Raw genomic sequence first — 72089 nt, forward strand, 5'->3', positions numbered from 1 at the left:
AAAAGAATGTCTATGATACAAAGTTAAACATGAGTTGCTGAGAAGATTTAAATTAGTCAGTGCATTTTCAAATGTCCTGTGAAAGTGCTGCAGAAGTGTAAGAAAAATATTTTCCAGACATACTTTATGGGATGTTGGCATGTCTGATCACCAGGCTAAACTTAAGGGTCATTTAACAACTCTCTATTAAGCTGGCCTAAGCTGCCTGTCTAAGAAACATACATTTCCAGCCTCTTTCTTTTTGTTGCTGGGATGTGATTCAAAGGGATGCCACTCAGAGCCATGCCTAAGTAGCATTTAGAGTAAAAGAAATTCACAAAATTGTACAAATGAGATTTTTCTCTCACAGAATTTGTACATAGAAAAACATCTTCCAAGGTCTTCAGGGAGGAAGCTGCTTGGTTCTGATGGGCATTATACTTCTGAACTGTTGACTTAGGTCTTAGGTCTTTGTTTGTATTTTAATTTTGTGTATCTTATAACATAACAAAAAGGAGTTCTTCACAGATCACAACTTTGTCATCTTAAGGTATGTGCTTATCTAGTTCAAAGGCCTCATTTTATAACTTAGAGAACAAAATCAGAAGAAATTAAGTTAACAAGATCACATGATGATGATGATGGCGACGACTATTATGATCATGATGATGGGTGTACTGATTTTGCATTCTGAGGCTTAATCCTAGAGTCTTAAGCATAATAAGCAAGAGCCCTAGAGCTGAGTTGTATACTCATCTCCACACCGGTTTAATTAGAGAACCACAATTCTTGATGCTTTTCTCTTAGGCTCTCAATTATGCATAGCTTAGCACTGGGTTTTCTCTGCTTTACCATGTCCTCATTTTGCATATTTCTATGTATATTTTTTAAACAAAATAATATGTATTAAGTCACTCTATATGGTTTCTGGAGCATTTCAAGCACTCAACAAATGTTAACACTGAATCCTCAGTTTATGGATTCTTTCCCAAAAAAGTCAGGAGCTCTGGGGGAAATCCAAATTCTATACTCTTTCAGGATATCACATTTGCACACAGCTTCTATAGTCAGATTCCAGGCACTAGATACTTGCTTCCTCATTTACAGATTGAAAATGAGAAGCAGCCCCAATTTTGTGCCTACTGGAGGAAAAGAGAACGCCTGACATTAAAGCAATAAAACGAACCATTTCCCCTTCAGAGTTAGTCTAACACTAATAAAAGCTTCATGTTGCAATGCTATCTGCTCCCCTGTTATTCTCATGTATTTCATGCTGAGTTTAAATGTCAGAATGCTTTATCTATCTGCATGGTCATGGAATATTTTCCTACTGAAGGGATACATTCTATGGTTTCCAGCAAGAGAATCTTGACCCTCAAAGACCCCTTCCTTCCTCACTGTGCTGTCTTGTTAGGATCACAGAACAATAGAATCAGTAGAAACCAAGAAAGTCAGACTCTGTCTTTTTCCTGATTCCAATTTTTGTTTCTATGCTCAATATTGTACAGTAACAAAAATGATGGTTTTGAAATCATTATTGTCCCATCTCTTCACAACTCATTTTCCTTAATGAAATCATTATTTTGCCTATGCATTTTCTTCATGACCAGGTGATACAAATAAGTCTATATTCTTAGAACCAGAAATATACTCTGAATTATCTAAACCTGTAATTTTTATACCTATCATGCATTAAAATTATCTGGAGGTATTATATAGCAGTTTCCTCTGATTAGAAACATTACCTTTATGAAAGAGAGAGAGGCTTGTAGGATTCAGTAGGTAAACAAAGGTCAAGTGTCTGAGTAAGGGGAAGGTTATTGGAAGTCGTTCCCCAGAATTATAAAAGGAGTAACCGACTGTGAGGGTAGTAGGGAGATTCTGACCAGCTGAGGGGTAAGAAGAAATGTCATCCACCTATCTGAATGTTGTGCGGAGGGCTTTAGAATTTAAGGTTTCCTAAGTCATCAGGCATGCTGGTTTGAGCTTTGGTGATAGATCAGCCTTTGAGGTAACCTTGATCCTGTAAATAACTTCTCACCCATAATCTTGTTAGAAACTGAAATTTAAAAACAAACAAACAAACAAACAAAAAACAAACAGACAGACAGACAGACAAACTGGCTCACTGACTTGATTTTGGTCCAAATGCTTACTGTGTTCTGATGTGGGTTCAGTTTTTGAGGTCAGTTGACATGTGCATGCTTGATCTCTGTGGCAACAGTCTCTCACACAGCAAAAGTACTTACTGAAACACAGATTTCTGTACTCCAGCCTCACAGATTCTATCTCATTGAGGAGGTAGAGGTCCCAGTTTACGTCTAACACATTTCTAGGTGATGCTGCTGATGCTGACCTGGAGACCATGCTTTCTTTGAAATTCACATGCTTCAGTTGGGGTATCACATGGATTCCACTCTGGATTTGACATGATTTCCCATTTTTTTCCCAGAACAAAAGCAGCAGCAGAGCCTGTAGGTGGTAATAGTTGATTGGAACATGAATATAGGAATCACAGTGATCATGATCATGGTGAGGAATGGGAAGCAAAGAAGCCACCACTTCTGATTCATCTTCCTTGTGAACTACTGGGGAGTTTATTGATACTCCTATAAAAGTCCCACAACTTCCCACATACAAGTAATTAGAAGGCCAAATTCTGATCCTCATTCAAGACTAATTAAGAGTCAGGTCTTAAGAACTTACCTCTCTGATGGTGCCATCCTGGCTTGTGCATGGAATGAAACCCCAAACAATGCTGGTTTGATTATAAACAGTTTCTTGAGGTAGAAATATAAGGAATATACATAGATAAACCTATTTTTGAATAGGACATAAGAATCATAGTTTACTACAAATTCCACTGGAGGAGGTATAACACATATCTTGTTAGGGGAGTCTGACCAAGGTATTTTTTGTTTGAAAGAAACCTATATAAGTGAAATATTTTCCTCTGGGTGTTGAAATACCTGAATAGAATACTATTTCTATATCTATATATTTCTATGTCTATAACATGAACAGACATAGCTTTAGAATTAAGCCACTGACAAAGAGAACAGAGTAGGAAGACAGGTAAGAAGCAGTTTGCTTCTTAAATGAAGTTACTGAGACACTAAAAACCAAAACCTGAGCTGCAATCTTTTTGGATTGGATGTCACCATAGAAAACAAACAGTGTCATTGTTTAAGACAGTCTCAATTGGAGTTTTCTACCTATGGTTCCTATAGCTCATAGCATATTGATTTTCCAGAGAGCAAAACAGAAATCATACAGATCATTCAAACTATAATCGAAGTTCTAGAAACATCTTCTATTAGCATGATAGAACTGCAGAATCATAGAAGCCACATAGTCTCACAGAATCCATATCTTCATCAATCAGTACTTAGGAATGCTTTGTTATGGTCAAGTTGAGGAGTACTGGCACTTTAGCCATTATAATTTTATTACTGACACCTTCATGCTTCCTTCTAATACTCATATTCCCTGGTCCTTATTTAAAAATATAATTACATCAGCCTATGGAAATGTATCCAAATCTGTAACTGATTGCTGGCTAATTAGTCTGGAAGGTAATTTTTCTGTAGGAGGTAGTTTTCCTACATATTAATGAGCAATTAGAATTCTATTCTGAAAACAGACGACATTGAGTTTCGAGTAACTAGAAAGGAGTAAGGAATAAAATGATATTCAAGTAAACATGCTCCAAAATTGGGGGTAATGATGTGAGATTCTATTTTTTGAAGACTGATATCTAGTAATTTTAATAAAAGTAAATGAACCTACTCCAGTGTGACCCTCATAAATAAACGAGTCACCTACCAGGAGAAGAAACAAACAAATATAACTATGTAAAACAGAAGCAATGTCAGGCTCTGCCACCACTGAGAAGAAACCAGAGTATGACTTTAGCTTGAGATACCCCACAGCACAATGCACTTGTAAGAACCTGTCTAGAATTTCATAGTGTAAAAGAAGTTGCACTTAAAAATAATAGTTTCATGGTCGAGTAAACTTGGAAATTATTGTGAAATAATCATGATGCAGTTAGTTATTTTGTTGTGTGTGTGTTGACTGAAGGTCATATTTAAATTTTTAACTACTTTAGCCAGACCTTGGCTAAAATTCCCTCATAGGAAGCAATTCTTTTCATTTACTTTTGATTCTTCTAACAATGTTGTTTCTATCCAGTACTCAAGATAGTGTTTTCAAAAAGCTAATAAATTTGGTCTACTCTCCTGCTCAGAGTGCAGTAAGGAATTTTTACATTTACATATTTCCTAACAATGTCAATAAACCCCTTCTTTAGCTACAGTACATTCTTCCTCCTGCTTTCATTTTGTAGGCTATAGGTAGTCATCTCTTGTGACATACATGCTTAAACATTTCCTCAAAACCTTTTTAAACTTCCCTTACCTCTCTGAAAATCCTATACATGTTCCCTAGAGGCAGCAAGTCATAACTCATAGTAATATGGCTATTTATGGAATTAGCAACTAATGTGTATTTTTTTCTCCTGGAAACTATCAAAAAGAGATTATAAAAAATGTCTTATTTATCATATTCCAGTGTTTATTATATGACTGATATATGTGGAACAATTAGTAAATCATTTTCTAATGCCTGAATAAGTTGTGAATCACTAGCAATGCAAAAGGTTTCTTGAATGCAATTTGAATATGAGTTTTTTCTTCTTCCATCCAGGAACAAATATTCCACAGTATTTATTTTGAAAAATACTTTTCTGAAGTCAATTCTACTCCTCCTGACTGTGAAAAGAGGAATATATGTTATAACTACATTTCAAGCTCTGACTAGCTGTGTGACCATGGGCAAAGTTATTTCAAGCTTGAGACTCACTTGTGGAGTGATGAGGCCACACCAAATAATCTCTTCAATCCCTCACAGCACCCAAGGCCTGAAGTTCTAATTATACAGAAGGAGTACCACTTATACTTTGGTCATGGAAGAAACTCTTGAGGAGTACATCAGTTCAGACAGACCTCATTTCACGTTAGGACATTATCGTCTAAGGATGGTAGATCCAGGAAGACTGTGTAGCATATTCAGCTGACAATGATGAGCCCTTTCACAATGTCCTCCCTAGTGTCTTTATAGGGAGAAATGGGGGATGGTTTTTTGATAGAGATGTGAATGACTATCTTAGTACCTGCTTGAAAGATGTCTGAGGAGCATTAATTAATAGCAATACCAAGGTCAGAGCCTAGTGATGATCTTTCTGCCATGTCTCCTGCTCTGTTGCACAGATTTAGCAGTGCCTTGTATGGACAGAAAGACTCCAAGGTCAACAAGTACATACATGACATGCGGAAAGGGATATATCAAATGACAGAATAAGAATCCAAGTGACCTTATTAGCCTGGGGAATTCAATTGCATACAAAAAGGATAGATACAAGGTAAGATGATTAGAAAGACCAGAGCTGGACATGGTAAGACCCAGCTGTAATTCTAACACAGGAGAATCTGAGGTAGATAGATAGATAGATAGATAGATAGATAGATAGATAGATAGATAGATAGATATAAAAATAGAAGCTCTTTCTAACATCAGAATTGATAACTATAAGTATTGTCATGTGTTTGTCATCATGTCTATATTATACTTGTGTCTGAAGGTTTGGAGAGAGAAGTAAGTTACAAACTGAATAAGCAGCAAGATTTTTGCTACCAACTTTCTTCCCTCCTCTATTAATCAGGATTTCATGCCTGTCTGATTTTACCTCTTGGTGCTAGGATGTTTTTCACCATATACATATTTTAGTACCATTGTGTATGTCCATCATGAAGTTAAAGCTTCAATGAGAGGTTCAATGAATCTGTTTTAATCTGTTGAAGAACTTTCATTTGTCTTGTTTATAATTTATCCACTGAGGTCAATGAGCTAATAATGTTCATGAATGAATTTTGCTTCTTAAAAATCTAAACTGTTGTATGAATAGAACATGTAGTTTTCCTTTGTTTAATCCAGTGGGTGAGAAAAAGTGTCAGCAATAAAGCAACAACCTATCTATGAGATATGCAAAGGTTTCCAGATATGGAATGGAACATTGGGGTATAGAGAGAATTTACCAGGACCACAGTTGATCAGGCAAAATTGGGTGCTGTGAGGACACATATTCAGATGCCATTGGAAGGAGAACCCACACTACATATTCTGTTTTGTCTCAGAAACTCTAAAATCCTCTAAAACTGTGTTCATTCCAAAATTCTTTCCATAATGTTAGTTCTTATCCAACAAAACAATAGATTCTCTGCCACATAGTTTTGGGCCATTTTTCTTGGCCTTTATTTTGCATGTTCTACCAACACATAGGGTCCCTCAAATGTTCTGTGTAGTAATTTCCCTCTTTCTTTATAAAACCTCTCTTATGTTCTTTTTGCTCATGACATCTAGTGAAAAACAAAGAAGAAAGACATAAAAAGAAAACAGTCCTTATACTAACCTCTTCTCCCTCCACTTTTCTGCAGAACACCTATCATTCCCTATTTTCTCACCACTCTCTGCCTAGTATAACAAAGGCATTTGCCAATCAAATGAGCCACCAACTCAAAATAGAAGGAAAGTTTACATGTGCAGGTGAATACATCTGCCCGTCAATCAAGATACTCCCCTTTTGTACTATATTTCTAAAAAATTCTTTTAGTGAAAACAGCAAGATTAGCTCTATTATTGAAATCTTTCTGATATGCCATTATCTGCCTATGAACACCAGAACGTCTTTGGTATTATATTTTTTCTTCTGTACAAGTGTGTGTAGGAATAAATGTGAAACGTATTTTCTCCCTGCAGCACAATTGGAAAGCAAAAATGACTTACCTTGAAGTGTTGTTGAAGCGGAAGGGAAAAATAAGCAGTTGCATAGACTAAAGAAAGGAAAGAGGATAATAGAGGGGGAAAAAAGATTGAAATGCCCAGTAAGGCTCTAGGGTGGTGTAAAGAAATAAGAATTGCATATCTGTCACATCATTTCAGTTGACATGTTTGTTTACCAACATGTGGCTTCGCTGCTGGCAGAAAGAGCTGTGTAAGAAATCATGTTGTGATGTTTCTCATATCTCTCTTTTGACATCAAAGAGTTTCATCCAAATGTATTTGGATGATTTAAAAGTAAATGATAGAAAGAGAAGCATGTGGACTAAATTCCCTCTTGGAATGAGCTTCATTAATTTCAGAATATAAGAATATCTGGAGGCTGGACAGCCAAGAGTTTTCTTGCTTTCAAGCCCCTTGAACACTGTTTTGAGCCACCCTCACTCCAAGCTGCTTCCTCAGATTATATGGTACATCTGTGATTTTAGAATTTTGTCTTCCTTTTATTTTTTTGATCATCTTTCTTTTTACAAAGAGTGTTAGTAATTTCTTTGGCACAGCACTGGGCTCCATGCCACAGAGAGTCAGCAGGCTTTCCTAGCCTCAGAAAAATCATTGTTTAGTATATATCAATAATAAAAAAATCAGGCCATTTGGAGTTCTAAACTCTTTATACACATCACTTATTTATAATTCACAGTGACTAGATGATGAAAGTACAGTGATATCCTCAGTTTGCTCCACAATTTGCCTGTTTTTGCATGATACCCCATCATATAATCTAGGTTACTAAAGCAGAAACACATTATAGAATTTACACAAAATGAACAGGTTTGCAAAAATCTCAACTGGATTTCAGTTCCCACAGCCTATCTCCAGCATGTTCATAACCAGCATCTATTCCTTTTTATCTATATATTCATGTCACTATAAGTCACTGACTCAGACTAGAATTGGTCTTTGGCCTGAGTTTTATTGTGTAGGCTTCTCTGTGACAGAAGTATCCTTCCAGGGTTAGTGAATAAGTAAAAAGCAATTTGATGAAATCCATTAAGTTTGAGTTGCTAATGAAAGCAGGACAGAGCACTTGAAAGTAGATCTAATTGAATACCTCCTTCAGGATATTCTGTGCTTAACCAGATATCCCCATATTAACTTGGGAGAATGAGCATAAGGGTCCAGTTTTAGAATCTTTAGCCGGTACTACAGAATCAGCATCTCTAAGAATGTGGGATCTCAGGTGTTCAAGAAAGTCTTGGCTTACAAAAAGGATGTACTGACATGTCTCCAAAATATCTCATGAGCAAGACTCCCAGGAACGAACATTTGAAAATGATTCTAATGAGTTGGGAGATGAAAATATAATGAGTGTGGCCTGACAAAGAATGGAATCTATTTCAAAAACAGAATTGGAAACGCAGGTAATGTAAATGAGGTCGCTCTGCATTTATTATCAGGGCTGTGGTTACTGATAAATCTGTGGTGCTTGAGATGGAGAAGCGTTACAGGATATAGAGCAGCATGTCGAAAGGACACAGTTCTGGAGTTTGTGTGTACTCTACTTCTTAATTGTCATTTCGACTTTGGATGGATTATATATTCTGTTCCATTTTAAAACTCCTTCATAACACGTTTCCTTTGATGCTATGAAGGTTACCTGGGTAAAACATCCAAGGCAGCATGCATCCATTAGCTTCATGAGATGGCATCACTGGATCTATTGTTTGAGATTGGTGAGACATACTTCAGGATGAAGCTGTTTTGGGTTTCCAGAAAGTTTACCTGCAAGGGAAACCACAAACAATGTAGCAGTATAATCCCATGAGCTACTTCCACAGACAAAACAAAAGGGATTAAAAAAAAAAAAGAGAAAGAGCAAGATATACTTGCTTTTTTCTTTCCTTTTGAGATAGTGTTGACTCTGTGCCATGCCTTCCCCATTATGGTGTATTAAAAGGTGTGAATCCATGCAGGAAAATAAATAAATCCTCCCTCAGTTTTCTTGATGTCAGGAACCTTGTTGCAATTAGGAAGAAAGTGCCTAACAACGTTCTGTGCTCTCTTGTTTTTTTTTTTCGGTCAGTGATATTTCACAACCAGTCGAGATATCCAGAAAAATTCAATTGCAAATTATCTTCTGACATGAGGCTTTATTGCAACAGTTGATATAAATTGCTGGGTTATCACTTATTTCTTTTCCTTGCATATGTTTCTCTCCCATATATCACTTAATGGAATAGTAGTTATTAGTAGGTATCATGACTTGTTATCTACCAGCAATTTGTTTTTTTTTTTATTAGATATTTTCTTAATTTACATTCCCCTTTCCTAGTATCTCCTCTGAAAATCCTATCCTCTCTCCCCTCCCCCTGTTCCCCAACCTAGCTACCTGCTTCCTGGCCCAGGCATTCCCCTATACTTATACTGAGCCATAGAACCCTCACAGGACCAAGGGACTCTCCTCCCATTGATGACCAATCAGGCCATCCTCTGCTACATATGCAACTAGACCATGAGTCCTTCCATGTGTTTTCTTTGATGGGTAGTTTAGTCCCAGGGAGCTCTGGCGTCAATGGTTAGTTCATATTGTTATTACTCCTATGGTGCTACAAAACTCTTCAGCTCCTTGAGTACTTTCTCTAGCTCTTTCAATGGGGACCCTGTGCTCCGTCTAATGGATGACTGTGAGCATTCACTATTGTATTAATCAGGCACTGGCTGAGCCTCTCAAGAGACAGGTATATCATGCTCTTGTCAGCAAGCTTTTGTTGGCATATGCAATAGTGTCTGGATTTGGTGGTTGTTTATGGGATGGATATCCAGGTAGGGCAGTTTCTGTATAGTCATTCCTCCAGTCTTTGCTCTGAACGTTGTCTCTGCAATTCCTTCCATGGGCATTTTGTTCCCCCTTCTAAGAAGGATAGAAGTAGATGGTTAAGAGATCTTTACCAATCCTAAATCTGATTGCTAATATACAATATATAAACAACTCAATAATTTGGACTTCAGGAAACCAAATAACCCTATTAAAATTGGGTTACAGAGCTAAACAAAGAATATTCAACTGAAGAATACTGAATGGCTGAGAAGCACCTGAAAAAATGTTCAACATCCATAATCATCAGGGAAATGAAAATCAAAACAATCCTGAGATTCACCTCACACCATTCAGAATGGCTAAGATTGAAACTCAGGTGACAGCAAATGCTGGAGAGGATGTATAGAAGAGGAAGACCCTTCCTCTGCTGGTGGGCTTGCAAGCTGTGTACAACCACTCTAGAAATCAGTTTGGCGGTTCCTCAGAAAAGTGGACATAGTTCTACCAGAAGATCTAGCAATACCACTCCTGGCCATATACCCAGAAGATGCTCCAACTTGTAATAAGGACACATGCTCTACCATGTTCATAGCAGCCTTATTTATAACAGTAAGAAGCTGGAAAGAACCTAGATGTCCCTCAACAGAGGAATGGATACAGAAAATGTGGTACATTTACATAATAGAATACTAGTGAGCTATTAACAACAATGAATTCATGAAATTCTTAGGCAAATGGATGGATCTGGAGGATATAATCCTAAGTGAGGTAACCCAATCACAAAAGAACAAACATGATAAGCACTCACTGATAAGTGGGTTTTAGTCCAGAAGTTCAGAATATCCAAGATACAAGTTGTAAAACACATAAAACTAAAGAAGAAGGAATATCTACTGGCAATTTCATCAGATAAAAATAACAGCATGAAGGAGCACACTGAGCCGAGGGATGTCTAATGTGAAAAACAAAATCAAAGATTATTACAAATTGGCAATAAGGATAATTGAGAAGACAACCAAGGAGCATCAGTTATATTCTGAGTTTCATTATTTTATTTACCTATTTTAAATACAAGATGGGAAATCACATTTTTAAAGTAGAAACTTAAAGTTGTCAAGTTGTAAAGGAGCAGAAGCAATAATTAAAAATGATTTCTCAGAAAATAAAAAGAAAGGTATAGTATGATCTATTAAACCCAGCAAGCAAACAAAAAAAAACCTAGATATCACTTTGTAAAAGAAAAGTAAACAAATTAAGGATCAGAAAGTCCAAATATGTGTATAAAGTTCAACTTAGTCACCTAAGGTCAGCTCTTTAGCTGAGATATCAAGATTCTCCTATAATCTCTTGCCCAAACTTACTGCTTCTTGATTCCAGGCAGGCAGAATATTACAGATGAGTTCTTCTTTCTATCTCATTCAACATCTCTTTTTAGAAACTTTTAATTAGTCTCCAAATCTGAGCCATTATTACTAATGGTTATTAAGTATTAATAGCCATCCTTGTTCACTTCTCCCCAGCACCTTTCCTTAAGCACCCCACTCGGAGACTTCTCATTTAAATTGTTATTTTTTTTCACCACTGGGCAGTGAAGCTTTCCTAATGACCTCAACTCATTTAAAGACTTTCCAGCTTCAATGCACAACGCCAATAAAAACAAAGGGAAATTTCACTAGGAATCCCCAAGGGCTCACTCCTGCTAAGAGCAAAACTGAATCTCTGTGCACTATTCCATGTTAAGGAACCCACTTTTGTGGAAAGACCACTAGGTCTTAATAGTAGAAGGTATTCTTTTCTTTCCCCAATCCATCACTTTCCCAGTATATCCATCATCAGAGCCTCCTGTGCACAGTAGTTGTGTAGCAGATTCTGATACGTTTTTAGATGTAATAAATTAATCTATAAGTTACAGTGGTGAAAGGAGAGTGAAGGAAAGTTTTATTAGCAGCTGAATTTTGAAACAGAATATGAAAAGTTTTTAAGTAATTAAAGTGCTCAAAATGATGGGTAGTATTTTAAAAAACTGTACACACACCACTATTAGAAGCTGCTTGTGTGCTAGTTTGTAGCAGAACTCACAACACATAATATAATTAATTGTTGCCTACTTGCCAATTCTATTCTAATCACTTAGGTGTGATCATGCTTTTAAGCACCACTATACTTCTATCACACATTCTTGCTTCTTACCTCCATTTTTCCAAGTATGGCGAACAAGTAGCAAAAGACAAGACTCTAATCTACATGTTTAAAACCAATGGAACATTTCTGAGATATATGCAACATGCAGCAACGTGTTTCTCAAGACATGGGATTTGCTACCATTATCTAAACCTTTCAAAGTGCATATTCTCATTGTACTTAATCTTAATGAGAGCTGTAAAATAGAGAAAACAAAACAGAGGCAGGCAGTGAATTCTATCTCAATTTCAATTGGTAAAGTAGTATAAGACCATGCATAGCTCCCCCTGCCCCTCACTCACTATCATGGAAAGTAAACACAGTATAAACCTGAGTCCATGATCAGAACAGTGATCAACCAACAGTGACAATATTTAGCTGTGTATCTCTTACACCTTGACAGTACTGGGAACTAGCCCTGACCTGCTCTGTTGGCTGCTCAGAGACTTAATGTTTCCAGTGTTAAGAAATATAAAGATACTTTTGATATAGCACCTGAGAAGGAAAATTATTAGGTAACATAATTCTACTGGTCTATAACAGATGCATTATATATTGCCTCCTTGAATTGCTAGAAATCTTTGTGCCAGCTGGGGGAGGAGGATGTGCAACAAATATATTTGAAGCTACAGATTATTATCTCAGTTTTGTATATCACTTGTCCACCAAGTAGAGGATGCTGGGAAATCCTTACCTACCTCATGGAATGGGTAACTTGTTTGCAGGAGCAAAGCAGAATATCACAAAAGTCTTCTTCTTTAACCCAGTACAACTAAGATGCTAAAATAATTTTGTTTTTTCTAGCCATGTAGATGCCTAGGCCAGGTTCATAAGACCAGGTTTTAAGTGTTTGACAGAGCAAAACCAAATGCATTTTAAGAAGAAATATCCAGTGGACACAAGTCTTGAAATGGTAGAACTTGAATTAGATCCAAGATGTGGCTAAAATTGGCTCTTCATAGAACATATGGTTTGAGAGAAAGAGCCCAGAAGTGTTTCTAAATCAAGGAGACCAAAGCAAGAACAATCAAAATTATATTCCCCATGTGAAAATGTTCACATCAGGACCAAAGGCATAGAGGCAACCCGGTGAGTGCTGTGAGCTGACAGCCTATCAGCTCTTAGATTGATTAAGATCACAAGAATAAACTAACAAGAAGACCAAGGACTCAGATGCTTAATTATCTATTTCATGATTGAACATCTTTTATTGCTTCCTTCTGCTTAACTACAAAGGCCTGTGTATTTCTCTAAAGGAAAATCTTCAGAGTTCTGGGTCCTGGGCATTGAGATACAAATTAATCTCCAAAACCTAGTAACTCTGCATGTGATCAATTTCAGAACAACAGCAATAACAACAACAAAACTTGAAAAAAATAATATTACTAGTTTGCCACTTTACCCCAGCATTATTTATATATGTGTTGCACATTTTATTAAAATTTGGTAGTGCTGTGGCTCTTTCCAAAGGTTTTCTAACTTGAAATAATGGATCTTAAGGGTTACGAGCATTATAGACAACTTCATTTTTCCCATGAAAGCTATTGTTAATCCCCAGGAGTCTCATCCCAGAGTGTTAAGATTGCTTTAGAACCAGTAGAAAAGAGAGAGCTGGACGTAGTACTCTTAGGACAATGTGGTCATCAGCCTTGAACCAAGAACCTAAAGGGCAATGGTGTCATTTAGTAAACTAGGATGAAAAACTTCTATTAAAGTTCCTATGAGTTTCCAAAACAGATGACTTTGGGTGTCCAAATTCTATCCTCAAAAAGCATACATCAGAATTACAGAGGTAACATTTGCTGGGTGCTTAGAAACTGCTGTTTTCCCCCAAAAGATACTATATTAACTTTAAACTTCCTTAACTTAAATATGCATGATATCGTTTTTAGATAAATACTAAAAGAACGGAAGATTATGTCCTAATTTAGAAAAGAAAAAATTTCACTGATCTCATAAAAGAAGTAAAAAGTAAAGAAAATTAAATACAGATTGGTATAAATATTCATATATACTTTATTGGAATAAATAAAATTTATAACAAAATAGGCATAAAGTTAAGCATTTAATCATTTATTCATACTTAATGTATATTAATTACTTTCATACATACATATATATGTATGTATGTATGTATGTATGTTTGAATAGTATCAAGTGAGAAGGTACAATATGAAAGTACCCAGAGCCTTTGTGTAATTGGTAAAATTTCAGATGACTTAAAAATCTACTCTCAGGTAATGAAAATCAAACTATAGTAAACAATACTCAACATACTAAAAAGTATTATAAATATAAAGTTATAATAACAATGATTTTGTCTAATTATGTGAAAATGTAAACTTATAAGCATTTAGGTAAACCAAGTTTATGTACAAAAAAAAAAATGTATCAACAAAGAAAGTACGTCATAGTAAAATATTCCAGTAAGTGATAGAGGATAGAGAAGACATGGCTAGGAAAATGATCAAGCTTGATTATTAGAATACCCACACACAGTTTTCAGGGAGTTTTTAATAATTTACTGTTTTCTATATTATATTATTTTAATCCATTTTCTGATAAAAAGTATTTATTAAAAATATAAAGATATTGAAATATATGTACATATGTGCATAATCTCACACATATACAAACACACACACACACAAACATATAATTATTTCCTAAAAAGAAATGTCTTTCAAGATCAAACTGATGGACTGGTCAGCCATTGTCATTAAATATTGTTATAGAGAACATACTCTTATTGTGAAAAGAATATGCAAAGAAAGGTGTATTACCCAAAACAACAGACCACCAAGAGCACAAAAAACATCTAAATAAAAGTACTTGTAAACTACAGTTAATAAATTATTTTAAAGTCAAACTAGTATGACTTTAACCCTGAAGTAAGTAATAATAGAAAATTTTAATTTTTAAATCATAATAATCGACTTAATATATTTTTTTCTTAGGGGATCCAATTATTTTATTCAATTGTAATTAAATTAAATTTGTCTTAAACATCCTCTATAAGCAACAAGCTGATATATTCTTATATCTACACAATTAAGGAAATATTATAGTAATGACTAAATTTTACCTTATTAGACACTGATCTTTAGCCAATCACTGGTTAGAATCTGAATTCAAAGCAAATATATAGCTATATTCCTCAGACATGAAGGAATGCAACTGTCCCAATACATCCAAACAATCTGTTCATTTGTTTTTTATGTATGACTTCTTTTTTTCTGTGTATGAATACTGCCTTCCTATATTGACAGGTGGAGCCCGGAATACCTCAGAACACATATCACATTAAGTGTTAACTACTTTCCTCAGAAAGATTTACTAAACTTAATTGTCAAAATTTGTTAAACATTACAAAACTTGGCAATCACTAATAATGAAGATACCTTATAGAATAATGAAAAAAATTTCTTAACTAAATCTAGTTTTATTGTTTCTCCAGTTTTCAGAGATCAGATACTATAGTGGATTTAGTCAGAAGTGTTTCCCACAAACTCTTGCAATTGGACACTTGTTTCTTAGATAATGATTCTGTCAGTGAGACAGTAGATCTCTTTGGAAGCAGAACATGACTCACAGATATGGGCACCAGGAGTAGACATTTGAAATATATATACATTACAATGCAGAGACTTGAATCTCTTCCTCTTCTTCAGAACCCACTGCTCTTACGGGGGTATCTTAAAGACTGCAGGGCAAGGCTCAGCTGATAGCAAAGAGGACCTGTTTCTCAGTTACTGCTAGAATTTTCTTCTGAGTCAAACTCCTTTGGAGATCTTGGTTTTGTAAAACAATTGACCACAGAGCAGGATTTGGAAAATGTTGGGTCCTATAATTAAATACTAATTAAAATTGACTTCTACCATTAAAGAAAAAGAAAAAAAAAGAGAGTCGTATAATATTGCTCTGCCTGCTCTGTGCCCCAGGATCTATCTATCTATCTTTCTTTCTTTCTTTCTTTCTTTCTTTCTTTCTTTCTTTCTTTCTTTCTTTCTTTCTTTCTTTTTTATTTACATTTCAAATGCTATCCTGAAAGTCCCCTATACCCTCCCCCTGTCCTGCTCCCATACCCATCCACTCCCACTTCTTGGCCCTGGCATTCCCCTGTACTGGGGCATATAAAATTTGCAAGATCAAGGGTCCTCTCTTTCCAATGATGGCCGACTAGGCCATCTTCTGCTACATACAGAGCTACAGACACAAGCTCTGGGGGTACTGGTTAGTTCATATTGTTGTTCCATCCAATAAATGACAATGAGCATCCTCAGCAATACCTCTCCTGGGCATATATCCAGAAGATGTTCCAACTGTTAATAAGGACACATGCTTCACTATGTTCATAACAGCCTTATTTATAATAGTCAGAAGCTGAAAAGAACCCAGATATCCCTCAACAGAGGAATGGATACAGAAAATGTGGAACATTTACACAATGGAGTACTACTCAGCTATTAAAAACAATGAATTTATGAAATTTCTAGGCAAATGGGTAGATCTGGAGGATTTCATCCTGAGTGAAGTAACCCAATTACAAAAAGTCACTTGATATGCACTCACTGATAGAATCCCCAAGATACAATTTGCAAAACATAAGAAAATCAAGAAGAAGCAAGACCAACCTGTGGATACTTCATTCCTCCTTAGACTAGGGAGCAAAATACCCATGGAAAGAATTACAGAGACAAAGTTTGGAGCTGAGACAAAAAGATGGACCATCCAGAGACTGCCCCACCTAGGGATCCATCCCATAATCAGCCACCAAACTCAGACACTATTGCATATGCCAGCAGGATTTTGCTGAAAGGACCCTGATATAGCTGTCTCTTGTGTTTTACTTACTTATTTACATGACATGACATGCTGTACCTCTCCCCCTGCCTCCCCCCACATAGTGAGTTCCCCTGTGACCAAAACTTCCCAGGCAGAATGGAATGTACAACTGGTAACCATTAACCAACCTTCCGTCCCTGGATTCTCTCCTGTCATATATTTTGTCACTGTGAATTGAGGCTCAGGAAAGCTTACTTGTGTGGTCAAATCAGGAAACACCTCAACTAAAACAATCTATAAAGCTTTGAAAATGTTTTGCTCTACCTGCTTAATTAATGAAACTTTAAAAACAATTGGGCTAAGTGTAACAAAATCTTTATTAAGCGAAATACAAAAGAACCAAATGTAAATAATTGTGTAGATTAAATTACAATTTAAGGTGTTATTTACTATTTACTTATTAAAAGAATACTTTGGAATACTCATTAATGTCAATGGTTACTATACAGCATGTTCAGAGACTTTTAAGAGATAAAAACAAAGACACAAAAACCAAACTAACAACAACAAAAAGTTAAAAAGAGAATAAAATTGGCAAAAGATTCGATATCATCTTCTACTACAAAGGAAATATAGCTGGTTTGCAACAATTGAAAAAAAAATTCACTACATTGGAATCAGAGACAAGTAGAATTGTCTATTCACACCCAGAAGACTAAGAAAATTGAAAAATTCTAGCAATGACAGATAGTAGTAAGAATGAAGAACAAAATAATTCTCACTCACTAGAAGTGGGTGTATAAATTGCTGCTACTGTATAGAAAATGTTTGACATTTTGGGGTAAAAATACATGTTAGTTGCACCACAAATTTAAACAATTCAATTAAAGCAATGAGAAAAAACAAGGAGTTAATTTACAAAAATGTTAGATGTGGCTAATTATGCTACAATGGGATGGAAATGTATTCTGGTGAAGAACAAACAGAAAACTTCAAAACCAATAATCAGTAATATTTTATTTCTTTAACTGTGAAATAGAAATGGTGATAAATTACTATTTTGTGATATTGTACATGCAATTTATTATTTATATATATAAAATACATTTTAATATATAAGGATAACCATTCAAAGAAAAAGGGGTCACAAGGTGCCATATAATGCCTGAAGGAGACAGAGTTGAGTGGGATATCTGAACTAATAGGAGAAAATACAACAGAAAACAGGGCTCATAACTAACATGGGAATGTCGTAACAGCGAGCAAGGGATCCAGAACACAAATGCATGATATACACTAAATGCAGACTGACTGGCAATCAATCGATAACTGATAGTGAGTTCAATGAGTGGCACCAGTACAACTGCATATCAGTATGAAACCAAACATGCCTCCAAATCCCAAATATTTATTCAAGATCGAATTTTACTTTATATAATTAAAAGCTATTTTAAAATTAATACTTAACATGCTAGAGAGATAAATCAGTGGGTGAAGGCACTTGCCACCAAGCATAACACTCTGAGTTGGATACTGGAGATTTACAAGGTTGAAAAGAAAAAATGACTTGCAAAAGTTATCTTCTGATTTCCATGGGGGAACTGCTAAACACAAACATATACATGGACACACACACACACACACACACACACACACACACACACTCACACACATCACATAAATGGAGAAAGAAAGAGTATGAAAGTGAGAGAGAATAAAATATAATTTTCAAATATATACTTCTTAAATAAAGGCAAATAACATATATATATATATATATATTAGTAATGAAAGTCTTAATGTTAACTAATTCAGTCATCAGTTACTTAATTGAATTTCAGGCAAACAATGGAGTTTAATAAAATGTAGCAAAAATAACAGATGGCTGCTGTTTATTCATTAGAATTATATTTTCCTCAAAAGAAAAAAAAATCCATGGAGGAGGTAGCTAGGAGATAGCTTTCAGTTTTACTCCAAAATCATTGCAAATTCCTAACAAGCTCATGAAAAATATATACAAAATAGCTGGGAGTCTGAATTGTAAAAGTTAATGTAATAATCAACCCATACTTCAGGTTCATTAAATGTCTGTGGATCTTGGTAATGCTGGCGAACATAAAATGGTTACAGACATATTAAAATAATCTAGACAGCCATTAAAATTTAAAATGTCCTTACTATTTAAAAATAATATTTTTATAAATTCTTTGAGAAGTCTACACAATGCATTTTGATCATATTCACCTACCTACACTTACACTCTTTCCATTTTTCCCTTCTTACCCATTTAACCTGGAGGTTTTGTGATAAAATACTACTGCCCTGGGGGTAGCACATACCTCAGAGTTAAGAAGCAGATTTCTAATTGGACTTAATATCCAATCAACAAGTGGAAAATCATGGCTGGTATTGGAACATTAGCCTATTACCCAGGGCTAGTGAAGCCATGGACCTTGGAGAAGAACCTACAACTGTCCTTTTAATATATCAGATTAATTCCTAGGCTCTTCTACATACTTGATCTTATATTTCACAGATAAGCATATTGCTCACCCTTCATCACTGAAACTTTTCTGCAACAGACAGACCATTACAGATAACTACAACAAACCAAAATGCAGTGATATGTAGTTTTGTAGCCCCATTTCAGTAAAAGCACCTACAAAACACTGCTGTTTAAGATCTGGAAAGATTATGGAAGAAGGCACAGAAAGATTATAAGAGCGAGAGGATAAGGGAGTTTGTTATGTGATTACGTTTCTTTAGAATCCAGAAGTTATACCCATGAAGTCTTGTTGACATGATTGCTTAAACATGGGATAAACAATGACAAAAATAGATATGACAAAGAGGACAGGAGTAAGTGCAGAGGCGTCAACGAGACTATTAAGCAATGCTGAGAGCAGGAGAAATGGTCATCCTGGAATGAGCACACAAATAATTTAGACAATACCAAATTATCTGCATGGGAACCATATACAACTAACATTATTCAAACTGAGTAGCTTGTAATTATGTGTTAAAGTATACATGTATAGATCCATATGCTTATGTGTATGTAATAGTAATTAATACAAACAGAGTGAACAAATTTTAAAGAGAACAAGGAGAGTTATATAGAAGGGTCAGGAGGGAAGCACTGGAAAAAGTATTGATGTAATTATAATCTCAAAACTGAGATAAATAATGTATATGTCCCTATTAAGTCCAGTTGGTGTTGACCATCTACTTGCAAGAATTGTGACTACACAGAAGTATGGTCACACATAAGCCACACAATTCCCAGTGCAGAAATGAGAAGGTGGACATAAAATCCCAGCACTAATTGAGAAAATATTGGCAATTGATAGCTCCATGGAGAGCAGGAGTCTGTTTTATTTAATGATGGGACCCATGGTGTGTTGACCCTTTCCTTTTTTCTCAGTGTTTTTTATTAGTAGTCAATCTGTCAGAAGCAAATTCTTAATGTATACAGATTTTTGTTCTCCAAGGTTTATTGCAGTATTATTCATAGTTTCAGAAAGTAGTAAGAAAGTGACAAATGATAAGGGAAACTGATGAAATAAATTGTAGGATATTTACATCAAGGGGCTACTTTATAGCTATTAAAAACAACAGATGCAAAAATTCCACCTCACAAAGAAAATACCATAATACCTTATTGATTTGAAAAGTAAAAAGTTGAAATAAACATATATAGTAATAAAAATAATTCAGGAAAATTATGTATAAGATAAAGAGTGACTGGAGAATAAAAGTTCATGAAATATCCATCCCATTTTCCACACAAAAAGACATACAGACATATTATAAGTGTCTTACAGGAGGACTTGGTACTTTAGTACCTAAAATTTATGGAAGGTCATATGACATGATGTTATGCAGATAATCCTTAGGGACAGAAATGGTTATGGGATAAGTAAAAATAGGCAACGATGAAGATTAGCACTGTTTGACAGAATACTTTCCCTGTGAAAATATAGAAAATGAAGTGATAGCAATAAGCATGATGGCTGCATTACTACAAGAAAAGCTTCAATTACTACAAATAAGCAAAGCAAAGCAAAGCAAGTTTTATCAGCACCGCCAGATGTTCTAAGGATCTATTCTAATAATGGTTTCATCACGAAAACAACAAGAATGCTGTTGATTAAAATTGAAGTAAACTTTGAGAAGTATATTTTGTTTAAATAAACATTTCACATTTTTAAAATGATACTGTAAATTTAGACGGGAATTTATTATTGGTAATAAAAACATTTTGCAACAATCCTGTCAGCATTATCAGCATCATTGGAGCATGTTAAAAACCGTGTGGATTATTATTTTACATTTAGAGATATGTAGGAAATAAATAGGCTTTAACATCACTGTTGGTGCCCTCATAATCCCTCATTGTACTCAATCAAGAAGCTTTTAAAAGTATTCATTAGAATTGCATGCCTATCATAAATCAGGTTTGAGAAACATTTATGTTTTGAAGCATTTATTTTGTAAATTGTTTTGAATAGTTTTAAAAGGGCAGCCATTTTTTTAATTAGTCTCTTAAATTTTGGCTGCAATATTGAAGTATTTAACAAAGCATTCAAAGATATTGATGCCAAAAACATTTCACATCTGAACATTTAGAACACTGAAGTTGTGCACCATGCTGGAATAAAAAAATATGCTGAGAATCACATGGTTCTACAGCACCAGGATATGATAAAATGTCTAAAGGACACACCTGTAACAAAACACATGGCAATTTCAATTTATATAAATACTTGTCAATATGTCATCAGCAGAATATATGAGAATAAAATGGTAGCAGTAAAATTCTTCAGGTTACAAGGACTAATAGATTTTAATATCAAGATAACAAAAATATACTTATAGAAATTAGCATGCAAAGCAGAGTTCTTGCCTAGCATGGCCAAGCTTTGTGTTCCATCCCTAGCAAAACAGGATTTACCTATGTGTGTGTGTGGGGGGGGGGGAAGGAGGGGTGCATAGACATATACATGTCATTTAGAAAACTTGTTCTTGGTATTAAATTACCTTATGTCTAGAACATTATTTCTCAAATGAAAATATAAATATATATTGCAGAGTCCACATATGATGAGAGAAATATTAGAATATGTTTTACCATACTATGAAAGTTTGAAGAAGTAAGACAATATTGAAAAGTGTATATCCGATCTGGGGCACAAGTCCCTTCCGCTCAACTCGAGACTCGAGCCCCGGGCTACCTTGCCAGCAGAGTCTTGCCCAACACCCGCAAGGGTCCACACGGGACTCCCCACGGGACCCTAAGACCTCTGGTGAGTGGATCACAGTGCCTGCCCCAATCCAATCGTGCGGAACTCGAGACTGCGGTACATAGGGAAGCAGGCTACCCGGGCCTGATCTGGGGCACAAGTCCCTTCCGCTCGACTCGAGACTCGAGCCCCGGGCTACCTTGCCAGCAGAGTCTTGCCCAACACCCGCAAGGGCCCACACGGGACTCCCCACGGGACCCTAAGACCTCTGGTGAGTGGACCACAGTGCCTGCCCCAATCCAATCGCGCGGAACTTGAGACTGCAGTACATAGGGAAGCAGGCTACCCGGGCCTGATCTGGGGCACAAGTCCCTTCCGCTCGACTCGAGACTCGAGCCCCGGGCTACCTTGCCAGCAGAGTCTTGCCCAACACCCGCAAGGGCCCACACGGGACTCCCCACGGGACCCTAAGACCTCTGGTGAGTGGACCACAGTGCCTGCCCCAATCCAATCGCGCGGAACTTGAGACTGCGGTACATAGGGAAGCAGGCTACCCGGGCCTGATCTGGGGCACAAGTCCCTTCCGCTCGACTCGAGACTCGAGCCCCGGACTACCTTGCCAGCAGAGTCTTGCCCAACACCCGCAAGGGTCCACACGGGACTCCCCACGGGACCCTAAGACCTCTGGTGAGTGGACCACAGTGCCTGCCCCAATCCAATCGCGCGGAACTTGAGACTGCAGTACATAGGGAAGCAGGCTACCCGGGCCTGATCTGGGGCACAAGTCCCTTCCGCTCGACTCGAGACTCGAGCCCCGGGCTACCTTGCCAGCAGAGTCTTGCCCAACACCCGCAAGGGTCCACACGGGACTCCCCACGGGACCCTAAGACCTCTGGTGAGTGGAACACAGCGCCTACCCCAATCCAATCGCGTGGAACTTGAGACTGCGGTACATAGGGAAGCAGGCTACCCGGGCTTGATCTGGGGCACAAACCCCTTCCACTCCACTCGAGCCCCGGCTACCTTGCCAGCTGAGTCGCCTGACACCCGCAAGGGCCCACACAGGATTCCACACGTGATCCTAAGACCTCTAGTGAGTGGAACACAACTTCTGCCAGGAGTCTGGTTCGAACACCAGATATCTGGGTACCTGCCTTGCAAGAAGAGAGCTTGCCTGCAGAGAATACTCTGCCCACTGAAACTAAGGAGAGTACTACCCTCCAGGTCTGCTCATAGAGGCTAACAGAGTCACCTGAAGAACAAGCTCTTAACAGTGACAACTAAAACAGCTAGCTTCAGAGATTACCAGATGGCGAAAGGCAAACGTAAGAATCCTACTAACAGAAATCAAGACCACTCACCATCATCAGAACGCAGCACTCCCACCCCACCTAGTCCTGGGCACCCCAACACAACCGAAAATCTAGACCCAGATTTAAAAACATTTCTCATGATGATGATAGAGGACATCAAGAAGGACTTTCATAAGTCACTTAAAGATTTACAGGAGAGCACTGCTAAAGAGTTACAGGCTCTTAAAGAAAAGCAGGAAAACACAGCCAAACAGGTGATGGAAATGAACAAAACCATACTAGAACTAAAAGGGGAAGTAGACACAATAAAGAAAACCCAAAGCGAGGCAACGCTGGAGATAGAAACCCTAGGAAAGAGATCTGGAACCATAGATGCGAGCATCAGCAACAGAATACAAGAAATGGAAGAGAGAATCTCAGGTGCAGAAGATTCCATAGAGAACATCGACACAACAGTCAAAGAAAATACAAAATGCAAAAGGATCCTAACTCAAAACATCCAGGTAATCCAGGACACAATGAGAAGACCAAACCTACGGATAATAGGAATTGATGAGAATGAAGATTTTCAACTTAAAGGGCCAGCTAATATCTTCAACAAAATAATAGAAGAAAACTTCCCAAACATAAAAAAAGAGATGCCCATGATCATACAAGAAGCATACAGAACTCCAAATAGACTGGACCAGAAAAGAAATTCCTCCCGACACATAATAATCAGAACAACAAATGCACTAAGTAAAGATAGAATATTAAAAGCAGTAAGGGAGAAAGGTCAAGTAACATATAAAGGAAGGCCTATCAGAATTACACCAGACTTTTCACCAGAGACTATGAAAGCCAGAAGAGCCTGGACAGATGTTATACAGACACTAAGAGAACACAAATGCCAGCCCAGGCTACTATACCCGGCCAAACTCTCAATTACCATAGATGGAGAAACCAAAGTATTCCACGACAAAACCAAGTTCACACAATATCTTTCCACGAATCCAGCCCTTCAAAGGATAATAACAGAAAAGAAGCAATACAAGGACGGAAATCACGCCCTAGAACAACCAAGAAAGTAATCATTCAACAAACCAAAAAGAAGACAGCCACAAGAACAGAATGCCAACTCTAACAACAAAAATAAAAGGGAGCAACAATTACTTTTCCTTAATATCTCTTAATATCAATGGACTCAATTCCCCAATAAAAAGACATAGACTAACAGACTGGCTACACAAACAGGACCCAACATTCTGCTGCTTACAGGAAACCCATCTCAGGGAAAAAGACAGACACTACCTCAGAGTGAAAGGCTGGAAAACAATTTTCCAAGCAAATGGACTGAAGAAACAAGCTGGAGTAGCCATTTTAATATCGGATAAAATCGACTTCCAACCCAAAGTTATCAAAAAAGACAAGGAGGGACACTTCATACTCATCAAAGGTAAAATCCTCCAAGAGGAACTCTCAATTCTGAATATCTACGCACCAAATGCAAGGGCAGCCACATTCATTAGAGACACTTTAGTAAAGCTCAAAGCATACATTGCACCTCACACAATAATAGTGGGAGACTTCAACACACCACTTTCTTCAAAGGACAGATCGTGGAAACAGAAACTAAACAGGGACACAGTGAAACTAACAGAAGTTATGAAACAAATGGACCTGACAGATATCTACAGAACATTTTATCCTAAAACAAAAGGATATACCTTCTTCTCAGCACCTCACGGGACCTTCTCCAAAATTGACCATATAATTGGTCACAAAACAGGCCTCAATAGATACAAAAATATTGAAATTGTCCCATGTATCCTATCAGACCACCATGGCCTAAGACTGATCTTCAATAACAACATAAATAATGGAAAGCCAACATTCACGTGGAAACTGAATAACACTCTTCTCAATGATAGCTTGGTCAAGGAAGGAATAAAGAAAGAAATTAAAGACTTTTTAGAGTTTAATGAAAATGAAGCCACAACGTACCCAAACCTATGGGACACAATGAAAGCATTTCTAAGAGGGAAACTCATAGCGCTGAGTGCCTCCAAGAAGAAACGGGAGACAGCACATACTAGCAGCTTGACAACACATCTAAAAGCCCTAGAAAAAAAGGAAGCAAATTCACCCAAGAGGAGTAGACGGCAGGAAATAATCAAACTCAGGGGTGAAATCAACCAAGTGGAAACAAGAAGAACTATTCAAAGAATTAACCAAACGAGGAGTTGGTTCTTTGAGAAAATCAACAAGATAGATAAACCCTTAGCTAGACTCACTAAAGGGCACAGGGACAAAATCCTAATTAACAAAATCAGAAATGAAAAGGGAGACATAACAACAGATCCTGAAGAAATCCAAAACACCATCAGATCCTTCTACAAAAGGCTATACTCAACAAAACTGGAAAACCTGGACGAAATGGACAAATTTCTGGACAGATACCAGGTACCAAAGTTGAATCAGGATCAAGTTGACCATCTAAACAGTCCCATATCACCTAAAGAAATAGAAGCAGTTATTAATAGTCTCCCAATCAAAAAAAGCCCAGGACCAGATGGGTTTAGTGCAGAGTTCTATCAGACCTTCAAAGAAGATCTAATTCCAATTCTGCACAAACTATTTCACAAAATAGAAGTAGAAGGTACTCTACCCAACTCATTTTATGAAGCCACTATTACTCTGATACCTAAACCACAGAAAGATCCAACAAAGATAGAGAACTTCAGACCAATTTCTCTTATGAATATCGATGCAAAAATCCTCAATAAAATTCTCGCTAACCGAATCCAAGAACACATTAAAGCAATCATCCATCCTGACCAAGTAGGTTTTATTCCAGGGATGCAGGGATGGTTTAATATACGAAAATCCATCAATGTAATCCATTATATAAACAAACTCAAAGACAAAAACCACATGATCATCTCGTTAGATGCAGAAAAAGCATTTGACAAGATCCAACACCCATTCATGATAAAAGTTTTGGAAAGATCAGGAATTCAAGGCCCATACCTAAACATGATAAAAGCAATCTACAGCAAACCAGTAGCCAACATCAAAGTAAATGGAGAGAAGCTGGAAGCAATCCCACTAAAATCAGGGACTAGACAAGGCTGCCCACTTTCTCCCTACCTTTTCAACATAGTACTGGAAGTATTAGCCAGAGCAATTCGACAACAAAAGGAGATCAAGGGGATACAAATTGGAAAAGAGGAAGTCAAAATATCACTTTTTGCAGATGATATGATAGTATATATAAGTGACCCTAAAAATTCTACCAGAGAACTCCTAAACCTGATAAACAGCTTCGGTGAAGTAGCTGGATATAAAATAAACTCAAACAAGTCAATGGCCTTTCTCTATACAAAGAATAAACAGGCTGAGAAAGAAATTAGGGAAACAACACCCTTGTCAATAGTCACAAATAATATAAAATATCTTGGCGTGACTCTAACTAAGGAGGTGAAAGATCTGTATGATAAAAACTTCAAATCTCTGAAGAAAGAAATTAAAGAAGATCTCAGAAGATGGAAAGATCTCCCATGCTCATGGATTGGCAGGATCAACATTGTAAAAATGGCTATCTTGCCAAAAGCAATCTACAGATTCAATGCAATCCCCATCAAAATTCCAACTCAATTCTTCAACGAATTGGAAGGAGCAATTTGCAAATTTGTCTGGAATAACAAAAAACCTAGGATAGCAAAAAGTCTTCTCAAGGATAAAAGAACTTCTGGCGGAATCACCATGCCAGACCTAAAGCTTTACTACAGAGCAATTGTAATAAAAACTGCATGGTACTGGTATAGAGACAGACAAGTAGACCAATGGAATAGAATTGAAGATCCAGAAATGAACCCACACACCTATGGTCACTTGATCTTCGACAAGGGAGCTAAAACCATCCAGTGGAAGAAAGACAGCATTTTCAACAATTGGTGCTGGCACAACTGGTTGTTATCGTGTAGAAGAATGCGAATCGATCCATACTTATCTCCTTGTACTAAGGTCAAATCTAAGTGGATCAAGGAACTTCACATAAAACCAGAGACACTGAAACTTATAGAGGAGAAAGTGGGGAAAAGCCTTGAAGATATGGGCACAGGGGAAAAATTCCTGAACAGAACAGCAATGGCTTGTGCTGTAAGATCGAGAATCGACAAATGGGACCTAATGAAACTCCAAAGTTTCTGCAAGGCAAAAGACACCGTCAATAAGACAAAAAGACCACCAACAGATTGGGAAAGGATCTTTACCTATCCTAAATCAGATAGGGGACTAATATCCAACATATATAAAGAACTCAAGAAGGTGGACTTCAGAAAATCAAATAACCCCATTAAAAAATGGGGCTCAGAACTGAACAAAGAATTCTCACCTGAGGAATACCGAATGGCAGAGAAGCACTTGAAAAAATGTTCAACATCCTTAATCATCAGGGAAATGCAAATCAAAACAACCCTGAGATTCCACCTCACACCAGTCAGAATGGCTAAGATCAAAAATTCAGGTGACAGCAGATGCTGGCGAGGATGTGGAGAAAGAGGAACACTCCTCCATTGTTGGTGGGAGTGCAGGCTTGTACAACCACTCTGGAAATCAGTCTGGCGGTTCCTCAGAAAACTGGACATAGTACTACCGGAGGATCCAGCAATACCTCTCCTGGGCATATATCCAGAAGATGCCCCAACAGGTAAGAAGGACACATGCTCCACTATGTTCATAGCAGCCTTATTTATAATAGCCAGAAGCTGGAAAGAACCTAGATGCCCCTCAACAGAGGAATGGATACAGAAAATGTGGTACATCTACACAATGGAGTACTACTCAGCTATTAAAAAGAATGAATTTATGAAATTCCTAGCCAAATGGATGGACCTGGAGGGCATCATCCTGAGTGAGGTAACACATTCACAAAGAAACTCACACAATATGTATTCACTGATAAGTGGATATTAGCCCCAAACCTAGGATACCCAAGATATAAGATATAATTTGCTAAACACATGAAACTCAAGGAGAATGAAGACTGAAGTGTGGACACTATGCCCCTCCTTAGATTTGGGAACAAAACACCCATGGAAGGAGTTACAGAGACGGAGTTTGGAGCTGAGATGAAAGGATGGACCATGTAGAGACTGCCATAGTCAGGGATCCACCCCATAATCAGCATCCAAACGCTGACACCATTGCATACACTAGCAAGATTTTATTGAAAGGACGCAGATGTAGCTGTCTCTTGTGAGACTATGCCGGGGCCCAGCAAACACAGAAGTGGATGCTCACAGTCAGCTAATGGATGGATCATAGGGCTCCCAATGGAGTAGCTAGAGAAAGTAGCCAAGGAGCTAAAGGGATCTGCAACCCTATAGGTGGAACAACATTATGAGCTAACCAGTACCCCGGAGCTCTTGACTCTAGCTGCATATATATCAAAAGATGGCCTAGTCGGCCATCACTGGAAAGAGAGGCCCATTGGACTTGCAAACTTTATATACCCCAGTACAGGGGAATACCAGGGCCAAAAAGGGGGAGTGGGTGGGCAGGGGAGTGGGGGTGGGTGGATATGGGGGACTTTTGGTATAGCATTGGAAATGTAAATGAGTTAAATACCTAATAAAAAATGGAAAAAAAAAAAAAAGAAAGAAAAGTGTATATCCTTGAGAAGACAGAGTGATGCAGTATCAGGAACAAATGTTAAAGAAAATTAATTTAATGAAATATATATATCCCAACAGTAATTATTCTGCTTATTCCACTTTAGTGAATGCATAATTTAGCATAAAGGTATTGATTTTAGAATCTAATATACACACATGTACATTATTTTTAAGAGTATGCTGTTTGTAAGAATAGTTTTAAATAGAAATAAATTATTCATTATAAAGACAATAATAGTAGTCTGTCAATAAATACTTCATAATGATGTATGGTGCATGATGTCTTTAAAGTGATGAAGCACTATTTTGATAGTAGTTTCACGAATGCCGAGATTTTTAAAAAGCATGAAGAGGTCCTATGTCTGTTACATTCCCATTCATGCATGGTTTTCTCAGTATCAACACGCTATCCCAAAGTAGGATATAAAATGGCACAAGATAGGCATTCACATTCCAAAAAGGAGAAATGGATATGTTGAAAGCAAGAAAGACTAAATCCCGAATGGCATACACCAAATCCTGTAGGGTCACATTGGAAATCTGACACTTGAGATGGAGTTGTCTCTGCAGAAGTTCAGCAAAAAGCAACCCTAGCACCACCCCCTCCACCGCCACCCAGTTCTGTTACCTACAATATGTTTAACATTCCTCTTAGGCCATTTATATTCCTGAATAACCCCAAACAAATCCCCATACCTGCAGATGTCCCATGGTTCTAGTATCTCCAAACTCTGGGGTCTCTTTTGCAAGTTATGTCTGACCCTTCTTTACAGCTTCGTGCAGTGTCCTCAAAAGAGTTCATTATAAATACTCCAGCTCTTCCACATATTGCTACATCTCAGCACTTCTATGGATCTGTGGTAGAAGACTTAATGACTCCTTCAGTCTTCCCTCATTTACTCTTACAAGAAGTTCTAACAGGGATGACACTCTCAAGTCCTGCTGACTGCATAGGAAGACATCACATCTCCTGATTCAGAGTTGCATCAGCTTCTGTGATGACACCAGGAAGGCATATTTCCAACCATCTGCATATTCTTTATAGACAAGGGAACTCCTGAGTGGCCTTATTTGTTTCAATGTATGTCCTCTCCTTTCAAATAATTTTTCAGCTTTACAAACTGGGGCCTTTAGTACGTGGATTTTAACCTCAAAAAGTCTTCCATGTTGTCTTATAAAGCACCATGTTTGTCTGAAAAGGCTTTAAGCTTTTAACAGCCACTGATGCATCTATTTATTTATTTGTTTATTAATGTATTGATTAATTAATTTATTAATTTTTATTTTTTTATTCATTGGGGATTTTATTTGTTTACTTTAAAATGTTATCCCCTTTCCCAGTCTTTGCTCTATGAACACCTTACCCCAACTCCCTCTTTTGCCTCTAAGAGGGTTCTCCCCTATCTACTCTCTCCTCATCCCTCTATCATTCATCTTCTCTGGGACATCAGTCCTCCACAGGACCAAGTGCCTGCCCTCCCACTGATGCCACATGAGGCAGTCCTCTTCTACAGATGTAGCAAGAACTATGGATGGGCCTATGTGTACTCTGTGGTTAGTGGTTTAGTCCCTGGTAACTCTGAAGGATATGGTTAATTGATGCTTAGTCTTCCTATGGGGTTGCAATTCCATTCAGCTCCTTCAGCCCTTTCCCTAATTCTTCCATTATGTTCCCCAGACTCAGTCCAATGTTTTGCTTTAAGTATCTGCATCTGTCTTAGTCAGATGCTGGCAAAGCCTCTCAGACGACAGCCATGTCAGGCTCCCATCTGAAAGCACATATTGACTTCAGTGATAGTGTCAGGGTTTAGTGTCTGCAAATGTAATGGATCTCATTGTAGGGCTGTTTATGGATGGCTTTTCCTTTAGCCTCTGCTCCATTTTTGTCTCTGCATTTCCTTTTGACTGGGACAATTCTGTCTTGAAAATTATTAGATGGGTGGATGGCCCTATTTCCCTACTGGGGCCATGTCTATCTATTGGAGGTGGTCTCTTCAGGTTCTACCTCCCAACTGTTGGCTATTTCAGCTAATGTTACCCCATTGGGAGCTTGGAGCCTCTCACATCCCTGGCATCTGGGACTATTTAGTGGTTCCCTAAGTTCCCCATCCCCACTGCTACTTATTTAAATTGTTTCTCCTGGCCCTTTGAACTTCTCTCCTGTCTCTTTCATTCCTGGTCCTCCTCCCTTTTTTTGCCTCCTCCTCTGCTCTACCACCTAGATACCTCCCTCCCTCTGTTCCCTCTTCTAAGTGGGTTTGAAGCATCCACACTTTGGCCTTCCTTCTTGTTAGCTTCATATGACCTTTAAGTTATATTATAGTATTCTGAGCTTTTGGACTAAATCCACATAACAGTGACTACATACCATGTATGTCCTTTTAGATCTGGGTTCCCTCACTCAGAATGATATTTTCAAGTTCCATGAATTTGCCTACAATGTTTGTGAATTCATTGTTTTTAATAGCTGAATAGTATTCCATTGTGTAAAAGTACCACATTTTCTGTATTCAGTCTTCTGTTAAGGGACATCTGGGTTGTTTCTGACTTCTGGCTGTTATAAATAAGGCTGCTATTGACCTGGTAGAGAATGTGTTCTGTTATGTGTTGGAGCATTATTTGAATATATGCCCAGAAGTCATATAGCTGCGTCTTCAGGTAGAACTATTATCAAATTTCTGAGTAAGGACCAGATTGATTTCCAGAGTGGGTATACCAGCTTGCAATCTCAACAGCAATGGAGGAATGCTCCTCTTTCTCTCTTTCTCTACATCCTTGCCAGCATCTGCTGTCACCTGAGGGTTTTTTTTTTTTATCTAAACCATTCTGACTTGTGTGAGATAAAATCTCAGGGTTGTTTTGATTTGCATTTCCCTGATTACAAAGGAATTTCAACATTTCCTTAGGTGTTTCTTAGCCATTCGAGATTTCTCAGATGAGAATTATTTGTTTAGTTCTGTACCCCATTTTTAAATTGGATTATTTGGTTTTCTGAAGTCTTGGTTCTTGAATTCTTTGTATATTTTGGATATCACTATTTGAAAGTGATATGTTAGTATACATGAGTAACCCTAAGAGAGTTCTACCAGAGAACTCCTACACCTAATAAACAACTTCAGCAAAGTGGCTGGATATAAAATTAACTCAAATAAATCAGTAGCCTTTCTCTACACAAAGGATAAATGGGATAAAAAAGAATTTAAGAAAACAACACCCTTAAGAATAGTCACAAATAATATAAAGTATCTTTGTGTAACTCTAACAAAGCAAATGAAAGATCTGTATGACAAGAACTTCAAGTCTCTAAAGAAAGAACTTGACAAGCTCAGGAGATAGAAGATCTCCCAGGCTTTATAATGTAATAAAAATGGTCACCTTACCAAAAGCAATCTACAGATTCCATGCAATCCCTATCAAAACTCCAATTCAATTATTCATAGAGATAGAAAGAGAAGTTCTCAACTTCATCTAGAATAACAAACAAACAAACAAACAAACAAACAAACAAAAACCCAGGATAAAGAAAACAATTTTGAATAATGAAAGAACTTCTGGGAGAATCACCATCTCTGACTTCATGCTGGACTACAGAGTAATTGTGATTAGAAAAACAAATGGTATTGGTACAGAGACATACAGGTAGATTAAGGGAGTAGAACTGAAGACCTAGAAATGAACCCACACACTTATGGTCACTTGATCTTTGACAAAGAAGCTAAAACCATCCAGTGGAAAAAAGACAGCATTTTCAACAAATGGTGCTGGTCTAACAAGTGGTATGAATGTAGATAAATGCAAATATATCTATTATTTATCTCCTTGTACAATGCTCAAGTCCAAATGTATCAAAGGCCTCCACATAAAACCATATATGATGATGAATCTAATAGAAGAGAAAGTAGGAAAAGCCTTAAATAGGGGGAAATATCCTGAACAGATCATCACTGGCTAAGGCTATAAGATCCTCATCGACAGAAAGGCAAAGACACTGTCAATAGCACAAAACACTTGAAATGGAAATAAAGAAATATCTAATAATAATAAAAAAGAAATGTTGTCAGGAAAGTGTTTATAATAAATATCTGCCACATAGTTTGCATACAGTGTAATCAGGGTCAATATATAGTGCTGTCTCCTGGTTTCCCATGGACCAAATCAAGACCAATCCATTTTAGATTTCTATGTTCTGGGTTAACTTGAGCCTCACTGTGAAAAGCTCTTAACTTGGCAACCAGATCGGTGGAGTCTTGGGTAACATTCACTGCCAGTGTATTAGAAGTTATAAGCAGAGATCTTTTATTATTATTATTATAAGATATTTCTTTATTTACATCTCAAGTGTTATCCCCTTTCCTGGTTTCCCCTCTGATAATCGCCTATCCCCTCCACACTCCCCCTGCTCACCAATCTACCCACTCCTGCTTCCTGGCCCTGGCATTCCACTATACTGGGGCATAGAACCTTCACAGGACCAAGGGCGTCTCCTCCCATTGATGACCAACTGGGCCATCATCTGCTACATATGCAGCTAGAGCCATGAGTCCCACCATGTGTTTTCTTTGGTTGGTGGTTTAGTCCCAGAGAGCTCTGGGGGTACTGATTAGTTCATATTGTTGCTCCTCCTATGGGGCTTCAGTCCCCTTCAGCTCCTTGGGTACTTTCTCTAGCTCCTTCATTGGGGACCCTGGCTGTAAGCATCCACTTCTCAATTTGTCAGGCACTGGCAAAGCCTATCAGGAGACAGCTATATCAGGCTCTTGTCAGCAAACCCTTGTTGATAACCACAATAGTGTCTGGGTTTGGTGGTTGTATATGTTATGGATCCCCAAGTGGAGCTGTCTCTGGACTGCCTTCAGTCTCACAGTCAGAGCTTTTGCAAACTCTGCAATAACAAGCTGTTCCTGAGATCCCATACTCTTGCATAGTTTTCAAGGTAAATGGGCAGGTCAGCTTCTACAGAACCTCAACCTGGGACCACAGACTTTGACTCCAAAACTCCCTTCACCACACAAAGATCACCATATAAAGAGTGCTCTGTTTCAACACACATGAAATCACTGAGGCACATGTATGAGCCTTAGTATTTTTGATTAAGATCAGCTCATCATCACAAATTCTCTCCTGTACAACCTCTTTCACTTGTCCCAACATTGTTGTTTCAAAAGTTTCTTCATCTTCCAAATTGGCCAGCAGAGATAGGATACTTGCTCTAGAAGCTTTTGCCATATGTGTGAGGTCTCTTTTTAAAACTCTCCTAACAGACATGGCACCAGATTCAACAAAATACTTCAAAAACATGTCATCAATCCCACTAGTGGTTAGAATAACATGGACACCAGTTTCAGGATCTTCTGAATTCTCTCCTTGGTGATATCTTATTCTGTCTAATTTGGTCCAGTTTCTCAGAGTCTGTAATAACCACCTGTACACCAAGCTTCATTATTGTTTTCTGCAAGCTGAAATCAAGACAAGCAATTTTCGAATTAACTATTAATTTGGGCATACCTGGATATCCAACCACACAACTGAGTGCATAGGCATTGATCAGCATGCTTTCTATCTGACTTCTCCCACATGCTTTGCGAACATTAACAGAATTGACTGGATAGAGAGGCTGGCCTCTCACATCTGTGTATTTAGCAACAAGCACAGTGTCTACTACCATATTAGCAAAGAAATCATCATTTATGCCAATAATTTTGGAAGACATGGATGTCTTAGCAGCATTTGTCAGACAGTCTCTTCCAAGTTTGTCTGTATTAATAATTAGGTTCTCATCGATATAACACACTGCTTCCTTGCAGGCACGGCAATAACCACGAATAACTGATGTTGGATTTATTTTCTGTTTGACTAGCTCATCTGAATTTTTCAGAAGTTCTGCTATAATAATTAACATTAAGATAGTTTCATCTCCAAAGTTTGTCTGGCAGGTCAGTCAGCTCACATAGAACTCTAGCTGCAGGAGTTCTACCGCCAGTAAATTCAGGATGGTGGCACCATAATTAGTAATGGTTATATCACCAATATCATCCACCAATATTTTATCTAAGCCAACTGACCCAAGAGAAGTTTTACCAATGTTGACAATAGAAGCTGCAGCCATAACGTTATGGGAGCAGATCACCTCCCCAGAGCTACAATCCCCAAACAGGGACAAAGGGTCCTCCATCTTTAGGAAATGAAGCAAATCTTACTACCACTGTAGACAACCAATAGCTTGGACAGCAGCCATCATAGCAGGGACCACAGCTTGGAGAGGCTACATGTGCTTTCAAATGTGACTTTTCTTAACAATTATAATCATACCTTTGATCTTGTCAAAAAAAAAACAAAACAAAACTTTTTCCCCTATATTTTTACTAGATATTTTCTTCATTTACCCCATATACACTCCCCCTGCCCTGCTCCCCAACCCACCCACTACCACTTTCTGGCCCTGGCATTTCCCTGTACTGGGGTATATGATCATTGCAATACAAAGGGCCTCTCCTCACATTGATGGCCGAGTATGGCATCATCTGCCACATATGAAACTAGAGACACAGCTCTGGGGGTACTGGTTAGTTCATTTTGTTGTTCCTCGTATAGCATTAGGGGCCTTGTGTTCCATCCAATAGATGACTGTGAGCATCCACTTCTGTATTTGCCAGGCATTGGCAAAGCCTCACAAGAGAAATCTATGTCAGGGTCCTGTCAGCAAAATCTTTCTGGCATATGCAATAGTGTCTGGGTTTGTTGGTTGTATATGGGATGGATCCCCAGGTGGGGCAGTCTCTGGATGGTTCTTCCTTCCATCTCAGCTCCAAACTTTGTCTCTGTAACTCCTAACATGGGTATTTTGTTCCCCATTCAAAGAAAGAACGGTAGTTCCTCAGAAAATTGGATAAGTACTACTGGAAGATCTAGCAATTCCTCTCCTAGGCATATACCTAGAAGATGTTTCAACTTGTTAAAAGGATACGTCCTCCATTATGTTCATGGCAGCCTTATTTATAATAGTCAGAAACCAAAACTTAATATCTTCTGGCTTTATCCTTTTCTCTGCTTCCCTATAAACACAGAACAAAGTAATAAACAGTAGCCGTGTCACATCCTGAATGCTTTTCTGCTTTGAAATTTGCCACATTAAACAACTTCATCTACTACATAGGAATTATATGGTTCTCATGACACAGGCAACATGGAGACAGACACATTGCCCTAGTAACAAAATATGGTCTGCAGGTCAGTTCCACACCAAGTTCTTATTCCTCACTGACATATGTGTGGCAAGGTGCCACACATACATCTTCAAAAATTTTAACCCAGGATTGTTCCTGTCTAAAGGAAATTCAAGGACAAAAATGGAGCAGAGACAAAAAAAAAAAAAAAAAAAAAAAAAAAAAAAAAAAAAAGAAAAAAGAAAGAAAGTCACCCATAGGCCCAATTTGGTATCTATCCAATACACACACACTAAATACTGACACTATTACTGAGACCATATTGTGTATGCAGACAGAAGCCTAGCATAGCTGTCCTTGGAGAGGCTCTACCAGCAACTGACTGAGACAAATGCAGATACCTACACACAATGATTGGTTTGAGGTTGGGGACCAATATCTAAGAGTTAGAGGAATGATTGAAAGAAATGAACCCCATGGGTAGAACAAGAGTGTCAACTAATATGGACCCCTAAGAGCTCCCAGAGATTAAGTCAAAGCCCAGGAGCATGCATGGGCTTATTCATGGCGCTGGGCACATGTGTAGCTGAGCTGTGCACTGCCTTGTATGGCCTCAGTGGGAGAGAATGTGCTTAATCTTGTGGAAACTTGATGCCCCAGGGAAGAGAATGCCTGTTCCCTTCACCAGGGACAGACATAAGGCACTACGGCTTTTCACATACTCTTCTACTTAATGCAGCTATAGCTATAACAAGTTGAATTAGGGATAACTGTGGCACCTACAGCCAAACAGTGGACTCTTCTGGAAGAATAGGAGAAAGGATCGCATACCCCACAGGGGTACAAACTCCACAGGAAAACAACTAATGTGAACCCTTGGAGCTCTCAGAGACTTAACCACCAACCATAGAACATATACTAGCTGTACCTAGGACTCCCCAAACATGTGTATCACATGTATAGCTTAGTCTTTATGTGGGTTTTGAAAAAGTGGAGCAGTAGGCTGTCCCAAAAGCTGTTGCCTGGACATGAGATATGTTCTTCTAGCTGAGCTACCATGTCTGTCCTCAGGAGAAAAGGATGTGCCTAGCCTTGCAGACAATTGATAGTTCAGGGTGCAGGTGTACAGAGGTAGCCCACACAAACTTAGGGGAAGGGAAGGGAGTTGGGGAAAGTATTTTGGCAGAGGTGACTGTGAGGTGGACAAATGATCTGCATGTAATGTGAATATTTATAGATAAATAAATAAATAGTCTTGGTCAATATAAAGTGAATAAATAAAAATGATAGATAGGACAAGTCCCTTCCCGTCTGCACCAGTACCTGGTCACCTTGGGCACAGAGTCGGCAGACAGCCCCCAAGGTCCCCTAGAGGACTCTCCACATGATCTTAGGACCACCAGTGAGTGGAACACAACTTCTGTTCCAATACAATCACACGGGACCTGAGACAGCATGAGAGAAGCAGGAAACCCTGCCTGACCAGGGTCACAAGTCCCTTCTGTTCGGTGCCAGCACTTGGTCACCTGGACGCAGAGTCAGCGGACACCCCCAAGGTCCCTAGAGGACAGTTTCTGAGACAGACTCCATTTCAGGCTCCAGACATCTGGGCACATTCCCTGCCAGAGGAGAGGTGTCCACTCTGCTCAGGAAGGCTTTGCAGGAGCACCTGGGGGAACCATCTTGGTTCCTGGATCCTTCCGAGACTAGTCTGTGCAGGTGAGAGTGTGGACTACAGAAGCTAACAGCTTCTGTGACAGGCCAAAGCAAGAAAGCTTCTGGGACAGGTCCTGTTTCAGGCCTTCATCTTCTGCCAGTAGGGAGGTCCAAACGCCAGGTATCTGTGCACTTTCCCTGTAAGAGGAGAGCTTGCCTGCAGAGAATGCTCTGACCACTGAAACTCAGAGGAGAGAGATAGTCTCCCAGGTGTGCTGATAAAGGCTAACAGAATCACGAGAGGAACATTCTCTAACTAGAGACAACTATAACAACTAACTCCAGAGATTACCAGATGGTGAAAGGCAAAGGTAAGAATCTTACGAACAGAAACCAAGACCACTCACAATCATCGGAACGCAGGACTCCCCCCTCGGCCAGTCCTGGGCACCCCAACACACCTGAAAAGCTAGACCCAGATTTAAAAGCATATCTCATGTTGATGGTAGAGGACATCAAGAAGGACTTAAATTACTCACTTAAAGAAATACAGGAGAACACTTTTAAAGAGTTACAACTCCTTATAGAAAAACAGGACAACACATCCAAATAGGTGATGGAAATGAACAAAACAAAACTAAACCTAAAAAGGGAAGTAGACACAACAAAGAAAACCCAAAGTGAGGCAACGATGGAGATAGAAACCCTAGGAAAGAAATCTGGAACCATAGATGCGAGCATCAGCAACAGAATACAAGAGATGGAAGAGAGAATCTCAGGTGCAGAAGATTCTATAGAGAACATCAGCACAACAATCAAAGAAAATACAAAATACAAAAAGATCCTAACTCAAAACATCCAAGAAATCCAGGACACAATGAGAAGACCAAACCTATGGATAATAGGAGTAGATGAGAATGAAGATTTTCAATTTAAAGGGCAAGTAAATTTTTACAACAATATTATAGAAGAAAATTGAACATACCTAAAGAAAGAGATGCCGATGAACATACAAGAAGCCTACAGAACTCCAAATAGCCTGGACCAGAAAAGAAATTCCTCCGGACACATAATAATCGGAACCGAAAATGCACTAAATAAATAGAGAATATTAAAAGCAGTAAGGGAAAAAGCTCAAGTAACCTATAAAGGCAGGCCTATCAGAATTACACCAGACTTTTCACCAGAGACTATGAAAGCCAGAAGAGCCTAGACAGATGTTATACAGACACTAAGAGAAGACAAATGCCAGCACTGGCTACTATACCCAGCCAAACATTCAATTACCATAGATGGAGAAACCAAAGTATTCCAGGACAAAACCAAATTCACACATTATCTTTCCATGAATCCAGCCCTTCAAAGGATAATAACAGAAAAAAAAAAAAAAACAATAAAAGGATGGAAACCATGCATTAGAAAAAGCAAGAAAGTAATCCTTCAACAAACCAAAAAGAAGACAACCACAAGAACAGAATGCCAACTCTAACAACAAAAATAATAGGGAGAAACAATTACTTTTCCTTAATATCTCTTAATATCAATGGACTCAATTCAACAATAAAAAGACATAGACTAACAGACTGGCTACACAAACTGGACCTGACATTTTGCTCCTTACAGAAGTCCAATTCTGAATATCTATGCTCCAAATGCAAAGGCAGCCAAAGAAATTTTAGTAAAACTCAAAGCACACACTGCAACTCAAACAATAATACTAGGAAACTTCAACACACCACTCTCATCAATGGACAGATTGTGGAAACAGAAACTAAACAGGGACACAGTGAAACTAACAGAAGTGATGAAACAAATGGATTTAACAAATATCTACAGAACATTTTATGCTAAAATAAAAGGATATACCTTTTTCTCAGCACCTCATGGTACCTTCCCCAAAATTGACCATATAATTGGTCACAAAACAGGATTCAAGAGATACAAAAATATTGAAATTGTCCCATGCATCGTATCAGATGACCATGGAGTAAGGCTGATCTTCAATAACAACGTAAATAATAGAAAGCCAGCATTCATGTGGAAACTGAACAACACTCTTCTCAATGATACCTTGGTCAAGGAAGGAATACAGAAAGAAATTAAAGACTTTTTAGAGTTTAATGAAAATGAAACCACAACATACCCAAACTTATGGGACACAATGAAAATATGTCTAAGAAGAAAAATCATAGCTCTGAGTGCCTCCAAAAAGAAATTAGAGAGAGCACAAACAAGCAGCTTGACAACACACCTAAAAGCTCTAGAACAAAAGGAAACAAATTCACCCAAGAGGAGTAGAAGGCAGGAAATAATCAAACTCATGGGGGAAATCAACCAAGTGGAAACAAGAAGAACTTTTCAAAGAATCAACCAAATGAGGAGCTGGTTCTTTGAGAAAATCAACAAGATAGATAAACCCTTAGCCAGACTCACTAGAGGGCACAGGGACACCATTCTAATTAACAAAATCAGAAATGAAAAGGGAGACATAACAACAGATCCTGAAGAAATCCAAAACACCATCAGATCCTTCTACAAAAGGCTATACTCAACAAAACTGGAAAACCTGGATGAAATGGACAAATTTCTAGACAGGTACCAGGTACAAAAGTTAATTCAGGATCAGGTTAATGATCTAAACAGTCCTATATACCCTAAAGAAATAGAAGCAGCCATTAATAGTCTCTCAACCAAAACAAAAGCCCAGGACCAGATGTGTTTAGTGCAGAGTTCTATCAGACCTTTAAAGAAGATCTAATTACAGTTCTTCACAAACTATTCCACAAAATAAAAGCAGAAGGTACTCTACCCAATTCATTCTTTGAAGCCACAATTACTCTGATACCTAAACCACAAAAGATGCAGCAAAGATAAAGAACTTCAGACCAATTTCCTTGATGAATATCGATGCAAAAATCCTCAATAAAATTCTCACTAACTGAATTCAAGAATATATCCAAATATTCATCCATCCTGACCAAGTAGGTTTCATTCCAGGGATGCAGGGATTGTTTAATATAAGGAAATCCATCAACGTAATCCATTATAGAAACAAACTCAAAGACAAAAACCACATGATCATCTCATTAGATGCTGAGAAAGCATTTGACAAAATCCAACACCCATTCATGATAAAAGTCTTGGAAAGATCAGGAATTCAAGGCCCGTAACTAAACATGATAAAAGCAATCTACAACAAACCAGTAGCCAACATCAAAGTATATGGCAAGAAGCTGGAAGCATTCCCACTAAAATCAGGGACTAGACAAGGATGCCACTTTCTCCCTACCTATTCAACACTGTACTTGAAGCCCTAGCCAGAGCAATTCAACAACAAAAGGAGATCAAGGGAATACAAATTGGAAAGGACGAAGTCAAAATATCACTTTTTGCAGATGATAAAGTCAAAATATCACTTTTTGCAGATGATATGATAGTATATATAAGTGACCCAAAAATCCACCAGAGAACTCCTAAGCCTGATAAACAGCTTCAGTGAAGTAGCTGGATATAAAATTAACTCATACAAGTCAATGGCCTACACAAAGGATAAATAGGCTAGGAAAGAAATTAGGGAAACAACACCCTTCTCAATAGTCACAAATAATATAAAATACCATGGCATGACTCTAACTTAAGAAGTGAAAAATCTGTATGATAAGAACTTCAAGTCTCTGAAGAAAGAAATTAAAGAAGATCTCTGAAGATGGAACGATCTCCCATGCTCATGGATTGGCAGGATAAATATAGTAAAAATGGCTATCTTGCCAAAAGCAATCTACAGATGCAATGCAATCTCCATCAAAATTCCAACACAATTCTTCAAAGAATTAGAAAGGGCAATCAGCAAATTCATCTGGAATAACAAAAAATCTAGGATAGCAAAACTTCTTCTCAAGGATAAAAGAACCTCTGGTGGATTCACCGTGCCTGACCTAAAGCTGTACTACAGAGCAATTGTGATGAAAACTGTATCATACTGGCATAGCAAAAGACAAGTAGACCAATGGAATAGAATGGAAGACCCAGAAATGAACCCACACACCTATGGTCACTTGATAATTGACAAGGGAGCTAAAAAAAATCCAGTGGAGAAAAGACAGCATTTTCAACAAATGGTGCTGGCACAACTGGCGGTTATCATGTAGAAGAATGCGAATTGATCCATTTCTATCTCCTTGTACTAAGGTCAAATCTAAGTGGATTAAGGAACTCCACATAAAACCAGAGACACTGAAACTTATAGAGGAGAAAGTAGGGAAAAGCCTCGAAGATATGGGTACAGTGGAAAAATTCCTGAATAGAACAGCAATGGCTTGTGCTGTAAGATCAATAATCAACAAACGGGACCTCATAAAATTGCAAAGCTTCTGCAAGGCAAAAGACACAGTCAATAAGACAAAAAGGCCACCAACAGATTGGGAAAGGATCTTTACCTATCCTAGATCATATAGGGGACTAATATCCAATATATATATAAAGAACTCAAGAAGGTGGTCTCCAAAAAATCAAATAACCCCATTAAAAATTGGGATGCAGAGCTTAACAATGAATTCTCACCTGAGGAATACCGAATGGCTGAGAAGCACCTGAAAAAATGTTCAGCATCCTTAATCATCAGGGAAGTGCAAATCAAAACAACCATGAGATTCCACCTCACACCAGTCTGAATGGCTAAGATCAAATATTCAAGTGACAGCAGATGCTGGCACTCTCCATTGTTAGTGGGATTGCAAGCTTGTACAACCACTCAAGAAATCAGTCTGTCGGTTCTTCAGAAAATTGGACATAGTACTACCAGAGGATACCGCAATACCTCTCCTAGGCATATATCCAGAAGATGTTCTAACAGGTAAGTAGGACACATGCTCCACTATGTTCATAGCAGCCTTATTTATAATAGCCAAAAGCTGGAAAGAACCCAAATGTCCCTCAAGAGAGGAATGGATACAGAAAATGTGGTACATTTACACAATGGACGACTACTCAGCTATTAAAAAGAATGAATTCATGAAATTCCTAGGCAAATGGATGGACCTTGAGGGCATCATCCTGAGTGAGGTAACTCAATCACAAAAGAACTCACATGATATGTACTCACTGATAGGTGGATATTAGCCCAGATACTTAGAATATCCAAGATATAAGATACAATTTGTGAAACTCATGAAACTCATGAAGAATGAAGACCAAAGTTTGGACACTTTGCCCCTTCTTAGAATTGGGAACAAAACACCTATCGAAGGAGTTACAGAGACAAAGTTTGGAGCTGAAATGAAAGAACGGACCATGTAGAGACTACCATATCCGGGGATCCATCTCATAATCAGCTTCCAAATGCTGACACCATTGCATACACTTGGAAGATATTTCTGAAAGGATCCTGATATAGCTGTCTCATGTGAAACTATTCCAGGGCCTAGCAAACACAGAAGTGGATACTCACAGTTAGCTATTGGATGGATCACAGTGCCCCCAATGGAAGAGCTAGAGAAAGCACCCAAGGAGCTAAAGGGATCTGCAACCCTATAGATGGAACAATATGAACTAACCAGTTCCCCCCCTCCCCCCGGAGCTTGTGTCTCTAGCTGCATATGTATCAGAAGATGGCCTAGTCGGCCATTAGTGGAAAGAGAGACCCATTGGTCGTGCAAACTTTATATGCCTCAGTATAGGTGATGCCAAAGCCAAGAAGTGGGAGTGGGTGGGTAGAGGAGTGGGTTGGGAGGGTTTGGGGAACTTTTGGGATAGCACTGGAAATGTAAATGAAGAAAATACCTATTTTAAAAAAGTGATCAATTGAAAAAAATAATAGATTGATAGTTAGCCTTGATCTAGTCCTGGAACTAGACCATTCCAGACCAATTAATATCCTGGACTTCAATGAGGGGAATCAAGAAAACAGAATTCCTAAGTGTGTTGATAGTGTCTGGTAATGATTAAAATGCACCCTTGAGATTAAACAATCTCAAAACTGCAGTTCAGTTGTCCCCATTGTATCAGAAGTTAATGTATTTTGCCATTTGCCTATAAATGTGCATTTAATCCAGTTCTACATCTTCAAACCACTAATCATTAATATATCATTATATGTATATGTATGCCCTTGCTAGCTCACCCAATGCTGCAAATGGCAAGGATTGGGTTCAGCTTTCTTGCTTTCATGTCCTTTTGGCTGGCTCATCTACTTTTGCTCACTTGGCCAGCTCTACCATGCTACCCAGTCCAGGTGCAGTACCACCTGTACTGTAGCCAGTGATGGTTAGGGGAAGCTCTTCTGTGCTCAGCACATCAATATCAGCTCTCCTGCCAGCTGCAGGGTTTGAGAGCAAAGAAAGAAAAGGGTAGCTTTCTCTTGCCCAATCTATCCCACTACAAACTAGAGATGGAACCAGTACCCCTACCATCAAACTCAGCTCTATTGCACTGTCCACATGAGCGGTGGAAGCATAGCTAAAGTGCGGTGACCATAATTATACAGGGTCAGCTTGACACAGTACTTTGGGCATCAGTGAAGAAAAGACATCTGCATGGCCCTTGCTAGCAAGACCAACCTGGGACATCAACACAGATCACAAATGCCATAATAATACTGACCCAGACATGGCCTATGGCACCAGCATGGTCCCAAATGTCCCCAAGGCCTGATATGTCAGAACTGGTCACTCAGAGCACTATACAAATGGCAGCATAGCCCTCAGATAGCCACATGGTCTCCAGGGGCATCCTAGAGCATGGTGATTTACTTGGCCTTTGGTGGTAACCTGGGCCATGGGCATCAACCCAGATCCCCAGTGCATCATGATCATGGATCCAGAGATTGTCCTTGGTGATAGGTCAGGCACAGACCTCACCATGTCCTCCTCATATCTTCCTGTTCCTCATTGCCATCAAGTTTCCAGTTCTACCTTTCTCCACAGTGTACAAACTCCTTGGCCTTGCTTTCTCTTCCATCTTTCCACTGTGTATTCCATTTTTCCAAACTCTTCATCACACATTTGTCCATTATGGTGCCAATTGCAGCTGATGCGTGGGTGTCTTTCTTCTGCTGGTAGAGACGGGGATGCTTTTAATTTTTCTACTAGGTAATTTCTCGACAAATTTTATATCACAGCCAATTATTTTATCTGCTATTTTTACACTTCCAATTTTCTGTGTACGTAATGCTCCTTCATCACTCACTATGAAAATTTCTTTACTTCTTCAAACTTTAGCTTAAGCATTATAATGGTCTATGTTTCTGTGTTTCTTCTATGCTTATTATTTTGTTATGGATGTCCATGGCAATTATCTGCATTATCAGCTACAGAATCATTGGCATCACTGAGAATTACTATAGGTTTTACATGGATAGAAACTCCCTGAAGGCAGGAAGTTCACTTACTTGTTTCTGTATTCTGAGATGTGTTTCACTGCCAGACAGACAGACCTAGAAAAATAATATATGCATATATAAATAGAGTAATTCACAATATGCACAAATATACATGGAATTGCAGTGGTTGATTCTTTTTTAACTTGAAGAAAGGCAAGAAAAGCAACTAAAAGCTTCATGTTGCCTATGTCTTTGTTTCTAAGCTTCTTTGAAAGTGTGAAGTTGAAACCCAAAGAACTTCCTTAAAAGGGGTGTTCTCACTCAGGTTTAGAAAATGTCAGAACACATCAAGATAAATTACTTTGATCCTGTCACCCTGGTCTATACTCCATCCATTTGGAGGTTTCCATTTTGTTCCATAGGGTGGCATTATGAGTGACCTGGTGTTATCTCCTTTGAGAACTCACTGCCTGTGCTAAGGCCATCCTCTGAGGGTACTGCATTTTGCTGTTTTCTTCAGAGTTTCATCTGACAGCAAATATTCTTGGTATTTTAAAACGACCTGCAAAAAAAGATAAAGTGCTATGAGAAGAAATAATGCATAGAGCTGCTGCTGCTGGTGTGTGTGTGTGTGTGTGTGTGTGTGTGTGTGTATGTGTGTGTGTGTGTGTGTGTGCACATGTGTGAATGCATGTGTGTTTCTGTCACGAATATCTGAACCATGAAATATATATTAGCTTTTCCTAATCTAATTTATGGTGTAGAAAAAGTTACTTTGTCCCAGCTTTGTAATGAGAAGACACAAACAAAGCCTTCTTTCAAATTATGAATAAGTCACACGCATCTCATACATGAGCATAAGTGAATGGAGTCTAAAACGTTTACCTTATAAGATTAGGAAACATGTTGGTCTTCCTTCTTCTTGATTTTCTTGTGTTTTGCAAATTGTATCTTGGGTATTCTAAGTTTGTAGCAGAAGATGGCTTAGTCAGCCATCACTGGGAAGAGAGGCCCCTTGGTCTTGCAAACTTTATATTCCCCAGTACAGGGAAATGCCAGGGTCAAGAAGTGGGAGTGGGTGGGTAGGGGTGCAGGGAAGGGGGGAGGGTATAGGGGACTTTCGGGACAGCATTTGAAATGTAAATGAAGAAAACTTCTAATAAAAAATTTTAAAATAATAAAAAGATTAGGAAACAAAGAGAGTTCTCTGAGATGAGATGCAAAGAATTGACAAGCCCTATAGCTCCAGTTGCACTTTTACCTTTAGGGATTCTTGTCCTCACAGCTAAAACACACACTCACACACACACACACACACACACACACACACACACACACACACACACACACACACACCACACACACACACACACACACACACACACAGACACACACACACACCACATGCACACACACACACACATGCACACACATATCCCTATGCACATACACATTTATGGGCATACAAATAAGTGCATATATATTCACATACACAAATTCATGCATACAAGCATACACACACATACATTCTCTTACATGCATGCATATATGCACACAAACATATGAACACACAAATGCATGCACAAGAACATGTGGCCACAACAAACATAACAGACATATTAGCTAAAGCACTGAAGAAAATGAAAAGAGCATAATACTGTCCTTTGTTTCCTTCTCCCTAGGAAAATTTTACACGTGGGGAATTGAGTAACAAATATCCATAGTTTGAATATTTAAGGTAGAAAATTGATATTGAGTGCATTTGTCTGTAAGTTAATGAACCAGTAACATCTTCGCAAGGACATAAAAAGGAAGGTTTCTAGTGCTTTGTGGGATAATATATTCTATGAAGTCTGAAGTGGATTGAAACATTTTTGAAAGCACTGAGTTCGCCAAGGGTCTCAGGAAGTACTTGTTTTGTTTTGTTTTTAATTTTTTATTTGGTATTTTCTTCGTTTAAATTTTAAATGCTATCCACGAAGTCCCCTATACCTTCCCCCTGTCCTGCTCCTCAACCTACCCACTCCTGCTTTCTAGCCCTGGCATTCCCCTCTACTGGGGCATATGATCTTCACAAGACCAAGGACCTCTCCTCCCATTGATGGCCGACTAGGCCATCCTCTGATACATATGCAACTAGAGGTACCATTCCAGCAATTCCTCTACTGGGCATATACCCAGGAGATGTTCCAATAATAAGGACACATGCTCCACTATGCTCATAGCAGCCTTATTTATAATAGCCAGAATCTGGAAAGAACCCAAATGTCCCTCAACAGAGGAATGGATACAGAAAATGTGGTACATTTACACAATGGAGTACTTTTCAACAATTAAAAACAAGGAAGTACTCTTGAATGGTTTACTACAACACAATTATTCATATGACAAACCAGCAAACATTTATTAAGCAACAAGTGATTTATAAATTGTCAAATCCTTAATATGTGTTAAATGCTTTCATATGCTTGGTCCATTGAGTCATTTCATATTTCACTTAGTTTACAATTATGGTTAGGCTACAGCTATGCAGCATTTTAGACAGGACAAACATGGATGTCTAAGTTGTAGAATTGTTCCTCAGGGTCCAGTAAAGGGTAAATGGTTTGGCAATTAGGTTATCTGATTTCCACATGAACTATATATATTCACAAATTTCCTGAAGCCAGAAATATGACTAAGCAGTTACAGTCATTTAATATATTCTATTTTAAAATATTTTCCTTTGAAACAATAAATGCTTGTTTGTTATGAATATTCAGAATACTGCAGGACCCAGATAAGTAAATAGTTATCATCTGGCATCTCCCATCCAGAGACGATCAGGAAATTGAACATTTCCCTATGGATGCCTATGCTGAAAGCCATACAAGATTTTATGCAAATGGAATAATTGTGAACATACTATTTTAAAAAGTGACTTGCTTTTTACTCAGCAATATGGTATGAGTATCTTTATATGTTAATAAATATATACTTACATCATCATTTTAAACAGCAGCATAATTCAAAAGCAAAATATTTTACAGAGGCAATCAGTGTTTTCCAATATCCAGTCCAATGTAGAAATAGTATTGATAACAACATTGGCATTTCATTAGGCGGGTTTGTCTTAATATTGTTTAGCCACAATTATAGTTATAATTGAGAAATATTTTGTCTAATATTTCATGCTCTACATCTTTCACCTATTAAAATATATGGCTATATTATCAAACCCACCGATTATCTTGGGATTTTTCTAAATAAAGCTTTTCCAAAGCTAAATTCCTACCTAATTTCTCTCCTCAGATATGCTGAAATAGACACATGAACTGAATGCAATCCATATTTGTATTAAACCAGCATAGAAGTCAGTGATGCTTATCCCCAGTCCATTGATAGCAGCAAGTTCTTTCTTTTTATCAACTAGTACAGAGTTTTTAGATAAAAACTAAAGAATTTGATATTATATAGGAAGCAATTAGTTTTATGACAATACTTGTTTCAAAAGCTTTGATGAAATGTGTCTTTTGCTTAAGTTATAGACAAACCAAGGCAGTGAAAAAGAACCAAAAGATAACTGTACATATTTACTGATAGTCGGTACTTAGATGCTAAGAGAAAACTTAAAGATATGATGGAAATTGGCCAGAAGATCTTTAGTACTAATGCTCACCAAATTTTAATGATGTCATGTTATTAGGTATAGACCTATGTGCTTCTATTATCTTGGCCAATTTTATATGGTATAGTATAGAATGGGGAACTGTTCACTGGAATATAGATTTTAAAAATAACATTGTAAGTAATTCCTATGTAATAGTGAAAACATTTATTGAACACTTGATCAGAAAGTTTACATTAAGTAAGAGCAAACTTGTTTGTCTATGCTTCAAAGCTAGGAAAGTTGTTAGTCCTCAGAATTAAAATGAAAAACAATGTTGAAGATTTTTCTTTTTCTTTTTTTTTTTCCCTGAAGACAGCTGAGGTTCTGACTGGAGTAATTAAAATACTAATTGGAAATTCAACATTCATCAGAGAAAATTGCAGTGAGTCAAGTTCTTTTCTTTATGTCTTTTCTGTGTGTAAAGTGTTTTCTTTGGTAGCGGCAGATGTTGCGGTTGTGAATTCATTGTGTGATCGAGATAGAGAGAAATCTACTCAAACTGGATTTTTACACCCCATCTATATTTTGTTGATTGTCTACTTAAATTAACTTCCTCTAATGAGGCGCACATTCAATGACTATATCTGTAATTTACTGGCTGTGAAATTAGTTAGTCTGGATAATTCATCCCATGGGTGACAAGGGTGAGATCACAGTGAACCTGCAGGTGAGAAAGAAGAATTCTAATATATCCACTAAATTGATGTGGTGGCTACATGGAGATCACATACAACCTAACCTCTAGGTGACCCCATTTAGTATCTTATCCACCTTCATGGTCAAGTAAGCCCATTGTAATCTGTCTGAATCAGGTGTGCTATTGATTATGTGAAACTACCAGATACCAATCTTGATGCAAAATAACTATGACAAAAGGACATTATTGGTAAAAATCTATAACTAAAGATAAAACAAAAATTATCTAACTTAGGCAAAGGAGGTGATGAGCAGTGAGGATATAAGATATGCCTGTAATTAAAATACTACTTTATTGTACCCATTTAATAAGTAACTTATTCAAGAAGGTTATCCTCATAACTTCTTTCCTCATAACTCTTAAAAATGTTTTGAATTGGATTATTATTTATTTTTTGACAAAAGTAAAAGTATTCACAAATATTTTCCCAGACAGCTTGGTCTATTCCTTTTATTAAACAGCAATAATACTATGTATTACATTTACGTTAGACTAGATTTCAATACAAGAATTACATTGGAAAAACTAAAAGTATTATCTTTGTATGCATGTGTGTGTAATTTTGTGTGTGCCAGTTTAATTCTTCAATGTTTGTATGTACATGTATTCAGGGATGCAAAGAGGATGGAGGTCAATGCCCATGGCTTTCTCAGTTGTTCAGTGCCTTAAATTTTGAGATAAAATACTATTCAAAGCAGGTGGAAAGATGGCCAGCACTTATGAGCCATCTCTATACCCCTTGAATACTCCATTTTTAACTGAAAGGGCCCATTTTTTTTCTAAATTTAATGTAATATTGAAGTCTTTAACTTAAGTGTAATGTTACTAATCTACCACACTGTACTTCACACTTTATTTCTTCCTCTTTTACTGATGAAAACATGCACCAAGGAAACCCATTGCTGTATGCACGTTGGTGTTGAACCTGTTGCTACCATTGCCTTTCACCCTGCCTTTTCCTTCTTTTCCTGTTTCTTCTTTAAGAACTTGACGTGCTATGAACAACAATGTGTTTTCCCATTTAGTACATGATAGTACGTTACTGGAATGATAAGAAGTGTGGAAAGTATAATGTTTTCCTTTTAAATGTCATAGATTTCTCTAAAGTCGGGCAGCTTAACAAGCATACCGAACGGATCAGTTTAGTGTTTGGGAAACTGTTTACATATTATTGTTGGATAGTTCACTTCATCAATTTTAAAATATGGCTAATAGTCCAGGTACAAGATCTCCATTTAGAATGATTAAATAGAAGGGATGCAAAAGAACTATTTTTTGAGCTTATTCTCAGGGCAGCATAAGGATGATTTTTTTTTCATTTTGTTTTTTACAAAGGTATCCATGGTACCAGGGCCTTTTAAATTAATTAATTTTTTTTGCCTCCTTGTCATTTTTTCCCTGAACTGCACAAATAGTTCCCATTTCCACTCTAAATTCAGAGCATGAGGCTGCCGTGCACCTTTGCAAGGAGAATGTTAAAGAATTCAGCGGAGCAGTGAGGCAGAGCGAGACTCTGGAGCCAGTCGGAATCTTCTGATCACAGGGGACCCACAGGAAGATGTTGGGTAAGGGAAGAAGTGAGTCTTTTTAAAAGGAGATACTTATTAAAAATTCTATCAGGGAGATACCCAAGGAGCTTCCCTCTGGGGGAAAATGGAGAACTCACTTATGGAAGTCAATTCAACTTCATTTCTGATCCCAGTGGAAGCAGATGGAAGGAGAGCTGGCTAAGATTTATAATGAAAAATCAGGTGGGCAATGGCTGAAATCATGAAGAACCGGCTCTCATATTGCCTTTTGTACTGAAATATCAGAACGACCTTGGACAAGTTAGTCTGTCCTCAATCTCATTTTCCCTCTTGCACATTAAATGATCAGACCATTTCAAATGCCAACTGTCACTTTTAACATTTCCTGACTCTAGATTCCATCAACAGCAGTACCTGGGAAGGGAACTCAGCAGTGGTAGAATTGGAGCATGATGTTTCACAGCAAACTTCTGGAAAGAATTCCAGATGTATTTGGGACAAGCCATGCTTCCAATTACCTGAGTGCAGAGATGCGTGGTGCTGCCTATAGTCACTGACTGACATTAATCATGTCAGCTCCCTTTTCTACAAGAATGACTGCTTTAATGGGAAATTCCAGCCACTGTCAACATGCCAGGGGGTGTGAAGACGAAAGAGTAGATGAATAGGAGGGTGTTATTAGAAGGGAAATGATGGATGAGGAAGTCAAGACCTTGTCTGCAGAGAGGGGGCAGGGGTTCGAAAGGAAGTTGGAGCATGGGTTGAAGTCACCTGAGCCATTGTCACTGGAGAATATTTAAAAATACATAGCAGCAAATTCAGCTACTCCTGTCCTAGATCCCCTTCACGTAGGGTATTACTTGCAGTAGCTGCTGCCTGTGTAGTGTCAGGTTAAGAGTGCAGGCCATGCCTTCTTTAGAATGTTGTCTTTAACATTTTCAACAAGTGCTATTCAATTGTCTATTCCAAATACTAGAAAGAATAGTATTTTGTGATCTAATGTGATTTAAGAAGAAATGCTTATAAAGCTATTAATAAAGAACATAGCATACGTTAAACTCATGTAAAGTGAGCTTAGAATGGTGTTTTATAATCTATAGATTTTTTTTCTCCATTTTCACTTACATCAATTAAGCCTCTCAAAAGGTTGAAAGGTAGACTAGGAATCATTTTCATATTGTAGTTGTGGAAGCCTTTGTTTGATGATATTTTAATAAGATAAATTTCAGCACTGTGACAAAAAGAGGGGAGTTCCTAATGAATGGGTAATCCAATGAGTTGCATGAATGCTGAGGTCCTTTGATGAGTCACTCTGTTTTCTATTCTGTATTAGACTGCTGTGCTTCTAGACAACACAGAGAGTTGGTTTTACTTCTTTAAAAATCTCGAACTTTAGACTAAAAGTATAACTTAATTTATGTTCTATCAAAGAGAGAAGCAGGATTTTGTCAGAATCTGATACAGTATATACATATCTAATTCTGTCTTCAATGAGTATTTTCCTAGTCACAGAATTAGTGTACTGCATTTGGGACAATGTAAGCAAGTTCTTAGGCTATGCCAAAAGCTGATTCCCATACAGTTTAAGTAATGCACACAAATCGTATAGTCAGCAACATTAGCAGTGTCTATTTAAGAAATATTTGCTTGAAGTTGTTTAGGAACTGAGAATTTGTTAATGTGGTGTTTCTATAGACCATCCTATATGAATGGCATAATGGCTTATATATGGATCATGGAAACATGCCCAGTCCTGAGATTACATTTTTAAAAAAATTATCATTTTCGTGTTCTCAAAAAGTATATTATAATACCAGGTTTTTGTGTCTATGTAATTGAAAAATATCAATCTCAGATTCATTGTACAAATTGATAATAAAGTGGGCACCAATCAAAACCTGGGAGTTCTAAAACAGTAAAATCTATGCATATAGATTTGAACTTGGGATTTCTAGTTTCCTACACAGACTATTATGAACAACATTAATCCCACAACTAAGTCTCGACAACATGGTAGAAGAGGTAAGATTGTAAGAGGAAAAGGAATGTGGAGTTTGTGTGAGATAGCGTCTTCTAGTGATGCAGAACGGAAATCCCTAAACTCTCACCACCATGACAGCCCAAATGTGAGCTAAGCATGACAACCTCAAGACACTTGCTTATGGAGAAGTAGAAACATAAAAGACCCCAACCCTCAAGAAAGTACAGGCAACTAAGGAATGCTGTGAGCGGGAGAGAGAGAGAGAGAGAGAGAGAGAGAGAGAGAGAGAGAGAGAGAGAGAGAGAGAGAGACTTCTCCAGATAAGATCACACTAGTTAAATATCCAGCACAAAATGGTAAGTACTGAAAGCATAATGCAAGTAACATTATACAGACTAAGGAGATTAATTTAATAATATACATGTATGTGCATATCTAAATTTAATAAAATGGAAGTCACAAATTATAAAGAGCACCAAGTTTATATATGGCATTTTAAATTGAGAAAAAAAGGGAAGTAAGAAATGATCTAGTTGTAGTCTCAATAATAAAAGGAGAAAATATCAACCAAAATAATTATGTAAAATTAGTTTTAAAAATGTTTTCTGGACCAGGTTACCTTAGGCACGGAATCAGCAGACACCCCATGGTCCCTAGAGGACTTTCCATGCGATCTTAGGATCACTGGTGAGTGGAGCACAACTGTTCCAATCCCATCGCGCGGGACCTGAGATAACATTAAGAAAGCAGAAAACCAGCCTGACCAAGGTCACAAGTTCCATCCAGTAAGCACCAGCACCTTAGGCGCTTAGTTGGTGGACACCCCCATGGTCCCTAGAGGACTCTCCACACCATCTTAGGATCACTGGTGAGCAGAACCCAACATCAGTTCCAATCCAATTGTGATGGAATGTGACAGCAGGAAAAAGGACACCATAGCCCTTCCTGACCAGAGGCTCACGTTTCTTTTGATCAGTTCTGGTTTACCTTTGTTTTGAACAGACCAGACAGCTCCACGTTCCTCAAAAGAGACACAATTTTCAGGCACTGTAACATGCCCAGGATCTTAGGACAACAGGATTCCAGGATAAAAGGAGCTGGCTCACACCAGTATTTCAGGGTCTCAGAGGAGCTTGACTGCCAAGAACTCTGACACACCCAGAATCTCAGGTTCACAGGAGCCCACAATCAAAGAGTCACAGAGAAAGCTGAACTCTGAGGAATCCTGAATCAACTGGGATTATAGGAAAGACAGGAGCCAATCAGGTATATTGAGGGTAGCAAGCAGTTGAGATACACTTGCAGAAGGCAAGCATAAGAACAGAAGCAACAGAAACCAAGGTTTCTTGGCATCATCAGAACCAAACTCTCCCACCATAGCAAGTCCTGGATACAGGATTATACCAGAAAAGCAAGATATGGATCTAAAGTCACTTCTCATGATGATGATGGAGGACTTTAAGAAGGAAATACAGGAAAACACAGGTAAACATCTAGAACACTTTAAAGAAGAAACACAAAAATCACATAGAGAGTTACAGGAAAACACTACAAAACAGGTGATGGAATTGAACAAAACCATCCAAGATCTAAAAATGAAAATAGAAATAATAAAGAAAATCCAAGTGAGACAACTCTGGAGATAGAAACCCTAGGAAAGAAGTCAGAAACCATAGATGAGAACATCAGCAACAGAATACAGAAGATGGGAGAGAGAATCTCAGGTGCAGAAGATTCCATAGGGAACATTGACACAACAATCAAAAAAATGCAAATTGCAAAAAGATCCTAACTTAAAACATTCAAGAAATCCAAGACACAATGAGAAGACCAAACCTACAGATAATAGGAATAGATGAGAATGAAGATTTCCAACTTAAAGGGCCAGCAAATAACTACAACAAAATTATAGAAGAAAATTTACCATAACTAAAGAAAGAGATGCCCATGAACATACAAGAAGCCTACAGAACTCCAAATAGACTGGACCAGAAAAGAAATTCCTCCCAACACATAACAATCAAAACAACAAATGTACTAAATTAATACAGAATATTAAAAGCAGTAAGGGTAAAGGGTCAAGTAATGTAATATATAAAGGCAGGCCTATTAGAATTACTCCAGATTTCTCATCAGAGACTATGAAAGCCAGAACATCCTGCACAGATGTTATACAGACATGAAGAGAACCCAAATGCCAGCATAGGCTACTAAACCCAGCAAAACTCTCTATTACCATAAATGGAGAAACCAACGTATTCCATGGAAAAAACAAATTCACACAATATACTTCCATGAATCCATCCCTTCAAAGGATAATAACAGAAAAACACCAATACAAGGACAGAAACTACGCCCTAGAAAAAGCAAGAAATTTACCGTTCAACAACCTAAAAGAGGACAGCCAAATGAACAGAATCCCAACTCTAACAATAAAAATAACAGGAAGCAACAATTACTTTTCCTTAATATCTCTTAATATCAATGGATTCAATTCCCCAATAAAAAGACATAGACTAACAGAATGGCTACACGAACAGGACCAAACATTCAGCTGAATACAGGAAACCTATCTCAGGGAAAAAGACAGACACTAACTCAGAGTGAAAGTCTGGAAAATAATTTTCTAAGCAAATGGTCTGAAGAAACAAGCTGGACTAGTCATTCTAATATCCAGTAAAATTGACTTCCAACCCAAAGTTATCAAAAAAGACAAGGAGGGGCACTTCATACTTATCAAAGGTAAAATCTTCCAAAATGAACTCTCAATTCTCAATATCTATGCTCCAAATGCAAGGGCAGTCACTTTCATTAAAGAAACTTTAGTAAAGCACAAAGCACACATTGCATCTCACAAAATAATAGTGGGAGACTTCAACACCCCAGACATAAAAAAAAAAAAAAACTAACAGAAGTTATGAAAAAAATGGACTTACCAGGTATCTACAATACATTTTATCCTAAAACAAAAGGATATACCTCCTTCTCAGAACCTCAAGGTATCTTCCCCAAAATTGACCATATAGTTGGTCACAAAACAGAACTCAACAGAAAAAAATATTGAAATTGTCCCATGTATCCTATCAGATCTCCATGGACTAAGGCTGATCTTCAATAACAACATAAAAAAAAAAGCCAAATTACACATGGAAACTGAACAACACTCTCCTCAATGATACCTTGGTCAAGGAAGAAATGAAGAAAGAAATTAAAGACGTTTTAGAGTTTAATGAAAATGAAGCCACAACACACACAAACTTATGGGACACAATGAAAGCATTCCTAAGAGGAAAACTCATAACTCTGAGTGCCTCCAAAAAGAAACTAGAAAATGCATACTAAGCAGCTTGACAGCACACCTAAAAGCTCTAGATCTAAAGGAAGCAAATTCACACAAGAGGAGTAGATGGCAGGAAATAATCAAACACAGGAGCGAAAGTAACCAAGAGAAAACAAAAAGAACTGTTCAAAGAATCAACCAAACCATGAGCTGGTTCTTTGAGAAAATCAACAAGATAGATAAACTCTTAGCCAGACTAACTAGAGGGCATAGGGACAGTATCCTAATTAACAAAATCAAAAATTGAAAAGGAAACATAACAACAGAACCTGAAGGAAATCCAAAACATCACTAGACCGGTCTAAAAAAGGCTAAACTCAACAAAACTGGAAAACCTGGATGAAATGGACAAATTTCTAGACAGATACTAGGTACCAAAGTTAAATCATGATCGGATTAATGGCCTAAAGCCTCCTATATACCCCAAAGAAATAGAAGCAGTCATTAATAGTTTCCCATCCAAAAAAAAGCCCAGGACCAGTTGGGTTTAATGCAGAGTTCTATCAGACCTAATTCCAGTTCTCCTCAAATTATTCCACAAAATAGAAACAGAAGGTACTCTACCAAATTTATTTTATGAAGCCACAATTACTCTGATACCAAAACCACATAAAGCCCCCCAAAATATAAAGAAGGTCAGACCAATTTCCCTTATGAATATCAATGCAAAAATACTCAATAAAATTCTTGCTATCCAAATCCAAGAACACTTCAAAACAATCATCCATCATGACCCAGTAGTCTTCATTCCAGGGATGCAGGGATGGATTAATATAGAGAAATCCATCAATGGATTACAATATATAAACAAACTCAAAGACAAAACCACATGATAATCTTGTTAGATGCTGAGAAAGAATTTGACAAAATCCAAAATCCCTTCATGATAAAAGTCTTGGAAAGATCAGAAATTCAAGCCCATACATAAACATAATAAAAGCAATCTATAGCAAACAAGTAGCCAACATCAAAGTAAATGGAGAGAAGCTGGAAGCAATCCCACTGAAATCAGGGACTAGACAAGGCTGCCCACTTTCTCCCTATCTATTCAACATTGTACTTGAAGTTCTAGCCAGAGCAATTCGACAACAAAAGGAGATCAAGGGGATACAAATTGGGAAGGAAGAAGTCAAAATATCACTATATGCAGTTGATATGATAGTATATATAAGTGACCCTAAAAATTCCACCAGAGAACTTCTAAACATGATAAAAAGCTTCAGTAAAGTAGCTGGATATAAAATTAACTCAAACAAACCAATGGCCTTTCTCTACACAAAGTTTAAACAGGTTGAAAAAGAAATTAAGGAAAGAACACCCTTCACAAAAGTCACGAATAATATAAAATACCTTGGTGTGACTCTAAGAAAGAAAAAGATCTGTATGATAAGAACTTCACATCTCTGAAAGAAGAAATTAAAGAACATCTCAGAAGATGCAAAGATCTTCCATGCTCATGGATTGGCAGGATCAATATAGTAAAAATGGCTATCTTGCTAAAAGCAATCTACAGATTCAATGCAATCCCCATCAAAATTCCAACTCAATTTTTCAATGAATTAGAAAGGGTAAGTGGATATTAGCCCAGAAACTTAGGATACCCAAGATATAAGATATAATTTGCTAAACACATTAAACTCAAGAGAACGAAGACCAAAGTGTGGACACTTTGCCCCTTCTTAGAATAGGAAACAAAACACCCATGGAAGGAGTTACAGAGACAAAATTTGGAAGTGTGATGAAAGGATGGACCATCTAGTGATTGCCATATCCAGAGATCCATCCCATCATCAGCTTCCAAAGGCTGACACCATTGCATACACTAGCAAGATTTTGCTGAAAGGACCCAAATATAGGTGTCTCTTGTGAGACTATGCCAGGGCCTAGCAAACACAGAAGTAGATGCTCACAGTCAGCTATTGAATGGACCACAAGGCCCCCAATGGAGGAACTAGAGAAAGCACCCAAGGAGCTAAAAGGATCTGCAACCCTATAGGTGGAACAACATTTTGAACTAACCAGTAACCCGGAGCTATTGACTCTAACTGCATATGTATCAAAAGATGGCCTAGTCGGCCATCACTGCAAAGAGAGGCCCATTGGACTTGCAAACTTTATATGCCCCAGTACAGGGGAACACCAGGGCCAAAAAGGGGGAGTGGGTGGGTAGAGGAGGGGGTGGTGGGTATGGGGGACTTTTGGTTTAGCATTGGAAATGTAAATGAGCTAAATACCTAATAAAAAATGGAAAAAAAGGGAAATTTGCAAATTCATCTGGAATAACAAAAAACCTAGGATAACAAAAACTCTTCTCAATGATAAAAGAATCTCTGGTGGAATCACCATGCCTGACCTAAAGCTGTACTACAGAGTAATTGTGATAAAATTGCATGGTACTGGTATAGCGACAAGTAGACCAGTGGAATAGAATTGAAGACCCAGAAATGAACCCACACACCTATGGTCACTTGATCTTTGACAAGGGTGCTAAAACCATCCAGTGGAAAAAAGACAGTATTTTCAACAAATGGTCGGGGCACAACTGGTGGGTATCATGTAGAAGAATGTGAATTGATCAATTCCTATCTCCTTGTATTAAGGTCAAGTCTAAGTGGATTAAGGAACTCCACATAAAACCAGAGACAATGAAACTTATAGAGGAGAAAGTGGGGAAAGGCCTTGAAGATATAGGCACAGGGGAATAATTCCTGAATAGAACAGCAATGGCTTGGCTTGTGCTGTTAAGATCAAAAATCGACAAATGGGACCTCATCAAATTTCAAAGCTCCTGTAAAGCAACAGATACTCTCAATAAGACAAAAAGTGTACCAACAGACATACAGATGGGGGATTAATAACCAATATATATATATAAAGAACTCAAGAAGGTGGAGTGCAGAAAATCAAAAAACCCCTTTAAAAATTGGGGCATGGAGCTAAACAATTCTCAACTGAGGATTATCGAATGGCTGCAAAGCACCTGAAAGAAATGTTCAGCATCCTTAATCATCAGGGAAATGCAAATCAAAATAACCATGAGATTCCACCTCACACCAGTCAGAATGGCTAAGATCAAAAATTGAGGGAATAGCAGATGCTGGTTAGGATGTGGAGAAAGAGGAACACTCCTCCATTGTTGGTGAGATTGCAAGCTTATACAACCACTCTGGAAATCAGTCAGGCAGTTCCTCAGAAAACTGGACATAGTACTATTGGAAGATCCAGCAATACCTCTCCTGGGCATATATCCAGAAGATGTTCCAACTGGTCTTAAGAACACATGCACCACTATGTTCATAGCAGCTTTATTTATAATAGCCAGAAGCTGAAAAGAACACAGATGTCCCTCAAGAGAGGAATGGATACAGAAAATGTGGTAATTTACACAATGGAGTACTACTCAGCTATTAAAAAGAATGAATTTATGAAATTCCTAGGCAAATGGATGAATCTGAAGGGTATCATCCTGGGTGGGGTAATACAATCACAAAATAACTCACATGATATGTACTCACTGGTAAGTGGATATTAGATCAGAAACTTAGAATACCCAAGATACAATTTGCAAAACACATGAAACTCAAGAAGGATGAAGAACAAAGTGTGGACACTTTGCCCCTTCTTAGAATTAGGAACAAAACACCCATGGAAGGAGTTACAGAGACAAAGTTTGGAGCTGAGATGAAAGGATGGATCATCCAGGGACTGCCACATCCAGGGACTGCCTCATCCAGTAATCCATTAAATAACCAGTCTCCAAACCCAGACACTATTGCATATGCCAGCAAGATTTTGCTGAAAGGACCCAGATATAGCTGTCGCTTGTGAGACTATGCCTGTGCCTGGCAAAGATAGAAATGGATGCTCACAGTCAGCTATTGGATGGAACACAGGGCCCCCAATAGAGGAGCTAGAGAAAGTACCCAAGAAACTGAAGGGTTCTGCAACACTATAGGTGGAACAACAATATGAGCTAACCAGTACTCCCAGAGCTCGTGTCTCTATCTGCATATTTAGCAGAAGATGGCATAATAGGCCATCAATGGGACGAGAGGCCCCTTGGATTTGCAAACTTTATATGCCCCAGTACAGGGGAACACCATGGCCAAGAAGTTGGATGGGTGGATAGGGGAGCAGGGTTGGGGGAGGGTATAGGGGACTTTCAGGATAGAGTTTGAAATGTAAATGAAGAAAATATCTAATAAAAATTGGAAAAAAAGACCACATTGTCCACTCTCTAGCTTCTAACATAAATATTTTAAATAGCTTCTAACATAAATATATATTTTAAATATTTTAAAATTTCATTTTTAGTTAGGCCATAATTAAAATCAGTGCACTGTTTCTCCAGTAACCAGTAAAAGGAATGATAAAGACCTCTGCAAAATTTGTTGTGAAATTGGATTGCAAAGTTAAGTATTTGGTTGTGAATACAATCTAAATAAGAAAAAAAATGTTTTCTGTTCTTTGATTATAAGTATCACACACATTGTCATTTCCTTTACTGTGTGTATTTATTATCATGAAAGTTTCACCTGTGATATTTGCCATACAAGTCTAGAGTACAAAGACCTTTCCCGATCACTAGACATATGGTACACTTAATGTCAAAACTGTGTTCATATATATATATGCCTTTCCAAAATATGTTAACCTTGGAAAGAAGTTGTTACAGGGGATTAATAACTTTGATGTGGCCCTTACATAAGCTGAAAAACACTTAGATTTCTCTTAACATTAATTATCACCCTCAATTAAATTTTGTTGAGGATTCATGATGCCATTGGAACACATCAACATAAGAATAATTTTAGAGGGCCAGCAGCATTGAGTCATGTCCAATAAAACTTTCAATAATGATGGAAACACATTTTGTCCTGCCCCACAGTAGACAAACCTGGCTGGTGTGAGTTTTCATGTTCTATTTAATATTCATTATGTAAAATGTAAGTGACTACACTAAATGATGGCAGTGATTCTGCAATCAACAGCACAAGTAGCAAGGGAATGACATTGCCCTCCATCTCACTTATTTCAACTTGTTATTCATTTAAATTAAATGTACTTCAAATTTTTATAAAATCCATAAACATATACATCTAAATTTGATAATAGGTTACTGGTAGATTATAATATTAATCCCATTATGTGAATGTGTGTATGCAGTGGTAGATATTTCAATGTCTATTATAGGTGCAACAGATTTCTTCTTCATGAAATATTATTCCCCTGAACCCAGGATTAAAAACACACAGCACTGAATCTACCAGTGCTAACTTCTATGCTCATGTTAAGCTTCACTAATCAGTACCTTTATTCTTCCCAAATGACCCAAGTGTGGCCTTAACTTTTTCTTCTCTATGCTTATGCAGGGAGGAATTACCAGCTTGGTACATTTTACACAAGAGAAAAAGCTTATGGGTATTTTCTGTAATAAGTAGCTTTTATGTTCCCTTCCAAATCCAAATCATTTGGCAGGGTCTAAATTTTCTTCTGTAGTAAGACAATAGTGTATTACATAAGAAGAACATCATTATCCTTCTTGAAATCAGGCAAAAATGCTTAAACAATATAGTCCCATCATCTCTGAATTCCTATAAATACTTAAACTTATTTGGCATCAAATGTTAGAGGGACTTGTACATATAAAATCAGAGACAGTGAGTAGTGTTTCCAGCTGAATTTATTTGATAGAGTTAAGTACAAATTTCCATATATATATATATATATATATATATATATACACACACACACACACACACACACACACACACACACACACACATGTAAATATATGTGTGTGTATATGGTATCTGTGTGCGTGTATGAATCACCATTTCCACACTTAATAAATATAGAGAAGTAAGCCAATAATACAAATAGAATTTGCATATATATTTAGTTTTTTTTTTAACAGTACAATGTTATTCTGTGTTTATTGAAACTGTCTTTTACTGGCAATCGCTATTAAATTCAAGAAGCTTATATTCAGTGACTTAATATATATCCGCACAAAATCATATGCAAGCATGTCCACATGCTCAAAAAACGCATAACATTTTTCTTAGAGAGTTACCATTAAGAACATGGGCATAGCCTTATGAATTATGATAATTGGAGGAAATACTGAAATCTATACATTATATAGCTTGTTTAAAAGGAAGCAGAGACTCTGAGATGAAAATTAGCATGGCTTAGTCTTCCTTAGAATTAATAGCTTTTTTTTTTTCAAAATGAAGGAAAGAAATAAGAATTGAAGGAGAGGGAAAGAAAGTCAACTTTTGTTTCCAGCTCAGTGGAACAGTGAATACTGAGGGAGATTTCAAAGTTGCTGTGATCTCCAGAGCTATGCTGAGCTGGACAAGAGGATCTGGCTCCTGCATGTTCACAAAGGAATTCATCATTGGATACAAACTATTCAGAAAGAAACAAAACTATAGGGAAGCAAACATGTGATCTTTGTTCGGTTCTATTTCCAAAGGAGCCTGGGAGCTATGAATTATTTTGGTCCTGCTACTGCAGCAACTGGGAAGATAACTGATAGCATTTTAGCATTCGCGAAATCACTACTTTACCAACTTTTCCATTTCACAAATAAAAATGAATACCAAGGGATAGATTGACCTACTTATCAAAATCTAAGAACACTGCTAAGCATTGTGCATTCACCTTTAACTTCAGCAGTCTGGAGGCAGGCAGATATCTGAGTTCCAGACCACAGGCCAACCTAGTCAACAGAGTGAGTTCTGGGACAGCTAGGGATAAACAGGGAAACCTTGTCTTGAAAAAAAAAGTGGAAACAACATCAACAGAAAAATCTGAGAACTATTGGATGATCAGGACTGGTGTTCACGTCTTTATTTTTCTAAATGAGAGGTAACCACTGTTAGCATCACTGGGTATGATCATTAAAGTCAACATTAATTCTGGTCACGTGTGCTGAGTCTTCAGAGTTGACTGCACATTTTACATGGTTAATTAATTACAACTTCACACAATTTGGTAGATCAAGAATACAAACATATGGGGTTGGGGATTTAGCTCAGTGGTAGAGCGCTTTCCTAGCAAGCACAAGGTCCTGGGTTCGGGCCTCAGCTCTGGGAAAAAAAAAGAATACAAACATATTTAAGATATAAGATACAATTTGCTAAACGCATGAAACTCAAGAAGAATGAAGACCAAAGTGTGGACACTGTGCCCCTTCTTAGAATTGGGAACAAAACACCCATGGAAGGAGTTACAGAGACAAAGTTAGGATCTGAGACGAAAGGATGGACCATATAGAGACTGTCATATCCAGGGAGCCATCCCATAATCAGCTTCCAAACGCTGACACCATTGCTTACACTAGCAAGATTTTGCTGAAAGGACCCAGATATAGCTGTCTCTTGTGAGACTATGTCCGGGCCTAGCAAACACAGAAGAGGATGCTCACAGTCAGCTATTGGATGGATCACAGGGCTCCCAATGGAGGAGCTAGAGAAAGTACTCAAGGAGCTAAAGGGATCTGCAACCCTATAGGTGGAACAACATTATGAACTAACCAGTACCCTGGAGCTCTTGACTCTAGCTGCATATGTATCACTGGAAAGAGAGGCCCATTGGACTTGCAAACTTTATATGCCCCAGTAGAGGGGAATGCCAGGGCCAAAAAAAAAAATGGGAATGGGTGGGTAGGGAAGTGGAGGGGAGGTTATGGGGGACTTGTGGGATAGCATTGGAAATGTAATTGAGGAAAATACGTAATAAAAAAAAAGAAAAAATAATTTTAAAAAAATCAGATGGGTAAGCAAGATGGACCAGCTGGTAAAAATACTTGCCTCAAAGCTTTATAACCTGGGTTGAGTCTCCAAGAACCATAGGTAGAAATATAAATGTGACAAATATAAATTGTCCTCTGATCACTACACGTGCCCTCCTACATAAATACATGTATATACATAAACATTAATTAATAATTCAATAAAAATATAACATGCTACTCTTTTAAAAGATCATAATAATTTAAATGTATTTACTCTTTTGCATTTATTTTTATGAAGTAACATGTTTCTCTAATTCCTCCACTGGGGACCCTGTGCTCAGTCTAATGTTTGGCTAGTGTCCCTATCTTTCCATCCTTTTTTCTAGTCTTTCACAAGATTCCCAGAACTACTAGTGCTTAGCTGTATCTATTAAGAACATCATCTATTTTGTTTAGAATTTCCAATTTTTTGACATACAAGTTTTTGAAGTAAGACTTTAGGATCTCTGGATTCCATGATGTCTGTTTTTATGTTTCCCATTTTATTTCTAATTTTGTTAATTTGGATATTCTTTCTCTGTCTTTTATTTAGATTGACAGAGGATTTGTATATTTTGTTGATTTCCTCAAAGAACCAACTCTTGGTCTCATTGATTCTTTGTATTGTTCTCTTTGTTTCTAATTCATTGATTTTGTCTGTGAGTTTGATTATTTCCTGTCTTGTAGCTCTCTTGGGTGTGTTTGCTCCTTTTAGATCTAGAGATTTCAGGTATACTGTCAAGTTGCTAGTATGAGATATGTACAACTTCTTTGTGAAGGCACTTAGTACTATGAAATTTTCTCTTAGCAGTGCTTTCATTGTGTCCCATAAGTTTTTGTATATTGTGCCTACATTTTCATTGAAATCAATGAAGTCTTTAATTTTTTTCTGTATTACTTCTCTTACCCAGAGATTATTGAGTAGATTTTTTCAGATTTCATGAGTTTGTTGGTTTTATGTTGTTTCTGTTGTTTTTGAAATCCAGCTTTAATTCATAGTGGACTGATAAAATACAGGGAATTATTTCAATATTCTTGAATCTGTTGTTATTTGCTTGGTGACTGTACTGGCATGTTTTGTGTGTCAACTTGAGTTCTCACAGAGAAAGGAACCTCCCTTGAGAAAATGCCTCCATGATATCCACCTGTAAAGCATTTTCTCAGTTACTGATCAAGAGTTCGAAGACCCATTGTGGGTGGTACCATCTCTTGGCTGGTAGTCCTGGGCTCTATAAGAAAGCAATCTGAGCAAAGAAGGGGAAGCAATCCAATAAGCAGGACTCCCTCCACGGCCTCTGCATCAGCTCCCACCTCCAAGTTCCTGCCCTTTGTGAGTCCCTGTCCTGACTTCCTTTGGTGATGAACATAAATGTGGAAGTGTAACTTGAATAAACCCTTCCCTCCACAACTTTCTTCTTGGTCATGAAGTTTTGTGCAGGAATACAAACAATGACTAAGACAGTGACCAAGTAAATAGTCAGTTTTGGAGATGGTTTCATAAGGTTATGAGAAGGTATGTTTTTTGTGTTTAGATGAAATGTTCTGTAGGTATCTTTTAGGTCCATTTGATTCCCAACATCAGTTAGATTTGTTATTTCTGTTTGTTTCTGTTTCTGTTTCTGTTTCTGTTTCTGTTTCTGTTTCTGTTTCTGTTTCTGTTTCTGTTTCTGTTTCTGTTTCTGTTTCTGTTTCTGTTTCTGTTTCTGTTTCTGTTTCTTTTCTTTATCTTTTCTTCTTTCTCTCTCTCTCTCTCTCTCTCTCTCTCTCTCTCTCTCTCTCTCTCTTTCTTTCTCTCTGATATTTTCATTATTTGCATTTCAAATGTTAATCCTCTTTCCAGGTTTCCCTTCCAGAAACCCCCTATCACAACTCCTCCCCCTGTTACTATGAGGGTCTTCAACTCCTGCCTCCCTGTCCTGGCACTCCCCTAAACTAGGGCATTGAGCCTTCACAGGACCAAGGGCCGCTCCTCCCATTGATATCTGACAAGACCATCCTCTGCTACATATGTGGCTGGAGCAATGAGTCCCTCCATGTGTATTCTTTGGTTGGTGGTGTAGTCCCTGGGAGCTGGGGAGTTGGGGGTGAAGGGGTTGTCTGGTTGGTTGATATTGTTGTTTATTCTATGGGGTTGCAAATTCCTTCAGCTCCTTCAGTCGTTTATCTTCTCCATTGGGGAACCCATGATCAATCTAATGGTTAGCTGTGAGCATCTACTTATGTATTTGTCAGGCTCTGGCAGGCCTCTCAGGAGATCGCTATATCAGGCTCCTGTCAGCAAGTACTTGTTGGCATCCACAATAGTGTCTGCATTTTTTGACTTTATGTGGAATGGATCCACAAGTGAGGCAGTCTCTAGATGGCCTTTCCTTCAGGCTCTGCTCCAAACTTTGTCTCTGTAACTTCTTCCATGTGTATTTTGGTCACCCTTCTAAGAAGGAACAAAGTATCCACACTTAGGTCTTCATTCTTCTTGATCTTCATGTGGTCTGTCAATTGTATATTGGGTATTCTGAGTGTTTGGGGTAATAATCCACTTATCAGTGAGTACATAACATGTATGTTCCTTTGTGATTGGGTTACCTCACTCAGGATGATATTTTCTAGTTCTATCCATTTCCCTAAGAATCTCATGAAGGTATTGTTTTTAATAGCTGAGTAGTACTCCATTATGTAAATGTTCCACATTGCCTGTAACCATTCTTCTGTTGAAGGACATGTGGATTGTTTCCAGCTTCTGGCTATTATAAATAAGGCTGCTATGAACATAGTGGAGCATGTGTCCTGATTATATATGGGAGCATCTTTTGGGTATCTAGATAGCCTATTTATTGGTGAGAGTGGAGCACTGAAATCTCCCCCTGTGATTGTGAGGGGGTTGATGTATTATTTAAGTTTTAGTAATGTTTCTCTTATGACTGTAGGTGCCCTTGCATTTGAGTAGTAGATATGCATAATTGCGATGTTTTCTTGGGATAATTTTCTTTGATAAGTATGAAATGTCTTTTCTCCATCTCCTTTGATTAATTTTGGTTGAAATCTCTTTTATTACATGTTAGAATGGTTACTCCTGCTTACTTATTGGGGCCACTTGCTTGAAAAACTTTGTTCTTCTTATTTGCCAAGCACTTTTTTGTCAGTGCTCTCCCCAGACTCATACATATTATCTATTCATTTAAACATGTAAGAATATATTAATTCATTTCCTTTCAATGAATATCTTCAGTTATGTATCTCGTCATCTCATGAAAATTATAATAAGAGTTCTTGCGTATATATCATTTTCGTAAAATAAATAATGTCTGTGAAGAATAATGGAGTAAATGGAAGTTTGATGGTTGGGCATGATGTCACATGCTTTAATCCAAGAATTCAATATGGAATAGCAGGCAGATCTCTGAGTTAGAAAGTAGGCTGGTTTACGCAGTGAGTTCAAAGACAGGCAGTGCCACACAGTGATAGGCCCTGTGTCAATAAAAGTACAACAAAATAAAGACTATTTATATTTAATGACCTACGCAGTTGTCCATCAAAATGATCTAACAAATTCAGACTTTCATTCAAGGTACATTAAGGCCTTTTTGATAGTTCAACAATGAAAGCTAATGAAAATTTGAAAATTAGATAAGGAATGAATAATTTTAGTTACAGTTTGTTTTATATTTACACTAATAATTTACCTCAAAAGTAGTCTTTCAAATTAGTATTTGCATATTATATAATATACAGTTCAATGTTCAAAGTACATTTTTTCTTATAAATATCTTCCAATCATCTAAATGCTAATTTTTGAAAGACTGCAGTTTTCAAAATTATACTTTCATCTTCCTGGTTATAAATATATAATTTTCTATATAAATATGGGTGAAATATTTATTTTATATGTAGATCCTTCCATGGGGCTGGAGAAATACCTCATTCAGCCAAGCCTAGTAGTATAAGGACCTGTTGTTGGAGTTCACCATCCTTTGAAAAAGCAAATTGTGCTGACACACCTCTAACCACAATAGGTAGATAAAAGTAGGATACAGGTCAAGCACTAAAAAATCTCAGGGCAGCTGTTCTGATCCACATAGCAGTGTTCCAGAAAAATGAGTGAGCCTGTCTCAGAAGAAAAGGTAGAAGTCACTTGAAGATCAATACCTGAAGCTGTGTTCTGATCATAGGAACACTGTGTACATGTTTCCATACCCACACATGCATTCACATTCACATTTCCCTGAACAAACACACACACACACACACACACACACACACACACACACACACACACACTCCAGATAAAGTAATTGATTAATTTATAGCACCAATTATGTCAGCTTTCCTTTCAAGGTGGGATAATTTTCCTAATGTTAGAATGGCTAATCATTATAATAAAATGTTTTTTTGTTTAATACAATATCTTGAAGCCTAATTGTTTATAGTCATGGAGAACAAAAGCATATGGCCTTGAGTTTCTCCCCTAAATAACTTCTTATATATTTAAATAAATTTATCTGTCAGTCTCCTATTATGACTTGAAATTCTTAGTAGTAAAAATGTGGCAGTTACTGACATTTGCTTAGTGTGCATTGTATGCCAAATACTTGATGTTCATGTTTTACCTCCCATCTTCTAGTATACACTTATAAAATAAACACACCAAGGAAATTAATAGGCACTCTCTCATCTATTTCCTGAAATACTTGAGGGAGTTAGCAATATTTTATCCACTATACAAATGGATGGTCAGCACCAGGAAGATGGCAACATTATTAAGTTTATTCAGCATTAAGTGTTAGTAAGATATGTGTATGGGGCAAAGACATCAAGTTTCTAGGTGTGCAAAGAAACAATGCAATTAACAAGTTCACAATCACACAGTCCATTCCATATTGTCAATAGGGATTTTTAAAACCATTCCTATAAATAAAAGTCACATTTGGGCATTTTTTCTAAATGGGTAAATATGTTATAATTTGAATTTCATATTTCAATAGTTATAAAGTTATAGATAGTGGTTCCTTTCATATTAACTCCATAACATAGGATAACTTACTTCCTATATCATAGCCTCTTATTTTTGTATTAATTTTAATGAAAACATTTATATCTGATATACAGACTAATTTTGAACATCATGTGAGATAGTACCAACTCATTTTCTAAGAGAGATCATGGACTATCGTAATTATTTTTTATTGGTTATTTCCTTTATTTACATTTTAAATGTTTCCCCCTTACCAATTTCCCCTCCACAACCCCCCTACTCTCTTCCCCCTCCCTTCTGCTTCTATGAGGGTTCTCCCTCACCCATCCCCTCCCACCTCAGTGCCCTAGCATTCTTCTATGCTAGGTCATCAAGCTTCCACAATACCAACGGCCTCCCCTCCTATTGATTCCAGATAAGGTCATCCTCTGCGACATATGCAGCTGGAGCCATAGGTCCAACTGTGTATATTCTTTGGTTGGTGGTTTAGTTCCTGGGAGCTTTGGTTGGTCAGCATAGTGTTTCTATTCCATCTCAGAAAAGCTCTAATCCTACTTATATTTTGAAGAAGATATCTCCTTCTATGCAAAGAATCATGATGCAATATTTCCTGGATCCTTTAACGGCACTGTGCTCTTTCTGAGTCCTCTTGTGCCTAGGAATGATTTTCTTTCCTTTTCATTTCAGTTTTTCAAATGACATGTTTTATTTATTATTTAAGAATATTATTCATACAATTCTACTTTTCCTCTCTAGGTCCCCCATTAGCCATTTTACATATATCTTCCGAATTTTACATCTTCTTTCTTTCTTTCTTTCTTTCTTTCTTTCTTTCTTTCTTTCTTTCTTTCTTTTTTTTTTTTTTTTCGAGACAGGGTTTCTCTATAGCCCTGGCTATCCTGGAACTCACTTTGTAGACCAGATTGGCCTCAAACTCAGAAATCCACCTGACTCCCAAGTGCTGGGATTAAAGGCGTGCACCATCACGCCCGGCACTTTATTTTGTATTTTAAATGACGCACTGAATTCAGTTATTTCTTAGCATATACTCATGAGGGTGTGAGCATCCACTCAAGCATGAGCAATATACTACATTTCAAAAAACCCAACCAAAACAACAAAACAAACACAACCAATGACTACCCCTCCCCAAGTAGTCACCATATGCAAAGCTCAGAGTGAATTCTTTCCATCATCTCGAATCAAAATTTGATAGTTTTGATCTCCTGCATATCTTGTAAAGGTAATCATAGGTACTGTGAGGTAATGAGTGTATTCATCATATGGTTGCAGAACTCAAGCCCTCTACCCTATCCTCTGACTCTTGTATTCTTCCTTCCACTTTTCCCACAATATCTCCTGGGTTTGTGCTCAGGAGATTGATAAAATGGTGCATATGTGTGTGTGTGTGTGTGTGTGTGTGTGTGTGTGTGTGTGTGTGTGTGTTGATATATAGATATAGATATAGACAGATATATTGATATATATTGATACATATTGATATTTTCATCAATGCCACTCAAATATATCATTAAAATATTTGTTTAAATGTATTACCACTGCATCTTCTTTGTTGAATGGCTGAGCTTTACATCATTATACATAGGTGATATTGGTTGTATCTCTTAAACATCACTGGGAGTTTTGCATCATCTTTTTATATGTATGATAGTGTACATATCTATGTTTATTATGTGTATAGACATATACTTGCATATAAAGTTGAGCATGTCTACATGTGGATATAAGAGGACAACATTGGATATTAGTCTGTAGAAGACATACTTTTTGTTTGTTTTTTTTTTGTGTTGCTTTGTTTTGTTTTGTTGTGATACAGGATCTGTTATTGACTTTGGACCATTGTGATTAGGCTAGTCTAGCTAACCAATTAATCCCTGGGTCTCCAATGTTGGGAATACTATTACATATAACCAGGCCTGGCTTTTTCATGTGGATCAGAGGACTGAGTCCACTCTGGTTTTTCACTGTTGTGTAGCAATCACTTTAGTAACAGGGTCTTTTCTCTGGACTGATTTAAAATATGTACTCAAATTTCCCATTGAACCTCATAAACCCTCCGACATATATGACAATTTTTATGCCCATTTAAAGGAAAAGAGGCTGATTTTGTTATGTGTCTATGTGTCTAATCTCTTAAACATAAAGATTGATTACATCTAATATGAATTGACAGTGAGAGAGAGAGAGAGAGAGAGAGAGAGAGAGAGAGAGAGAGAGAGAGAGGAGAAATTCTAAATTTTAGGATTATTGTACAAAATGTTTGTTTCTCTTGACTAATTTCTCAGTTCTCTGCCAGTGTTAATTTTTTTTTCTTTGATGTCCCTATTCTAATAAACCCAACCCCTCTTTGATCTTGACTGGCTGTCAATAGAAAAATTTCTGCATATTACCATTGAGGAACTTACCCCTATTTCATAAAACAGTGTGTGAATGACACTTAATTCATTATTCCTGAACACATGTGATTCCTGTGGTCTCATTAAGTTATGTGAGTATGCAAGGCTCTGTCTCATGGATCCTCTAGATTATTTTACTTCTCTAAAGGGCACAGCATTTGAACACACATATTCAAGACTATTATTATTACCCAACTGAAAAATAACATTGACATAGACTCAAAGAAAATTTAAATATATTGTTACAGAATTTGGTTGTAAAATGCTGGAACAAGTTTTAAAGGAGTCAGACACCTGACAAATAGCTGAGGGCTTTATGAGGAAGGGTGTGGTGAGGAGAATACAGTTTCCTCTATACACAGCTTCAAGCTCAGCTTCTCCACTACTGAGGTAAATCATATCACCACTGAGAGTCTCCAGGTTCATATCTCTTTGATGACATTAATGATCAAATAGAGTAAATGATGTGATTGAACTCTGTTTGAAAAATAATATGAAAAATCCACTATTATCAAGAATGGCAAAAAAATAGAGTAGTGGAACGTTGGCAGTTCTTCATTTAATTTCTTGAATAGATTCCAGAAAAATTCTCATTATCTAATTTATACCTGTTCATAAATTCATTTAAAAGCCAATGGCACACTATCATAAGTTATTTGAAAAATCAATCATGCCTTGGAATAAATGTTATAAAAAGAAAATATAATTGAAGAAGTGATATGATAAACCCATGGGAAAACCTATAATAGAAAGATATAATAATCAATATACCATGTA

General features: G+C 37.6%; 1 long non-coding RNA gene and 1 pseudogene across 1 annotated transcript; both read right to left on the reverse strand.

Moving 5' to 3' along the window:
• Nucleotides 32940-35074, reverse strand: Tcp1-ps1 (t-complex protein 1, pseudogene 1; annotated as a pseudogene).
• On the reverse strand, nt 44352-53656 carry Gm12911 (predicted gene 12911). Its single transcript, NR_151548.1, has 4 exons — nt 53423-53656; nt 45415-45509; nt 45017-45061; nt 44352-44680 (listed from the first exon to the last, which is right to left on the reverse strand). It is a non-coding gene; the product is annotated as a predicted gene 12911 (long non-coding RNA).
• Nucleotides 53657-72089: the final 18433 nt, after the last annotated feature.

The sequence above is a fragment of the Mus musculus genome, chromosome 4 (genome assembly GCF_000001635.26).
Source record: "Mus musculus strain C57BL/6J chromosome 4, GRCm38.p6 C57BL/6J".
NCBI lineage: Eukaryota > Metazoa > Chordata > Mammalia > Rodentia > Muridae > Mus > Mus musculus.